Here is a 72089-nt window from a genome sequence, read left to right as displayed (position 1 = left end):
ACATATTAGGGAGGGGGAATTTGACATGCAAGTCCCCTTTTTCTTCCCCATGCACTAATAGGTCCTCATGCATTGACCTATCACATTTTAAAATTTTCTCATATAAGTCCTATTGACTAAATTCACATGCAATCGACTAAATCGAAGCTTGAAATTTTCACACATTCATGATTACATATTCTAGACAATAAACATCACATTCAAACCTTTCGGTGACTCGGTTTAGCGGTCCCGAAACCACTTCCCGACTAGGGTCAATTTTGGGCTGTCACAGTTGAGAAATGAGAATATACCACTTGTGAAGGTTTTGTGGCATAGACATGGGATCAAGGAAGCCACATGGGAACCTGAGGAGTCTTTGAGAGAGTAGTACCTGAATTTATTCGCCGGTAAGATTTTCGAGGACGAAAATCCCTAAAATGGGAGAAATGTAATAGCACGATTTAGGGCCTAGTCAAAACAATGGTCTTGGGACCAAAAATTTGAAATTGGGTAAATAATTTTTATTATTATGAGGTTATAGTATAATTACATTAGCGTGTGAAAAATTTGATGAGTAGATTTTAATGTTGTGGGCCCGATTGCGAAAAAGAACTAAATCGCATAAAAGGAAAAAGTTGCATCTTAGTACCCAAATGTGTCAAATAGCTAGAGAATTAAAAGTGGGGGTCTTTAAAGGGCAGTTAGACCCTATTATGATAGCTTGGTCGGCCATGGTAGAGAGAAATGTTGAAAAGTCAACATTAGGTATGTTGATGACATAATGTGTACTAAAATAATGCCTAAGCCTAGCTATCATCTTTTTCTTTCATTTTCTTTTCACTTCCATCGACTTTACCAGCACTGTAAGGGTTTTGAGCTTCAAAAAATATTTCAGCAACTCTAAGTTCTCACAAGTAAGTGATTTTCTTATCCTTTGTTGATGATTTTTGCATTTTTAGAACCCTTAAAACATGAGCTTTCAAAAGAGGGGACTATATTGCAAAATGGTGGAAAGTTTAGGGTTTTTCCATGAAAGCATTGCATTTAGAGTGTTTTCTAAAATTTTATGGAAGAATATAAGTCCTAGTTATGTTATAAACAACTTCTGTGAAGGAGTTTTCATGGAAAACACCTAAAGGGGCTTTTATGCATAAGTTGTAATATAGTTGATAAATATGTGAAATTGTGAGAATTTGAAGTTGCTATAAGAGTAAAAAGGGTTAGCCTAAGCTTGACATATGAAGAAATTCGATAAAAATCGATTTTTGAGCATAGGGGCAAAATGGTCATTTTGCCAAGGTCTAGGGGCAAAATGGTCATTTATAAAAGATGTGAATTTATGATTGCCTAATTGTAATTAGTGACTAAATGAGTGCATTTTGCTATTATAGATCAATATATACCGAATCCGAACCTAGACCGGAGGAAAGCCAAGCAAATTGACCAAACCGACTAGTCGAGCATATTTTACAAACCGAGGTAAGTTGTATGTAAATAATACAACTACATTGTTAATGCATGTATTTGAATTGTCAGCACATATATATACGAGAGCTCGTGTAAAACCATGTCTGGGACATGGCATCGGCCTCGATGATGATAGCCAGTGTAAGACCATGTCTGGGACATGGCATCAGCAACTTATCCTAGGTTTCAGGTTTATAGAATATCCGATAGTATTCCGAAAGGTTCAACTTTAAAAGTTACGAAAGTGAGTTAGTAAGGAAAGTATAATAATGTTGTGAGTGGTACAGGTACCTATTTGGTATGCATGCGTAATGAGCTCAAAATAGAAAATGTGACTTGAGTAGACGGAAATGAGTAAGTCAAGCTTATGTCTGTCTTAGTGCTATGAGTATGATGACTAGAGGTGAAATTGTTGTTGTATAATTATTTATATGCAACTTACTAAGCTTTTATGCTTACTCTCTCTTTCTTTTGATCTTCTTACAGTGCTGCCTAATTAGCTTAAGGATCACCAAAAGTCAGAGATATCAATCACACTATCAGCCGTAAAACTCGGTGTAGTTGGATTTATATTTTTTATTATGGCATGTATAGGGCTAGAACTTATTATTTTGTGTCTTTGAGAATTGGCCAAATGCGTTGGTCTAGAATAGATTTCACTCTTTACATTAAGCCTTGGATGAGAGCTTTCATTTTGAGTCTATAAAATATGCATCTTCATGGTTGAATGAATGTCTATTATCCATGTTTTGGTATTGGTTGGTATTTACATGAAAATAGGTACACTAGGGTGGCAATGAGGCTTGGTAGATAGCCTCATATGGTCCACACGGGTAGACACACGGGCTTGTGTCTAGGCCGTGTGTGACACACGGTCAGCCCCATGGGCGTGTGAGAAGGCCATGTGTCCCCTGCACCTAGAAATCTCAAATCAAAATGCATGGTAATTATCACACAGGTAGAGACACGGTCGTGTGTCTCAGCCATGTGAAGGGCACAGCCTTGTACACGGGCGTGTACCGTGGTCGTGTGATGCTGACGTCAGAAACAGAATACCCAGGTTTTTGCACATGGGCTACGCGACGGAAGTGTTGTGGCCGTGTGAAAGGACACGGGCAAAGGACACGGGCGTGCATCCAAGGCATGTGAAGTCTGCACTTGTTTATGAAATTATGGAAATTAAATTGGCCAGGTGCAGGACATGGGCGTGTGAAGCCTTGAAGTATGAAATTTTCTATGTTTTTCTTGAGCCCTCGGTTTGATCCCGAACCACCTCAATTGTATGTTTTAGGCCTCGTAAGCCCAAATAAGGGACAGATTGTATATGAAATGAAAAGTCTTAAATTGATCAAAATTTTATGGCCCGATTTCCTAAAATTGGTTGAGTTTAAGTTTGGTAGCACCTCAAACCCTATCCTGGAGTTGGATACGGGTGAGGGGTGTTACATAACATATGATAAGTCATTAAACATGAATAACCTCACGTGACATTGCCAATTTCATGAACATAGACATACTTTCATTTAACCTTTCCTTTTCATTCATTTTCATAGTTTTCATGCTATAAGTCATTTGAATAGTTACCGTTCCTTCCTTTTTCATGCCAGTTGAACCACTTAGATTTCATGCTATAACTCATATTTTACTCTATTCAAAGTTACCGCAGTATAAACAGAGGCGCGTATATGAATTTTGAGGTACCGAAGTACAACCAGGGGCACATATTTGCAATTCAGAGGTACTGAAGTACAATCAAGGGCATATAAGTGCAATTCAGGGGTACCGAAGTACAATTAAGGGCACGTATGTGCAATTCAGGGAATAATTAACTATAAGCATTTAATTACATAACTATAATGTAAAAATATACAAGTAGAAATTCATTTACATATTGAAATACGTATTAACTTACATTGACAACTACAGCGTAGAAATGATATCGAGCTAATCCGTGATTTTCGCATTTCCTCGATTCAAATCCGTTTGAGATTTACCTTTATCCAAATAAATAATTATATTCAATTAAGTATTTAAATCAATCTCAACATTCAATTCAATACATAATTCACATTTATGCATAATTATAGTTTTCCCTTAACATTTTAACTTTTCACAATTTAGTCCTTAAGCTCATAATTTAAAATCTAAGGATTTTAATCTTTATTTCATGTTAGCAAAATTTATTAGGGACCTATATCAACTCATACAAGCCACTATTTCATGAATTTAACTTAAACTTTTATTACTTTTACATATAAGCCCCTAAATGTCATTTTCATCAAAAAATCACTTTACAAAACTTGTTTATTTAACAACAAGGGCTCATAATCTATCATAAAACATCAAGAACCATGCAATAACATTCATGGAAAAACTCTAAATTCTTAACAGTTTTGCAAATTGATCCTCGGGCTAGCTAGATTAAGCCACAGAATCTCGAAAATATAAAAATCATTAAAAACGAAATTGAAATACATACCATGCAATTGAAATTCAACTTGGTCGAACCCTAGATCTCTTCCATGGAAATTTTCAATTGAAAACTCAATAAAGAAGATGATACCATCTTTTTTTTATTTTTGTTTTATGTTTAATTACCATTTTCCCATTTTGTCCTTTAAAAACATTAATAATTTCAATAAAACCAATAAATATCCACTATCAACTCAATTGGTCTATTTACCATACAAGTCCCTTAGATTAAAATTTCATAGCTATTTGACACCTTTAACTAATAGAACTCTATTTTTACACTTTTATGATTTAGTCCTTTTTACGTAATTAAGCATACAAACATCAAAATTTCATAACAAAATTTTAATAAAACCTTACTAACATCCCATAGACATTAAAATAATAAAATAATAATTTACTCATCAGATTTGTGGTCCTAAAACCACTATTTCGATTTCACTGAAAATGGGCTATTACACATTCTAAGTCTTTCGTGGGGTAAGTTCCCTTAAATAGGAAAGGTCTTCACAAACGTCCCCTATGTTTTTAGATATGCGAACACGGTTCGCAAGGTTTCTCCTATTTTTGCATAATAAAATTTATTAAAGGTTCATATGTTGTAGTTCGCCAATTATCGGGGTTTGTACTTTACACAGTTCGACAACCCTGGAACTTTGTAGCAAATTTGGCAAACTTTATATAAGTTAACTAGTTTCGATTGTTTGATGTTTTTTCTTATGGCGAACACTCTATGAAAAATTTAAAAACTTAGGCATGAACTTGTAAACTAAGAAAATAACTATCAAACTTAGACTATATTCATACACTTAAAGTTTAGGTGTGTGAATATTTAATTTTATCTATTTGCAAATAAAAACATAAAGAAAAACTAGGTCCTAGAACAATCGGTGAAATCAACACATAGAAATATATCTCCAAGCCCAAGAAGAATCCCACATTGCCATTAAGTCCAAAGTTTGCTGGCACTATCTTTCCAGTTTTATGCTTTGCCCGGATCACTCACCTCGCCTTTACACACTGTGCGATCTAACTATCTGTAGTGATTAGAAACGCGTGTGTGAGCTCTTGCGAACTTAGTGAATATATAGGAAAGAAAAACCACAGAGCATGCACAAAACATAAGTTAAACAAAAGTTTTAGCAAAGCTACTATTCTTTGAACAGGGTTTGCCATGTTCTTTTCAAAAACTGTAAAACATAATATTCCAAAAAACACAATCATATTCACATGTTCTTTTCTTTTGGATAAGCGAATATCCTTGTAACTCCTCACTTTAACTTAAAGAGCCTTAGGATGTCCAATAAGTGTAGCATAAAGCTAAGCACTCTCTAAACACACCATATCCCATTGAATGGAGCTTAGCTTGTAACACCCCAAAACCCAGCATATAAGTTTGATCGAATCTCGGAGGTTACATTGATCACTGAAGTGATCTAAGAACCATTTTACAAAATAAATTGTTAACTTCTCATTTATAACTCATTTAGCTAAATTCGAACTAAATCATTTAACTGTTTAGATTTCAAAACATAAAATTTAAGTTATGTCCGAAAACATTCGGGAACATCAATTTGTAGATTCTGAAATTCAGTCCAAAATAAAGTTTACAAAAACCCCAAAATAAACTTATACAGCAATTCTTAAAATTACTTGTAGTCCAGAATAGTTTGAAAAGAAAATAAAAGTTGAAACGAAACTTTTTATTTAACCAATTCGAAACTTATCCATCTAAGACCTCTAGAATGCCAAGTCTAGCTACAAAACATGAGAGTACCTAAAAAGGGGAAAACTAAGGGGTGATCTACGTGAGCTCAGTGTGAGCCTAAAACATAACAAACAAAGGTAAGTGGAGTGACACGACAAAAAACAGTTTCAAAAGCAAAAATTTCAGATAATAGTACATAGACAATGTACGAACTACTTATTTCCACAACCAGACTAATAGAAAAATGAAACATAAAGTTATTACCCAAACAGACCAGTATAGAAACACATTGAACTATATGCAGTTAATCTCGCAATCATACAGATAGACTTGACCGAAGGTGAAATGAATGTAATAACATAAAAACCCACCTCAACAATCCAAACACCACTTCGACCACCCTGCACACCACGTACGAGCTATACCAAGCCCATCCACCCTGCACACCACAAAGAACCTCGAAAGGCTCATCCACCCTACACACCACAATGTGAAACTAAGCCGCTTTGATAGCAATAGCAGCTGAGCTGCCATAAGTATATGTTGCGGTATCACCACTATTAAGTAATACATTTAAACTACTGGATTAGACTTCCTTCTCTTCACAACCAAAACCCAGATTTTCATGCTTATGCACAATGAACACAACTTACAAACAATCAAACAAAAACAGAGGTGCACATATTGAATCAGTCAGATTCAGAATCAGTTATGACAGTACTAAATTACTAGGTAACATCACCTAACACTTTAACAAATCATTAAATTAGTGTTATGCTTAAAAAGAATGCACAAGTCTGGGTCGAAAATAGAGTGCCAACTACTCTTACTAAGGCCTACTCGAGGGTCGGGACGCATAGAAACACGAGTCAAAATCTGACACAAAATGAAAATTTGCGAAACAAAGCCACAACAATTGACACTTCGATTGCTCAATTTCAAAAACATACAAATATGTTGAATTGAAGAGTTTCCAAACTCACACCTTAATCGCGATTCCCAGAACCAAGAACCATTCGATTTGCTCCACCGAACCATTCAGAAACCTCAGTTTAACAAACCAATTAATGAAAACTTCAATTTAATAACAAATAGAAAACGAAAGAGATTCTATCAACAAACCCCAAAAACAAAACCTAGCTTCTTCTCTTCTAATTAAACAAACACACGAGGACAAGACTCCTTTGACAGACGACAAGTAACTATAAAATGAAAGAAGTAAAGAATAAAAAAATTGAATATTTTCTTTCGGGGAAGAAAGAAAAAAATAGAAAGTCATAGAGAACAAGGTGCAAAAGAAGGGAAGAACATGCAGGGAAAATGGGAAAAAAAAAGTAAAATTGTTGGGTTTTGAAATAAAAATAAATTAAGAATTAAAAATTAAAATAAATATTTTCAAACTTAAAACAAATTTAAGATACAAAAATAATTTCACAAAACACACATGAGGATTCGAACCCAGAACCCAGAAGTAAACTAACACACATCCAACCACTGAACCATCAAGCTCATTCTAACATCAGAACGCAAAAAAAGACACAATTACTCAACCTATGCACTGACCCTAAACACATACCCCTAAACTTTTAACCCTGAATTTTAGGGTGTTACATAGCTCGACATTCCCTTATCTCTCCAAACCTATCCCAGGGCCTCTTGCCTAAAACACAAAACAGAAAAGTGAGTACTCATAATCTTATGGCATGCCATTATATACAATGGTTTTAGAAGATTTATAGCGTCAAAACATTTACTTTAAACATAGAGCTCATAGGTCATGAGGAGCTCACAAAACATTAGTCATAATTAATTCATAATATATAGCTCACATATCTTTGCTCATAAAAACACATATATAATCACAATCATAAAATAGGAATATAGAGAAACCTTACTCTTAGAAATTAGGATAAAACCCTAATCTCCTCATTAATACAATGGTTCGTACATACATGTGGAAATCCTTAAACACTCACTAATTTGCTAGAAACTTTTAAACAAGCTTCTCTTTTCTCTTGTCTTTGCTTGTAGATGGTTCTATTACGTTTTCAATTTCACAAACATATGCAAGTCACTAACAAACAAAGCACATTAAAACTCATATATAACCACAAGCGATCCTAGGTTCGCACATGCTAGTCTTTTAGAGAACCTAGTTTCCTTTGTTGCAAACCTTTCTTAATTATTTCTAAACGTCAACACAATAGAGAAACAAAGTCCTACCTTAAACCCTAAGATTTAAGTTTTGGGTTCTTGTTTTCGTGGAAACTTGTCAACAAGAGAGACAAGTAATCAATAAAGAATTTAAAGAGATTTTTTATCATTTAAAAGAATATGAAATTTCAATTAAAATAGCTTAATTTATAGGCACTAGGTATTTTGATGTTCTTAGGATGCCCTAGTCGTAGTAGAAGTAGGAAAGAGTTAAGTGCATGAATGGTATTGTAACACCACATACCCGTATCCTACACTGTGATAGAAATACGAGGCGTTACCTCACTTAAACTCGTACTTACAACCATTTTCGAGTCTCCAAGACTTGGACAAATTTAAAACTTTCTCAAACTTATCAACATATCCATAATATGGGCCTTCGAGGCCCTAAACACACATCGTAAAATCACTCGGAACCAACTCGAGTACTTTTTCCAACTATAGAAATATGTCACTTGACATAAGGGCACACGCCCGTGTGAAAGGGGCAGACGCCCGTGTGGCCAATTCAACATGGTCGTCTTGATGGCTCGTGTGGCTCAGACGGCCTAAGTAATATAGGGACATGCATGTGTCCTCCACTCGTGTGGAATTTATTTTAAATGCACACCTACAGAGGTTTTCACACGGCCTAGCACACGTCCGTGTGCCTAGCCCATGTCCTTCACACGGCCATGACACGCCCGTGTACTAGCCTATGTACAAAAACATAGACATTTTGTTTCTGATGTCAGCAACCCCAAAATGTCACACGGCCAAGGCACACGCCTGTGTGCTAGGTCGTGCCATTCACACAGCTGAGATACATGGCCGTGTCTCTATCCGTGCGTTTATTATCATGCATACTGACTTAAAATTTTTACGTGTAGGGGACAAACGGCCGGACCACACGCCCATGGGGTAGACCGTGTGTCACACACAGCCTAGACACACGCCCATGTGCCTACCCGTATGGACAGTATAAGGCTATTAACCAAGCCCCATTGCCACCCTTACATATGTAGTACTATCCAAATACCAACCAATATCAAAACAAGCATAATTCCTATAACCAAATCAGCCACAATAGACATTCATTCAACCATAATAATGCATCTTTTATAAATTCAAAATGAATGTTAGCCATCATTCAAGGCTTAATACAAGTTGAAGGGTTTCTAACCCAAGCCAATACATATGGCCAAACCTAAATGACACAAAATAATAAAAGGCTAAGTCCTATACATGCCATGTTCAAAAAAATAAATCCAACTATACCAAATGCTTCGGTTGATAGTGTGATCGATATCTCTGACTTCCAGTGATTTTTGAGCTAGTTAGACGGCATTGTAAGGAAATGAAAAAAGAAAGAAGTAAGCATAATAGCTTAGTAAGTTGCATATAACTAAGTATACAACAACAATTCATCAATAATCAACATGCTCATAACACCAAGGTAGGCATAAGCATAACTTACTCATTACCATCCATACAAGTCACATATTGTATATTGAGCTCATATCTCATACGTACCAATTAGGTACTTGTACCACTCACAACACAGTTATACTTTCGTGGTTAACTTAAGAACATAACTTTTATCGTTAAACCGTTTGAAATACTACCAGTTATTACATAAGCCTCAAGTATAGGGTAAGGTGTCGATGCTATGTCCTAGACATGGAATTACACTGGCTCATATCTCAAGTCGATGCCATGTCCCAGACATGGTTTACACTGACTATCATCTCGTAGCTGATGCATGTCCCAGACATGTCTTACACTGACTTACATCTTGAGGCCAATGCATGTCCCAGACATGTCTTACACTAGCCTTCGTTTCAATGCCGATGCCATGTCCCAGACATGGTCTTACATTAGCTCACACACGAATGACCCAAATGTCATGGCATGAATATCCGATTTACTTCCTAAGGTTCCACCGGAAATTCTACTATATCATTTGTCATTATACATTCTCAATTTCACAATCAAGCAATTTATGCTGCAATAATTCAAGCACATATAATTAACAATGTAGTTGTATTATTTACATACAACTTACCTCGGATTACAAAATGTGGCGACTAGCCGATTTAGTCGGTTTGCTTGGCTTTCTCTCGGTCTAGGTTCAGACTCGATATTTCTTGATCTATAATAAAAAAATGCACTTATTAATTCACTTTATCAACCTAAGCACTCAACAATTCGCAATTGGGCTAAATGACCATTTTGCCCTTAGACTTTTGCAAAATGACCATTTTACCCCTCAGCCCGAAAATCGATTTTTATCGAATTTATTTATTTCTCAAAACTATCTGGACCTCTTTGACTCTTATAGCAACTCTAAATTCCTGCTTTTTCACACATTTTTCATCTATTTTACAACTTATGCAAAATGGTCCCTTTAGGTGTTTTCATGCTAACACTTTTCACAAAAGTTGTTTATGTCACACCCAAGACTCATATTCTTCCATAAAATTTAAGAAAACACCGTAGATGCTCTCATGGAAAAACCCTATACTTTCAACCATTTTGCAAAATAGACCCCTCATTTGAAAGCTCATGCTTCAAGGTCTCAAAAGTACAAAAATCATCAATAAAGGACATGGAAATCACTTACTTGTGAGTGCTTCAAGTTGCTGAAAATTTTAAACTTTCAAACCCTCTTTAATGGCTGATTTTTTCGGTGGAGAAAGAAGATGAAAAAGGGATGATATCATCCTTCCTTTATTTATTTCTATTTTAGTAAAAAAATAAGCCACTTAACTCACCAAATTTGAAAATTTTGTCTCCTCTTTGACTCTATGGCCGGCTATGCTTTCTTTTAAGGGTCTAATTTCCTTTAAATCCCCCAATTTTGATTCTCTAATAAAATAACACCTTTAGCTATCAAATTAGGACTTTTGCACTTTATGCGATTTAGTCCCTTTTTGCAATTGGGCTCACAAACATCAAAATTAACTTACCAAATTTTTCGTACACTAATATAAACATGCAATGATTCCAAAATAATGATAAAATACTTTATTCAAATTCAGATTTGTGGTCCCGAGACCACTATTCCCACTAGCCCCCAAAATCAGGTTGTTACAGGTATTGTGAAGAGGAAAATAAGTTGACTTCCTAATTTTGGTATAATTCCCCTTTAGCTACTTCTATTTTTTACTTTCAACCCAAAACAGTGATCACAGCTCAGCAGGCACATTGGCGAACACCAACTCGCCAGGCATAAAGTTTTAGGCTTTACTTTGGGATGTTATATCTTATTTTTGGAAAAAAAAGTTAAAACTTTGATATTTTTTTTCTCAAATTTATTTTCTACTGCATTTTCCAAACCTGATTTTCCAAGAATGCCAATTATATTCGACTCTACTGAAACAATTAATAAGGTAACCAATTACTCAATTTATCATATAAGTCAATTCACATTTCATAATTTTCAATTAATCAATCCATTCATCAATTCATCATATAACATAACACATTTCAACCAATTCAATGTTAATTTCATACAACCGAGTTACACCATTTTCCATTCTTTTCAATTTAGTCCTCTCTACGATAATCAATCTCGAATATAGCATTTCAAAAATAAATTAATTAATTTCAACTTACGATGATATTATACCATACAAAGCATAGTAAATATGCAATAATTATGATGTTTCAAATTAATTACATAATATTAAATTCCATCTCAAATCTCAATTAATTACAAAGTCACACATATTTTACAATTTATTCAATTTAGTCCCTAAAATCTGGACTAGCATAACTTTCAATTTAAAACTCCAAATTAAAATTTGATTCTACTATTATTCATTTCGGACCTCATATTTTGTATTTCCACAATCAATTTTACATTTCATTCAGTTTCATTCCTAATGTGCAAAACTATCAATTAGGCTTTACAATTTAGTCATTTTTCACTTCTAAGCTTAAAATCTATCAATTTAACACCTAAAACTTCAAGAACTCAACAATGCAAACTTTCTAAAACGTTAACAGTTTTAAAAACTGGTACATGAGCTAGCTAAATCAAGCTCCCATGGCCTCAAATCTATCAAAATTAAAGGAAAATGGCTAGGGACTTACTTGAATTTAAGGATAAAAGCTTGAAACCCTTTAATAATGGTGTGGAGCTCCTTTTTCTTTCTCATGTTCAATTGAAGGTGGAATTCTCTTTCCATCCACCGAATTTGGTCTTTTGTTGTAGGATTTTTAGGTTAATTAAGTTAAGTAATCTTAGTTTAATTACACAAAGTTTATTTTAATCATGTTTATGACTATATAGCTTTACTGTCAACCAACTCATGATTATGCATAGACAAATTGTTATTTTTGGCCTTTGATTAATTGCAATTTAAGTCCCCAAGACATTTCCTAATTAAAAATCTATAGTGATTGGACTTTACAGTTTAGTCCTTGAGCCCTAATTAATCACAATTTTTACTAAATTGACTATCCAGAATTCAATTCATATAAATAATAACTCCGTAAATATTTTTTTTTAATATTAGAAAACTCAATTTATGAAAATAGGGTTCCGAAACTATATTTTTCGACACCAATGGAAACCAGGTCATTACAAGAGGTGCCACTAGAGTACTTGCTTGGTTTCTATGGAATATTTATTTTAGAAAAGCATTTATTTTTGGAGATATTAAAACTTAATCTTATTATTTATGAATGCTTGAAAACATATATGGATTTTTTTTAATCATAAAATAAGTATTTATGACTCTTTTGGATTAAAACAAGATTGTTCAGTTGAGCGAATCAAGGGCTTTCACTAGTGATAAAACTTTAGAGCATTTAATTAAAAACTTAGAAATCATATTCAAACATTTTTAAGGCTTTAAAATCAATTTAAAATCATGTAGAAATAATTTTTCGGTGGTAGAAGGTGATTAGGGTCACGTACGAGCATTAGGGAGTTCAAACAACCAAAAAGAGTGCAATGGCCTTGTACAAAGGGCTAGGTATTAGTACCAAAACCGTAGGTATCGATACATTGGCCATGTACTATAGCATTTTAGCTACTAACTTGTTCAGTGCAATACCTATGACTAGAGTATCAGACCTAGGAACCCTAAACTGAAAATTGAATCAAAATCACTCTAAAATCATGCCCCAACATTACCATATCATTTCAATATGAAAAAAAATTATAAAACAATTTTTAATCTCATTTGAAAAACAACCTTAAAGGATCATCAAGTGATGTGATGCTCTCTAGCTGTCATAGCGACTTTTCGGTAAGTCCATACCTACACGATTTAAATAACTAATGTGTGAGCTATATATCTTAGTAAATAATAAGGATAATAAGATAATAAAACTTATCCTAAATCTTAATTAACAATGAGCCCTTTAAATGAAACATCTTATTAAGTTTGTTTTAAGCTATGTTTGATTGTTTAACCGATTCATTCAAATTTACTAAGTTAAGGGCTCCACCTACAACTTAAGGGTTTATTAGCCAGTATAGTTATGAAATTCATATTCAAGTTTCTTATGGGATGTTCGTTTCATTTTAGAACTTAGTTAAAAATCCTTAAGTCTTTGACCAATGCCATTTTCATGTATTTCAAGGTTCCAGTTGTGGACAATTGTTCTATGTCTTTCTCCATTGTATTCTCAATTTCTTCCTTAATGACTTTCATAATCCAGTTCTCACCTTAATAACATTTTAGGCTTTTATTTAAACTATATTTATTAGGATATGTTATTATGTCATAGTCTTAATGGCTTATTTGTAGTAAGCTCTTTATAGTTGATATATCTTTTTAATACTTAGTAATTATTTTCATGGCCAAACTTATTAATCAAATTTTAACTCTTTATGCCCTCAGTAAGCTTAGAGACAAAGGTCAATACATGTGACTAATCAACTAACATACCATAGTAACAATAACATGTCATGTGGTTAGTGTTCTTATCATATTATGATCATTTCAATGTTTTAAACTTGTATAGACTCTTGTTAACATTAAGAAAAATTTTCCACTTTGACATTTTTTACCTTAGTGGCCTTACCCAATCTTTCCATAATAATTACACAATTCATTCATATGCATACATATCTTATTAAATTATAATTTCTTCCATGGAAACCTTGGTAACATTTTCACACAATTGGATACAAAGCCTCACATTTTGCCATAAAATTTCACACTAATATTAGCACAATTAAACACTTATTTATAACATCAATTTCATAATCGCTAACCCTCCTAACTTAAGAGAATGATGAGTATCCATGATACTTACTTTAATATATACTCTACATTGCTTAATCAAACTTCCATGATCTCCAATTCATCCTTGATCAAGCTTGGAACTTCATAAAACATTTGCTCATTTTCATAACATAAAAATACATTAAAAATTAATATAAATTCCTTTAAAGTTTTCTCTTAATATTTCTTAACAAATATCAAGCTAAAAGAGGTGTAGGAAGCCATTTTTTTATCTTATTCTAGCTTTCTCACTCTAGCTTCAAATTCTCTCTTTAACCTTCATAAACCTTAAGTTGAGAATGATGAGATTAATGGTAGAAATTAGTTGAGGAGATTGTTTGTTAAGAAATTTTAACAAAATTTGACAGTGAAAGGTAAAAATTTTGAAAGAAGGTGAAATAATAAGGAAATGGAGAGGAAAAACGGTAGCCATGGGGTCATATGGCTGGCTGGAGAAGAAGAAAAAAACAAGTGGCTAATGGTGTTCAACCCACTTTGAAAATATCCACAAATGGGATTAAAGCCCTAGCCCATTTTTTTGTTTAATTTTTTCAAATTCTGACCTATTCTAACGATCCAAAATAATTCCACATATTAAATATTAACTTTAAATTACTTTCATCATAAAAATCTCAAAAAAAAGTTAACCAAATTACCATTTTAGACCTATTTTTTCACATTTTTTTCAAATTTGATACTTAGGCCAATTTGAGTTCATAATTCATCATTAATCTTTATTATAATCCCATGCGTGATAAAACCTTATTATAAATCCAATGGGTTATAAAAATGGCACGTTGACACTTTCTCCCGCTAAAAATGAAAAAAAATACAATTTAATCTTTATATTATTCAATGTTTCAATATAGTCCCAAATGTGATTTTCATCACACCGAATCACATTTTAATCCATTTCATGCAAAATAATATATAATAATTAATATTTTCCATATTCGGATAATTTTGCACATTAGTACTCAGTACTTTTCAATGATGAAATGGTAGATTATAAGCAAGCCAACCATAAACAAAGCTTTAGCATGTCATCCACAAAAGCTTTAGCATGTCATCCACAAAACAAAACTATCGATACTTGTAGCTGATATATCACTGCTGGTTCAGCTGTCTTTGCTGTGCAAAATTGGGGTTATTTTGAAGAGCTGCCATATTAGATTGTAAATTCTGGGCAGTGCCCATATTACCGAATGCAGCTTGTGAACCATGCTGCTGCTGTGACTGCTGTTGCTGCTGCTGTGGCTGTGGCTGCATGGCCATAAGGCCTCCTGGATTGGATCCCATATTAAACACTGCATACAAAAAAGCCCGAAATGAAAAATTTTTAAGTCTGAACTCACATCAAACTCAAAGCTCTAAAGGCTATATAGTTGCATGCACAATGCGCTTTCAGTTTCTCCAAATTTTGGTTTTGTTGGGTTGAGGAAGAAATTGGAAGTCAAAAGAGGGAAGAAGCAACTGAGCACCACTAGATATAGAAATCAATACATGTATATGTATATGAATATGTATATGTATATGTATATGTATATGTATATGTATATGTATGTGCATGCATGAAAGAATGTCAAGACCATTATTCATACTTTGGTCACTTAAGATTTGGGATGCATGAGTCCGCTGAGGATTGCTACCAGGTAGTCCAAACTGCAGAAAGAATTGAACTGAATGAGTTAGGTTACACTTAAGAAGTTATGACAAAGGGAAAAAAAGAAAACTGAATGTAGTATATCAATATGGACAAGTATACAAATGCAGTAGATACAAACACCAATTAATATACAGCTTTAGGGACAATGGTTAATATGTGCTAAACAGCTGCCTGATTTGCAGCAAAATTGTGTGAACAAGAAGTGACAATTTCTAGCAGGATGAAAGGGAACAGAACTGAGAGCCAGGAAACAGAATTTGACAAACAGCGCTATCCTAATCCCGCATTTATGGCCACACCATGCTCCCCTAGACCACCTTGCTCTTGTTTTTATGCTTATTTAACTAACCTCTCTAGTTTCTTAGATAAGAATTAACAGATGCCTAGAGCCCAAGTGTTTAGAAAACCAGCCAAAAAGATAAAATTGGAAAACAGATATTACTTGCCGATCCTATACAAAGGAGAGGCAAAGACATCAAAGGCTTAGCTACCAGCTCTTTTTAGTCTCAATCTAGCTGAAACTCTATGACACAACTAGTATTGATTGAACAAATCTAAGGGTAAAACCAATGATTCAGTTCATCACAAGTGAAAAAGTTCAAAGGTTTTTAAATTTGAACAAGATATGCCTAGATAATTAAGGAAATAGTAACCATCCCTATGGACTTGTATAAATCTCTAAGACCAAGGAATCATGTTCCTGTAAGAATTTTAGAGAAGAAAATCACACAAACAAAAAATTGTATACATCACCCACTCACAACCACATGAAACTGAAATTTTACAAGCTTTTGATATTTACACAAAGTGAACCTTAGAAATAAAGACAGCTCCACGATTCATGAAGAACATGGAAGCTTAGAAAGTCTTTTTTTCTTTTTTAATGACATTTATTGTAGAAATCAGAGTATTTGATATTAAATAGAACATAAATTAGAGTTTTTATATACAACCTATGACACTACTTTAGGAAACTCTAAGTTAGGAAAGATACTAAATAGGAGATATGATCCCTTAAAATAAGGGATTTTAATAAAAAAAATATCTACAAAATATTCCTAAAATATTTACAGAATATTCCTACACTCCCCCTCAAGCTGGAGAATATACATTGTATAATCCCAGCTTGAATAGGAATTTATTGAACACAGGTTTTGGCAAAGCCTTGGTAAGAATGTCTGCAATCTGTCCTTCTGAAGGAATGTAAGAAAGAGTGGCTGTCTTTTTGTTGACTTGATCAGCAATAAAATGCCTATCAATTTCAACATGCTTTGTTCGGTCATGTTGAACTGGGTTCTTGGCAATTTGAATGGCAGATTGATTATCACACAAAACTTCAAAGTGATCCTCCTGATTTGTGCCAAGTTCTTTTAGTAATTTAAGTAGCCAAATTCCTTCGCATATCCCCAAAGCTAGTGCTCTAAATTCAGCTTCAGCACTACTTCTTGAAACAACAGATTGTTTCTTACTTCTCCAAGTTGTAAGGTTACCCCAAACAAAAGTGCAGTACCCACTAGTGGATCTTCTTTCAGTGAGATCTCCAGCCCAACTAGAGTCTGTAAAAATCTTAACAGTTCTGTCTTGTGTCTTCTTAAACATTAAGCCGTGTCCTGGAGTTTTCTTCAAGTACTTGAGAATTCTATTTGCTGCTGCCATATGCTCTTCAGTAGGATTAGTCATGTGTTGACTTATCACATTCACGGGAAAAGCTATATCTGGCCTTGTCAAGGATAAGTAGATTAGTTTCCCAACTAACCTTTGAAATTTCTCTCTGTCTACTAAGGACTCATCTTCTTTATTGAATCTCAAGTTTGCCTCCATTGGTGTATCAGCCGGCTTACAGCCAAGAAAACCAGTTTCTTTGAGTAAATCAAGTACATACTTTCTCTGGTTGATCACAAGTCCTTCTTTTGATCTTGCCACCTCCATTCCTAGGAAATACCTTAGCTTTCCCAAGTCCTTGGTTTCGAATTCCCTGTTTAACAACTTCTTCAAATTGCTAATCTCTTCCTTATCATCTCCAGTAAGAATGATGTCATCCACATACACAATTAAGATAGCTTTCTTATTTGTAGAAGTTACCTTGATGAAAAGCGTATGATCGGCAAGGGACTGCTTGTAGCCATTTTGAAGAAAGACTTTAGTGAACCTCTCGAACCAAGCTCTGGGTGATTGTTTTAACCCGTATAGAGACTTGTTGAGCTTGCAAACCTTGTTGCTACCTTCAATAGATTTTGAGCCAGGTGGCAATTGCATATAGACTTCTTCTTCAAGCTTGCCATTAAGAAATGCGTTTTTTACATCAAGTTGGTGTAATTTCCAATCGCAATTTACAGCCAAATTTAGGAGTACTCGAATAGTGTTAAGCTTTGCCACAGGTGCAAAAGTTTCTGTGAAGTCTATCCCATATGTTTGCGTGAAACCTCTGGCCACTAGTCTAGCTTTGTATCGTTGGATACTGCCATTGGAGTTATACTTTACAGCAAAGATCCATTTACAGCCGACAGCCTTTTTTCCTTGAGGAAGGTCTGTAATGGTCCAAGTAGCATTTTTCTCTAGTGCACAAATTTCCTCTTCAACAGCCCTTCTCCATTTTGGATCCTTTAGAGCTTCAGCTATGCTTGTGGGAACCTGTTCTTTATCCAAAGTTGCTGTAAATGCTTGAAAAGACGGCATCAATGAATTATAACCAGTAAATTTTTCAATAGGATGCTTGGTGCACTGTCTAACCCCTTTTCTAATAGCAATAGGAAAGTCATCTAGAGTAGTGAACTTATTGATTTCTTCTTCCATTTCGGCAGCTGGACCCAAATCCAATTCTCGGCAAGAATCAGATTGCAAAACAGTCTCAGGGATATGTCTTCTTTTTCTTGTATAAACACGAAGCTGTTTGGGTGATGGTGTTTTTTGAAGACTGTCAATTGGAGTAGGTGTATTTTCAGGAAGTGTTTAAAGTGGGTGTAGGTGAATTAGTCATCGGTACTACAGGAGAATCAATGGGAGCATTCACAGGTGACAGATCTGCAGGTAATGGCGAACAAGATGGCAATTCTGAAGGTTGAGAATGAAGATTAGAAGGAGATACCTGTTGTGGCTGAAAATCACTCCATGTTTCCCCCTGAATTTCAGCCTGAGTGAAATAGGAATCCTGCTCATAAAATGTTATATCCATAGTGGTGAAAAATCGTTTAGAAGGAGGATGATAGCATTTATAACCCTTCTTAAGTGAAGAATACCCAACCAATACACATTTTAAAGACTTAGGATCTAACTTGGACTTATTAGGAGCAATATTTTGGATAAAAACAGTGCAGCCAAAAATTTTAAGTGGCAGAATGGAGGAGATAGGCTTAAAATGAGGAAAGGGCTGCAAAAATATAGATTGAGGCGTTTGAAATTTTAAAACCTTACTAGGCATCCGGTTGATTAAATATGTGGCAATTAATAAGGCTTCCCCCCACAAATATTTAGGAACATTAGTGGTAAATAGAAGAGAACGAGTAACTTCAAGAAGGTGCCTATTTTTTCTTTCGGCAACGCCGTTTTGCTGTGGGGTTCCAACACAAGAACTAATCTGAACTATGCCATTTTCCTTAAAAAAAATCACCTAAAGACCTAGCAAAAAATTCACTGCCATTATCAGATTTAAAGAGCTGGATTTTAGACCCAAATTGAGTGAGAACCATGTTATAAAATTGCACAAAAACACTAGCAGTTTTAGATTTATCTTTCAGCAAATAAGTCCAAGTTATCCTACTGTGATCATCAATAAAAGTGATAAACCACTTACAATTATCAGCATTCTTCACCCGAGAAGAGCCCCAAATATCACTATGGATCAAAGAAAAAGGGTAAGAAGGCTTGTATGTAGAAGGAAAATAAGATGATTTAGTATGTTTGGCAAGAGAGCAAACTTTGCAAGAAAAAGAATTAGGCCTTTTATTAATGAATAGAGCAGGAAACAATTTTGCAAGGTATTGGAAACTAGGATGGCCTAAACGAAAGTGCCATAACATAACAGTATCAACTTTTCCTAAAGCGGTAAATGACTTGGAGATCTCGATTTTAGGAGAGGTAGGGAGGATGTAGAGACCATTATGCAAGCTGGCCTTACCAATCATCTTCTTCAAGTTCAGTGCCTGCAAAGTACAATCACGATCATTAAAAATTACAGAGCAGTGCAAGTCTGTGGACAATTTACTAACAGAGATGAGATTGCACGCCAGATTTGGTACAAAGAGAACATTTTTAAGTGCAATCTGTTCATTGAGAATAACAGTGCCATGTCCCTCTATTTTGCACAAGGTACCATCAGCCGTTTTGACAGCTTTACCAAAGGTATGGAAAAAATTGTGAAACAATGCCTTGTTACCAGTCATATGATCCGTAGCACCAGAATCGAGAATCCAATTAGGAGTCAACTGGGAGGAGAAAAATGCAGTAGAAGAAAGGTTACCTTCTGGATCTTTTATGACCAGATTACCTTCACAAGACCCTTGAAACTTTCCAAATAGTTTTTGAAGTTCAGCAATCTGTTCTTTAGTGAAACTAGTGACAGAGGTGACAACGACAAGGCTTGATTTATTATCTCGAGAGTGCTTGGACTTCCAGTCCTGAGGCTTACCATGAAGCTTCCAACACTTCTCCTTAGAGTGGCCGGGCTTTTTGCAATGATCACACCAAGGTCTCCCCCGTTTGGAAGAGGGAGATGATTGATGGGTCAGTAAGGCAGATCTTTCAGAAGTGGAATATGGTTCATCAGACAGCATCACACACCTTCGGCTTTCTTCCTTCTTGACCATAGAGAAAGCCTCTCGAAGGGAGGGAAGAGGAGAAATAGCCAGGACCCTGCCGCGAACCTCGTCCAGGTCCTTATTTAAGCCTTGGAGAAATTGAAAAAGTCTTCGTTGAGTAACAATTTGCTGATAAAGAGCAGCATCTCTTGGATCTACCCAATCATAATGTGCATACAAATCTAATTGTTGCCAAAGAGCAGTAAGGGTATTGTAGTAGAGAGTAACAGGCATGGTTCCTTGTTTAAGGGTGGCTGCTTGATCTTCAACATGATATAATTCAGCAATGTTATCCGTGCTAGAGTAGGTTTCGCGGACTGCACTCCAAATTTCAGCGGCTGTGGTGTAAAGAAGAAAGTTTTTGCTTATACTCGGGGTCATGGAATTAAGGAGCCAAGTCATAACCTGACCATTGTCACGCATCCACTTAGCAAAACCAGCATCAGTCACAGCAGGCTTCTTGATTTCACCAGTAACGTAGTCCAATCTTTCTCTGCCCAAGAGAAAAATCTTAACTGATTGGGACCATTCAAGAAAATTGTTGCCATTCAATCGATGGCAGGTGATATTCAGACCAGACGAATCTGATGGAGCATCGGAACCAGAAAAATTTTCTGGATTTGAAGTAATCTCCGAAGTAGGAGAAGGAGTTTCGGACATGGTCTAGGTTGAAAAAGAAATCGTAACCTAAGCTGATACCATGTAGAAATCAGAGTATTTGATATTAAATAGAACATAAATCAGAGTTTTTATATACAACCTATGACACTACTTTAGGAAACTCTAAGTTAGGAAAGATACTAAATAGGAGATATGATCCCTTAAAATAAGAGATTTTAATAAAAAAAATATCTACAAAATATTCCTAAAATATTTACAGAATATTCCTACATTTATAATACAGACAAGATAAATTAAACAATATGCATGATTTATATGAAGGGAAGTCTGACTAAGAAAAAGAAACTCAGCAACAGCATTAGCAACTAACCTGCATCCTTGGTAGTGGTGACTGAGATGACATAGTTGCGGACATGTTTGGAATCTAAATCAAAACATTTAAAATACAAATTTAAACCATGAAAGATATAACTTCAATATAAAGGAGGCAAATCAACATATGTGTAATAGAAACGCTTGTAATATATGGATGAGAACTGCTGAATTTGACATGCAAAGCTGTGAAACAGAAATTTCATCCATATTTCATAATCTGTAAGAAATGTTTCATTTCATCCTTCTGACCTAAATCTGTCATATGCACAACCATGTTACATTCTTACATCCTTTTTCAGTCAAAAACTAAAATCTTTATCAAATTTGACACATCGATACCATGTGTGTGTCCATGCGGATAAATCCACCAAAACAACGAATGATGCGCATTTCCTTATTGTATAATTGTATCTAATTTACCTTACTATAATAGCATATATTTTCCTATTTGATCACTTCTTCACCACATCATCTCAAAGCATTAAGTTGTACAAAGGAATATTATATCATGATATACTCCAGCATTAAGCTCTACAACAGGAAAATCAAAATAGCTGGTATCAAAATTTGAAAACCTTATGAAAACCAAATGAACATTAACCAACCAACCGTGCCACTCATTTCCTTACATCATCTTTTACCAATGAGCAAAAAAAAAAAATCCAAATAAAGGAAGCCCTTTTCTTTTGTCTGAGGCAAGTCATATTTGTTCCCTCCCTCATAACCAAGAGCCTATCTTGAATCAATACTGCAAAAGGCTTTTCCAATCCTAGAAACTATAAGTTCAATAACTATGGAGGAAGCACTCTCTTAAAGAACATCAATAATTCTAGGATGAATAAAAACATAATTAAATAGACAATTTAGTGTTAATAACTAAAAGCACCTATAATGAACAAACTAACAGAAAGTTATTTGAGTTTCTGCTTAAACTCCCTAATGTTAGAAGGTGGACACATGTCCTAAGTTGAGAAGCATGAGTAAAGGTACCATCAATCTGGTATATCTTTCATTAGAATACAAAAATCTAATTCAGTGAATCACCTTATCCAATGATAAGTTTTATTTTAAGGAGAAAAAAAAAACATCATAGATAATGTCTTGAAGGAACAAACGCAAGAACACAGATCATAAAACAGATTGAAGAGTTATATAGCTAACCATCTGAGTACTTGGTGTCCCCTGATCAGCATTGAACAATGCAGTATTTGCTGCACTGGAGAATTGGCCTAAATGACGACTCAACTGATTTCCTTGATTGAGTTGGCTTTGACCTATGCCATGCTGCACATGTCCTGGAGGAAGCTGCCTACCCTGAAATTGCTGATGGCCCAAGGGTTGAGAAAACTGCATCTGACCATGTTACTGGTGGAAAGAGATTTTGGTTTCAGTTAAACCAATAGTATGAAGAAAAGGTGTATTTTAGAAGGGTAAAACATGCCTCCTCAAGAATAAATTGTCCCAAGTTAGATCCAAAAGAAGGAAGAGATAAAACCACTCATTTGAAGGCTCACTTCACATACCTGCATCAACACACCACCACCCCAAGCAACTCCTACCCTCTCCGCTTCAAACAGGAAAAATAAATAGAAAAGGACTACAAGCCTAAAAAAAGTTCAATGGTTCCTATAAATTCAGTAAACAAAAGGAAGGAAAACTAGGATCTTCATATTTTGTTTCACAATAAAAACGTCACAGGTGCTTTTACTTCCATATATTTTGCTCAGCAGCTTTCATACGAAAGTATTCATCTTTCAAGTGTAGCTGATTCACAGAATACCTTCATAATAATTCACTATTGTAGTTATTTCAGGAGGCAGTTGCAAATCTTGTAAAATTTTCTCTGTGCAGTGGAAGTGATTAATAGCTAACAATCACTTAACATGTATCCATGTTTGAATGAGAACTGTAAAATATAACAAACATCCACACACTATCATTTTAACTTTGCAGTCTTTGCAAGAAGCACTTTTTAAAATTTTGTTCTCAGATCTGCTGTATAAAACTCAACCTGAAATCAAACCCCAAAACAGTCGTACTAAAACTTCTGGTTTTATTTTAAGCTACCCAAGTGCAGGCAAGCGGCTCCAAAGACTCACAGAACAAACCCATTTCCTGAACTCTAAATACTTAAATTTACTAGGTTATGGCAATAATGATATTCAAAAGCATAACTTAGACCCATAACTGGCATGCAGTTTTTCAGGCACTGACATATATGAAGCATGCATTTGTAATTCATAAGAAATTTCAGATAAAACAAGAAGTAAAGGAAAAGAAGTCATAAGAAAGTTACCGACTGAAACTTTTGCTGAGTCTGACCCTGCAGATCATGAAGCGGCAGCTGATTCTGTACCAAAGAAATGATTGCTCATAGTTATAATACAACTGAATGGCTGAGAAACATACGAAGCTATTCTATGATTCAACAAAACAAACATAAAAAACTTATTCAAATTTGCTTAGGAATCATAAGATTCAGCAAAATTAACTGTCCTTTACCTCATTATAGTTTTGAAAACCCTTCAATCCAGCCAAGAGTCATAGTTACTATGTAAAATCAAAGCATGCACTTACATGCATATGTACATATAGATGTCGATATGTCATGAGCTACTCTTATGGCCTCACAGAAACTTTAAAAGCACAAAAAATAAGCAAAATTTATACCTGTCCCAGTCCTTGCATCGTAGACTGCCTAAACTGTTGCTGAGCAAGGAGTTGCTGTTGATGCTGAGGCAATTGCATCATTTTTTGCCTTTGCTGCTGCTGCTGCTGCTGCTGGTGTTGTTGCTGCTGCTGCTGCTGCTGGTGTTGTTGCTGCTGCTGCAGTTGCTGCGTTTGTTGCTGAGGAGATGGTGTGTTCATCATAGTCGTTGCAGACCTTGGTGAGTTGGCATATGGGAGTGGAGAAGTTGTGGTGTTATCATAGGAGGTAGCACTACTAGCAGCAGAAGGAGATGCAGCCGATCTAGCAATAAGTTGTGCTCCAGTAGCCTGGCATAAGAAGACTAGAAGAGTAAAGCTGTTGCATATAAACTTTGATCTTCAGAAAATAAGACACATAACCAGAAATGATACAGAATGGTTTTCATAGGATCAGAATCAACTGATAAGTATAATCCAAATAAAATGACTAAAATAGAATGTGTCTCCCATGAATGACTTAAAAATGGAGAGGACGAAGAATTTATCAAGAACAGGATCCTGATCTGGCCTTTGCACTAGGCCAATGATCACAATATTGTGGCTATAATGGTTGAATTTTACTCATAATTACGTTATCCTACTCCTAGCACCATTTAAAGAGAATGATGAGAACATATGGAGGTCACAATCACTTAAGTAACAAAGAGTATATAGTGTGCTCTAATAGAGTCCAAAGTTGAGCTCATACAGACTATGATATGAATGTTGCTCTTTCAGAATCAGATATTCATTTAGATGAAAATAATGTGGAAATATGTATATATTTTAAATTTATTTAGGTAGATAAATCTTATTTAGCTAGATAAGTTTTATTAATATTCTACAAATATTTTATTTTATCTTTTAGTAGTTTATTAGAATAAAGGAACTATTTTCCCTAATGTTTTAGTAGTTTATTAAAATAAGGGAATTATTTTCCCAATTAGGATTAAGACTCTTTTCTCTATTTAAGTTCAGTTCTTTAGTTAATAATAAAATAATAGTTTTATTAAAAACTCTCTTGAAAACTTTCATGGCATCTAAGCTAGGTTAAATCTCTAGTAACATCATGGTTAAAATAGCCTTCACTGAAGATAAGAGATCCAACAATCAAACAGAGGAAGAAAGTTCTACCGTTGAAACAACTACCGAGAGTACAATGACTCAAGAGACAAAGGCGTCTCACATTTCTTTTCAGCTGACATCTCACAAGCTGAATGGCAAGAATTATCTGGAATGGTCGCAGTCCGTAAAATTAGCAATTGATGGGCGCGGAAAGCTAGGTCATTTAACCGGAGAAGTCAAGCAACCACAGGTGGGCGATCCAAAGATGAGCAAGTGGAGGTCAGAAAATTCTATAATAATTGCGTGGCTTATTAATTCCATGAAGTGAGATCTCGGATCTTAGGGAAAAAACCGCCTCCAAAACTTCGTGAGATTTTTTCTGAGGTTAGAAGAGAGAAGACAAGGAGAAAAGTAATGTGAAGGTCAGGGTTTGAAGCTAATGATAATAATTTTGCTCTTGTAACTGTCAAAAATAATAATAATAGTGAAAAAAGGAAAAAACTTTGGTGCGATCACTGTAAAAGATATTGGCACACTGGAGAAACGCATTGGAAACTACATAGGAAACCGACAAATGGAAGAAAAAAGAGTGGCAATTGTCGTGGTTCACAATCAAGGGATAGCAGAGCTTTCCAAACAACTAATGGAAATTATGAGGACCAAAGTTCTCTGGAAGGATCTCCATTCACTAAGAAACAATTAGAACATTTACACAAGTTTTTCAATCACCACAGTTTCGGATTAGTACTTCTATTCCTAACTTATCCAATAATCCTTCTTCCTCTTTTGCCCAATCAGGTACTAATTTTTTTTTTCAGTGTCAAGTCTTGTAAAACAAACACGTGGATCGTTGATTCTGGAGCTAGTGATCACATAACTAATAGTCATTTTCTTTTTTCAACTTACACCTTGCGCAGGAAACAAAAAGATCAAAGTAGCAGATGGGTCCTCGGCAATAGCTGGGAAAGGCACTGTTAAAATTCCGTCTTCCTTGGCTTTACATGATGTTTTTCATGTGCCAAATCTAGCTTGTAATCTCATATCGGTCAGTAAATTATCCCAGTCCTTAAATTGTCATGTTATATTTGACTCCTCTATTTGTAAATTTCGGGACATGGTCTCGGGGAGGAGGATTGGCAATGCTAAAGACTTTAGTGGAATTTACTTTCTTGAAGTCGACCATCTAAGTGAACCAACAACTAATTTATGTTTAAATTCTATTTCTGATAAGGTTATGATTTGGCATTATAGGCATGGACATCCTAATTTTTACTATTTAAGATGTTACCTAATCTATTTAAAAATAAAAATCCTTCATATCATTGTGAATTTTGTGAATTGGCTAAACATTATCGGTCATTCTTTCCACCTCAAAAATATAAAGCCTCCAAACCTTTTTTGTTAATTCATAGTGATGTTTGGGGACTTTCAAGAGTCTTGACATTTTTAGGAAAACGTTGGTTTGTCACATTCATTGATGATCATACTCGTATTTGTTGGTGTTTTTATTAAAAGATGAGTCTGAAGTTAAAAATGTGTTTCAGTCTCTTTATGCTATGGTGAAAACACAATTTGGTGTAAAAATAAAAGTATTTCGGAGTGACAATGGTGGGAAATTTTTAGTGACCAATTAGGTGTTTTCTTAACCAAAGATTGAATAGTCCACCAAAGTTCTTGTACAAATACACCACAACAAAATGGGATTGCAGAAAGGAAAAACCAACATCTTTTGGAAGTAACTAGAGCATTGATGTTCACTAGTCAGGTATCACGTTATCTTTGGGGCGAAGCCTTGTTAACAACTACATATCTTATTAATAGAATGCCCGGTAAAACTCTAAATTATAGAACTCCTTTTCGTCTCTTTAAAGATAACTTTCTTAACTCTAAATTGATCACAAATTTATCCTTCTGAGTTTTTGGGTGTAGTGTTTTTGTTCATCTTCACAACCAAGGTAAACTAGATCCTAGAGCAAAAAAAGGTATCTTTGTTGGCTATGCTTCTAATTAAAAAGGTTACAAATGTTATGATCCAATTGATAAAAAGATTATTGTTACCATGGATGTCACATTTGTTGAAACGCAATCTTATTTTGATTCTGATATTCAGGAAGGGAATTATAGTAAGGAAGATTCTATAATTGATTAAGAAAAGACTAAGAATATACAACATAGGGATTCCAATAATGGGGAAGGCGAATTTATGATTAACACAGAAATTAATGATGTTAATGTTAATGAAAAGGAGTATGAAGGTGTAGAGTCTGATCATGAGAATAAAAAACAAATAAATGAGTTAATTGTTTACTCAGGAAGAAATCGAAATCAAGAAAGTGGAATCCACCAGATTCAACATCAAGAATCCGACCTGCAAGATTCTATCAAAAGTCCAAGTAAAACTCATAATCCAGCCAATGAATTTTCTAATTTAGATATTCCAATTGCCAAAAGAAAAGGTGTTAGAAATATTGTCAAATATCCCATGTCTAACTTTGTATCCTATAAAGCTTTGTCTTCGACATTTTCAACCTTTGTTTTGTGTCTCGATATTGTAAAAATACCCAAAAAAGTGAAAGATACTTTACAAGTTCCTGAGTGAAAGGAGACTATTTTAGAGGAGATGCGCACTCTTGAAAAAACAAGTACATGGGAAACAATGGAATTACCCATAAGGAAAAAAAACAGTAGGCTGTAAATGGGTGTTTACAACCAAATTCAAACTAGATGGATCTTTAGATAGATACAAAGCCCGGTTGGTGGCTAAAAGGTACACTCAAATATACGGAATAGATTATCTTGAAACATTTGCTCCAGTAGCCAAATTAAATTCCGTTATTCTTTTATCAATTGTTGTTAATCTTGATTGGTCTTTACAGCAACTAGATGTGAAGAATGCTTTCCTAAATGGGAAACTTGAAGAAGAAGTTTATATGATCCTCCTCTAAGTTTTGAAGAAAAATTTGGAACTCGAGTATGTAGACTCAAGAAATCTTTGTTGGGCATGATTGATATATATGCACCAACTTGAGGGAGGGTGTTGAAATATGTACATATTTTAAATTTATTTAAGTAAATAAATCTTATTTAGGTAGATAAGTTTTATTAATATTCTAAAAATATTTTATTTTATCTTTTAGTAGTTTATTAGAATAAGGAAACTATTTTCCCAATTAGGATTATGACTCTTTTCTCTATTTAAGTTCAGTTCTTTAGTTAATAATAAAAGAACAGTTTTATTAAAAACTCTCTTGAAAACTTTCAAATAATCACAATGAGGAGCACAAATAGCCTTTCACCTTATTTGAAGAAAACATTCAGGTTTATTTGCATGTAGGTTTAGGAAAAGACTGATTAAGGGGAAGTCAATGACTAACCTGTAACAAAGACCCCTGACTGCCAATGTTGTTTGACATAAGAGGAGTATTCTTCATGTACATGCCTGTAAGCGAATTTGATGTATGCTACTAAACCGCACAAGAAACTTTCTAGTATTGAAATAGAATAAAAAACTATAATAGTTGTACGAAAATTACCAGATGGATCAGCAAAAGATTGCACTCCATCAGCTGCAGGCATAATGTCCACCAAATGAAGTGGAAGCGAAGGTGTAATCAGCTTCTGATCTGCAGGTAGACGCAGACCTGCATACAAAGACCAATCAATAATAGGATGATAAGCATGCTAAGTTCAAAGTACTAGGACTTTCTCTAGAACATAAATAGTCAAACCAAATCTTAGATGCTAATTCTAAAGAAATTCATCTACAGGTCCATTAAACTTCAATTAACCATAGAAATCAATACAGAGAACTTTCATCTACCATTCCATTAAAATTCAATTATTTCAACTACTGTATCAATTGACTAATGTAGATGATCTATGACCAAAAGGCATTCTTATAAAACAATACAAGGAAAACTATAATAGATTTTCTAAATTTAAACCTATTTTCAATGAGGGGAAAAAAATAAAACAACAACCATTGCATATGGCCCACCGAACTATCAGTTGAAAACTATTAGTAGCCTGCAGTTACAAAATCTAGAAAGATATCTCGTTACATCTCATGGTCTAAATATAGTTGCTACACTAACTGCTAAAGACTATCACCTTCGCCAAAATTAACAGCAGTACGGAGTAAGTTCTCTTGTTCTTGAATTTTAGCAGCCTGCCCCTTTTCTAGAGTAGGAAGAATGGCTGGCCCTTGACGAGAGCCAAAACAATCTGCTTTGCGGGTATCAGCTAATACTTTCTCAGCACTTCCACATGCAGCCGTAATCATATCAATTCTAGCCCCTAAAACAATAAAAATCACACACCTGAAAATAACCAGATTCGACCAGAAAAACAATGATTGTGTGACACTAGCTCACCTTTAGCTTATCAATTTGTGAAGGTATCGGCAGATTTTGCATTCCTAGAAGCAACTGCTCTCGCTTCAAATTATCCTCCACTTCCATCTCTGGCAGTAGCTTCGAGGATAACATAACCGGTAATACTACACAGCCAATGAACTGGATTTAATTACTCAGTAATTACAATGAATAAAGATAAGTATTATTGCCAATCCAAATTATCTCAATCATCATTTTAAGGGGAAATAAAACAGCTAATAAACTTGAAGCGTAAAGAGAAAAAAAATGCGTACTGGGAGCATTGTCAGCATTAACATTTTTGGGATGAACAACAAAAGCCTTTGAAACCTTTTTTATTTCATCCACAATGTTGAAAAGTTCGAGATTCACCATTGAGTATTGGCCCAAAATATCTTGCCTGTTTTACGAACAACCAAAAAGAAAAACCCTAAATATATAATATGAAAATCTGAAGATTCAAGGTTATAAAAGAAAGAAAGAGAAGAGAGAGGACCATTTGGGGGTAGTATTTGTGCGAGAATAGGCGTCGAACTCTTCAAAGATGCGAGTTATGGCCTTGAAAAGGGAAATGGCTCTGGCCTTTACAGATTCCAAATTGAGCTGTTGTTGAAGCGCCAGGTTCAGCCTCTCCGCCCCTACCACTGCCTGATTCTGCTGCGGTGGCTGCGACGGCGGTTGCGATGGGTCCTGAATCATTCCCTCCATTTTAGTTTTGCTAATCTTTCTGTCTTCTTCAAGATTACAAACAGTTGCAGACACTGTTCATCTTGTTTGGGGATGGTTAATAAATGGGAAATTTTTAGGATAAACTACCAAGTTAAGAAGGGTGAATTTGTTAATCGACTTCTACGAAATAGAATAGAAGTCCATGTCCAACATAATTTTTTTTTTCTTTTTTTTGTTTATGATCTCCTCATCCCACTAAGGCCTCGTTTTTCTCCCCGTTTGTAACACGAGCTTTTTACTCAAAAAAATAGTTTTTGCCTAAAAACATTACAGAACAAGCATAGTGAAAAAAAAAATTTAACTTTAAAAAAGTGTTTTTACATAGATGGAGAAGTAGAAAAATTTAGCTTTTCTCAGCCTGCTTCTTTGCCTTTACTCTTTACTCTTTCTTCTTTGTAACTTTACTCTTTCTTCTTTGCTTTGTTCCTATTCTCTACCGGTGGTGAGTTTTATTTTTTGCATCTCTTATTCTCTTTCATTTTTGAAATAATTATGAAATGATGTTCACATTTTTTCACTTTTTTTTTTCAACTAGGCATCATGTTTTTCTTCATATTCGAGCTTCTTAACATCTCTGCAACGGTTGTTTTGCTTCATATTCAAGGTTTTATCCTTTTCATCTTTGGTACTTTGGCAAGGATTATGCTTAAAAGAGAAACATTGTAACCTGCTGCTGTGTTTTTACTGCTCATAAAATAATCTGTGATGGTCTAATACTGGCTTGCATTTGTGTGGTAGATATCTATGTGATACTACAACAATGAATTCACTTTAATGAAAATTTTTAAAAGCTTATGTTCAGTAGCCAAAAACCAGATGGTGTTTGCTTTGTAGATGCCGCAGCTAAGAAACTATCTTTCTTTTAACATAGCCAATTGGGTTTTCAAATGTCTTACAATATATCTGTTCCGCCTGATACATTCACTGAGCACTTCCACTTTGATCTTCCTTTGGTTCCTCTCTACGATTCCTCATCCGATAACAATATTCAATCTTTGATGACCCAACAAAACCCAATTGACGAATCCTTACAGTTCCTTTGTATTAAGTTAAATAATAAAGTATACAAATTGAGTTTTCTGTCAAAAAAATGATCTAAACAAGAAATCAATTTTTGTGCTGATAGTATGTCATAAATGTGCAAGCAATCAAAGTATGTCATAAATGTGCAAGCAATCAATCACTGGATTTTGTAAGCATATGTGTAAAACTTCTTGTTTGGATTTTAACTCGATTACAAACCATTTCAAATAAAATATTTGATAAGTACCCACCTCACTTTTTGATGCATGTCGCTGGAGGTATCAAAACTTTGGTTTCTTTCTATCATTTATTTTACCGGATGTATTAGTATATTTCTTTGTCAAAGGAGTACTCATTGTGCCTCCATCAATCATGCCTGCAGGGTGCATTTTTTGTTTTTGCATTTGGCAATCTTTTGCTCTCAATTAAAAAATATAACTGATCCTTAGAATCTTTAGATGCTCATTGTAACACCCCGAAACCGTGGCCGTCACCGGGATCGAACACGAGGTGTAATCTGGCTTAATTCATCACTTATACAGCTCAAACAATTTATTTTAAAACTCCCAGACAAACTGTCAATCTGCATTATAGTCACTTAAAAATTCGTATCTTGAGTTCTGAAACTCGAAATTTAATTTTGCAAATTTTTCCTGAAACTAGACTCATATATCTATCTACTAAAATTTTTCCACAATTTTTGGTCCGTCCAATTAGTACAGTTTATTAGTTAAAGTCTCCCCTGTTTCAGGGTTCGACTACTCTGACCTTTGTGTATTACGAACCAGATATCTCTCTGTACAGAGATTCAATGATGATGCTGTTTGTCCCTAATAAAACTAGACTCAATAAGGAATCTTTACATATAAGGTATGACTTCTAATTATCTTTGTAGAAATTATGGTGAATTTCCAAATTCGGAATAGGGGATCTAGAAATCGTTCTGACCCTGTTTCACAGGATTTTAAATATCTCATACAATATAGCTCATATTCTTGTTTTACTTCTTCCATGTGAAAATAGACTCATCAAGCTTCGATTCCATAATTTATTCATTATTTAATTCCATTTCTACTATTTTTAGTGATTTTTCAATTTCACATCACTACTACTATCTGCATCTATTATTAGAGTAAAATTTTACCTATTAGAGTAATTTAACAAACATATCACCAAGTATGATCATGACTAGCCATACCAAAGGCTAATCATTACCAAGCATTTCCTTACTACTCAATAACCATATCATGAGTGTAACACCGGAAATGATTAGCCATGACAAACGGCATAATAATCAAATAGACTTTAACTATTGCTTATAACTAAGTATCATAAGACCAAATCCAACTTAACATTTATGCCATTTTCACATGGCTAAAAGTATACATACCAAAGTTCAAACAAAACATAATAGCCTATACATGCCGAAATGTTCTCTTAGACCAACTAAGAAGAAGATACCAAAAAGTTGCAAGCTGGTGTGATGACTTCGACGATGGTCCCGAGCACACAAAAATGGATCAAAGGAACCTAAATAAGTGACAAATAAACACACCGAATGAGTATATAACTCAGTAAGTCATAAGCATTACACTACTGTCCATTTATAAAATATCATAAAAGAAAACAAATAATGCAAGATTAGGTACTCCATCCATACCGACTATGCTATAATTTCACGCACATTTATCATTACATGCTCTCAACTAGCCAAGCCTCCATTGACATCTCGTATGATATTCGATATGATATTTGATGCATTTCCACACATCATTTTATTTTCGTTTAGATTATACTAATAATAGCATTTCATCTATTCCACAATAATCTTATGTTCCTAACTTCAAATATAATCACCACATAGGTTCAAGACTTACCAAGCTCAGTTCCAAATATAAACATAACGTCTATTCCTTATGAACTCAAAATATCTACTCATTCCGCTGTCCATGATTTACTCGATAAAGTCGCACACTTAGCGTTAATAATTATTCGAAAATATATAGTAAGCCCGCACACTTAGTGCTTAATAGTCAAACTCGCACACTTAGTGCTATACAATTAAACTCGCACACTTAGTGCCAATCTCATTATCGTAAATGTTTATACCCGCACACTTAGTGCCGAAATCAACAACTCAATACATCTCACTTCTTTTTACAATCGATAATTTTGTCACTACATGCATTTATATATCATCCCATTCGGCATAAGTACATAAGTATTATGATTATTTAAATCAATACAAAATATATGCTTAATAACTTACCTTGTGTTGGGTAAAACGGTTCCAACTCGGCTACTCGATGTTCTTTCCTTTGCCTTTGCTTGATTCTCCTTCTTTAACTTCTTGAGCTTAATCAACCCCTTTTGAGTTGGCCGAATGTCTAGAGCATTTCTTCTTTCCTTCTCCTAACTCACGGCAATTGCAAGAAAAGAAAGAAGATGAATACTCCCTCTTCCTTCCTTATTTTATTCATCTTTTCTTTTTAATTCCTTTCTTTAATTTATTTTAATTGCTAACTAATAAAAGAATTGCATTGAAATTCAACCTAGTGGATGGGCATCATGGCTTGGCCGGCCACTACTTGGGTTTTTGGGCAATTTGACATGCAAACCCAAGTTTCCTCACTTTGTTATTATTTGGTCCTTACATATCCCCCTATCATATTTTCTTAAGTTCTCAACTAAGTCAATCACATGAAATTCACATTCATAAGTCTAAATTAAAACATCAAATTTTCACACATGCACTAATACACATAGAGGATATGCAACCAAATTTTTAAATAAATTTTGGGACTCGGTCTTGTGGCCTCGAAACCAAATTCCGACTAGGGTCGAATTAGGACTGTCACACTCATCTAGTTGTCTAGTTGGAGATGTCTTTGCAATAATCTGACATCCTATGATAATCTGGTAGTTTGTGTAATTAGAAATTTGGTCTCACAAATTTGGCACAAAAAAAGTTCTAAAATTTCTTCCTTTAGTTTAATGTTATTTCTCCTTAGAATTGGCTCACCTTTCATTTTCCTTTAGTTGGGAGACAGTTGGATACCCTCTTGAGAAAAAAGTCATTTTTTCCTTTTTGTGCCGTGCTTGCTATTACCTGAAGGCTCAAAGATTTGATTGCAGCTTCCTTTAGCTTTTTTTGGCTTCTAGTTTTTACACTGCACGTTTAGTATTCTCACACAATGTCAACTATAGAAATGGTATGGATTTTCTAGGTCGGTTGATAAAATGATCTCTAATATTAGAATATTACCAATACCCTGTTTAGGCACTTTTTTCTTTAATCCATTTTGCTAAACTACTTGATATATATATATACATATATAAATGCCTAAATTGAAATGATGTTCTATTGTGTATGATTTTAGTCATGGAAGTTGTAGATTTTTACTTAATTGCATTTTGTTCTTCCATTATGATTTTATAAACCAAAGATTATCAGTTTTTTTATTTATTAAGGGGATTAAACTGTAAGGATCTTCACTTTTTAGCAATACCGACATATTCTACAATCCATAAACAACGTTATAGGCACGTTGGATCTTACCCCAAAATATAATTATTTTGAAAAACTATTATTTAAAAATAATTTGTCCCCCATAGATACGATGAATTATGGTAAAAAAATAGGTAAGGTTAGGGAGTTAATAAGTATAAAATATTTAAAAATAAATGTTAAAAAAAACATGTTTTGATAAAAAAAATGAAACATATATTAAAATTTTAAGGTATGAAAAAAGTATATTGTCAATATACTAAATATTCACCTATATGTGTTATATAAAACTTTTATTTATAAAAAATCAAATGAACATAAAATATTTAAACCCGAAAAGCTAGTAATCATAACATCCATGCTCATGAAAATTGGATTAATTTGAACTTTGCTAATGGTATATATATAAGTTAATGGTTTAAAATCTGTAAGACTGAAATCAAAAGCCCGAACTATTTTTGCTGTAGTCAATGAACCCAATATATATTTATATATTTATATATAACCATGAATCATTCTTGCAAGACAAACGATCCCTTTATCCTTTTCTCCATTGGTTTAGACTATAACCATATATATTTATATATTGACTGTAATATTTTTATACTATGACCATATATATTTATATATATTATCTTATGCGCGTGATTACCCTAGTATTAGCTTGTATATGTTTTAGCGTTAAACAACCTCTCTATGTTTTATTAGTATGCTTGTTTTGCCATTGAAGCTGCATGGTTTAATTGTGTTTGATGCTATTATTAGTTGTGTTCTCTTTCTTGATTATTATTCAGGTCTTGGAAATTTGATTTTGATTGAGAAAAAAAATCTTAGGATCCTATCTTGATTTTGATACACATATAAAAAAATATACTTTTGTGACATTTGATTTTCTTGATTGCTTTACTGGCTGAAACGAATCTATTCATATACACAATAGATAAGTATGTCGGCGATTGAAGTTAGTGGTGAAAAAGTGAAAGCAGTGTGGGATAAGAGATTGACAGAAACATTTTGTGATATTTGTATTAAAGAGATATTGAAAGGCAATAGGCCTAGTACTCATTTCACAAAAGATGGATGGTTGAAAATAATGATCAACTTTGAGAAAGAAACGGGCAAGGCTTTTTCACAAAGACAACTTAAAAATAGGTGGGATGCCCTAAAAAAAGAATGGAAAGCTTGGAAGAAACTTAAAGGCGAAGATACTGGTCTAGGGTGGAATCCTATTAAAAGAACCGTCGATGCATCGGATGATTGGTGGGAGAGTAGGCTAAAGGTACATTAATAATTCTGAATTTTTTTTTCTTACTTATGAGTTTATTGATAATTACTGTTATTAAACTATCATTTGATATGTAGGTTGTGCCTGAAGCTCAAAAATTTAGAACATCGGGCATTGATCCTGAATTCGAAGGGAAGTTGGACCAAATGTTTATGGGAATAGTTGCAACAGGTGATAAAGCATGGGCACCTTCTTCTGGTACACTCCGTACTGATTTTTTTGAAGATGTTAACAATGAAATACATGAAGAGGATGATGAAGAAAATGTGAGAAATGATGTTCACATTTCAAATGATGTTCACATTTCAAATGATGTTCAAATTGATGGAAACGTTCAAAAAAAAAACCCTAAGATATCAAGTTCACATTTTAAGACTGGAAGAAAGAAATCTTCAAAGCAAATTGGAGGGGCTACAAGATTGTCCAGTCAAATAGAAAAATTATGCAATGCAGCTGACAATATGAGTCAAGCCACATCTAGTTTGACTCCTGTTATGGATCCATATGGTATTCCACAAGCAGTCAAAGTGCTCGACAGCATGTCGGAAGAAGTTCCCGAAGCTAGTCCGCTATACTTTTTCGCACTTAGATTATTGCTCAATAAGGACAAGCGAATTATGTTTTTATCAATTAATCCCAAGATTAGCGCTTTGTGGCTTAAGACAGAAATGGAGGATAGTTGAAAATTTTCTGATCTTCTAGGGTTCGGAGATATCTATTATGTGGTAGACTAAAAATACTAAACTAGTTTTATCAATAGTTATTTATGTTTGGTTTTTGGATATTGAATTTATGTTCTACTTATTTATGTGTAATCTAGTTTTACCAATGGTTGTTTATGTTTGGTTTTGGATATTGAATTTATGTTCTACTTATTTATGTGTAATCTAGTTTTATTAATAGTTGTTTATGTTTGGTATTTGGATATTGATTTATGTTCTACTTATTTATACTAAATTAGTTTTATCAATAGTTGTTTATATATGATTTTAGATGTTCAAATTTTTTCACAGGTGATGAGTATATTTGAGAATTACAGCGGTGATGAAAGTGATGATGAAAGGGAAAAGAAAGAGATTTTACAACGCATGGAATGTTTTAACCAATTATTTGTTGTTGCATCTTCTTCCGTGAAATTATATTACGAGAAGTATATATTAAAGCAACCATGCATGAATTCAAAACAGTCAGGTGAGACATGGATTCGAGAGATCCTTGACGGTCACGAATCACGTTGTATGATTAATTTTAGGATGTCTAAAATGGTATTCACAAGTTTGTTGAGAGTTTTGGAGACAAGATACAACTTGCAAACTTCAAGAAACATATCTTCTAGTGAAATGTTGGGAATTTTTTATACATCTTGGGCACCGGTGCAAAAATTTCCCAATGTCGAGAAAGATTTCAAAGGTCTGGATTAACAATAAGTCGATACTTTGCAATTGTGCTTGAGAAAGTTTCAAGGATGGCCACTGATCTAATTGCACCCGAAGATCCTTTCTTTAGCTCAATACCAGAACAAATACGTAATGATTCTAGATATATGCCACATTTTAAGGTTAAAATTTAATTTTATCTTATTATATTTTTAATATTTTTGGTCAACTAAAAATATGCACAAGACTAATATGATTATTTGTTCAGGATTGCATAGGTGCAATTGATGGTACTCATATTGCCGCTATTCTTCCACCAAATTAACAAATTCCCTATATTGGAAGAAAAGGTATCCCAACTCTAAATGTTATGGCAGTATGTGATTTTAATATGTGTTTCACCTTTGTTATGGCTGGATGGGAAGGATCGGCACATGACACTAGAATATTTCTTGATGCAATTCGAGATCCAAAATACAAATTTCCGCACCCACCAAATGGTTAGATATTTTATTTATATGTTATTTTTTTTTTAAAATAAAGTATAAGTTCTTTAATTGATAATTTTTATAAAAAAAATTCTTGAATTAATTGTTTGTTATGTTATGACATGTAGGAAAATATTATCTTGTTGATTCTGGATATCCTCAAATGAAAGGTTATCTTGGACCATATAGAGGTCAGCGATATCATTTACCTAACTTTCGTAGAGGTAGACCGGTGTCTGGTAAATAAGAGATATTCAATCATTCACATTCATCATTACGTAGTGTGATTGAACGAACTTTTGGTGTTTTGAAAAAAAAGGGCCATTTTAAGGGATATGCCAAGTTATAGTTTTGAAAAGCAAACGATGATCGTTGTTGCTACAATGACGATACACAATTTTATCCGAAAACATGTCGATCGAAATGATGCAGATTTTATGGAATACGAAGATATTAACTGGGCATATGAGAATACTATTGATTCAGAAAATACGCATGGTCGAGAAAGATGATGATGACGACGACGATGATGATGGTGAAGATGACGGTGAATCAAACAATTCAAGTGGTTTTGAAATGGAATTAACAAGAGATGTTATAGCTTCTAGTTTAATGAATTCACTTTAAATTATAAATGCTATTATAAAATTTTTAGTATTTATATTTGTAGATAAATATTATCCCTTTTTGAAACTTTAATCCAAATATATGTAATATTTTAATTTGTTAGGTTTATGTTTTCTATGTTATGTTAATATCTAATATGAGTTTTACAAATATGTTAAAAGCATTAATTAAAAATATAAAATAATTTTTAAAATAATACAATTGTGTCAATATCTAATTGCAAATATTTAATTATCATATTTAAATATTTAAATATAGTTTATATATTCTAATTAAATTTAATAATTAATTAATATTAATTACTTAGAAATATTTAAAATTAATATTATATATTAAAATATTAATAATATATTAAAATATTAATAAAAAGTTATAATAAATTATTTTTTATATTTTTGCTAAAATATCATAATATTAACTAATTTAAACATTATTTAAATACTTATTTATTACTTTATAATATCATGTCTAAAATAGACATTTTACTTCATAAAAGCACTTTTTGACAGCAATACCAAACACTTAAATTTTTCAAAAGCATTTCTCAAAAGCACTTTTTCACAGCGCTTTTCAAAAGTACTTTTCAAAAGCATTGCCAAATTGGCCCTAAATATACTTCAATTGAAATTGTCCGCAAAAAAAGGTTGGAATGCAATTAACTCTTCTTAAAATCTCGTTAACTATATATATATATAATTTTACAATTTAAGCTCTCAACATTATATAGTTTAGTCATTTTAGCCACTTCTATTAAAATCACAAATACTAAATTGAGCTTATAGTTAAAAAATAGATATAATAATAAATTTAGTTCTTAAATTTTATATATTATATTAATTTAGTTATAATTTTAAAAAATTAATCCTTAAAATTTACAAATAAAACTTTAGTCGACTTGAAACTCTCTCTTAGGCCTCCTCTTATCTGTCATTTGCTTCATTCTCTCCTGAGCTCTCTTTAAATGAAACTTTAACGTACTCCTAGTTGCCTCTTTCTGTTGCAAGCCTCGATTTACACTAACAACTTAAGAAGATCCAGCTAAGTAAGGTAGATGGTGTGGAGGTTCTTGGCCATACAATGCCTCATATGGAATGGTTTGTATGGTGGAATGGTAAGTGGTGTTATACCATTGCTTAGCTAAGGGCAACCACAAGATCCGGTTAGAAGGCCTCTTCCTAGACATGCACCTTAAGTACCATTCTAAGCACTTATTTAAGACTTCGGTTTGGCCATTAGTTTGGGGGTGATAAGCAGTGGACAAATGAAGCTTAACCCCTAATTATTTAAACAAGGCTTGCCAAAATGAGCTGATGAACACCTTATCCCAATCAAATATGATGCATTCTGAAACTCCAAGTATCTTGTAGATGTGGTCTAAGTACTCTTGAGCCACAATAAGTGCAATAAAGGGATAAGACAAGGCTAAAAAATGACCATATTTATTGAGTCTATCAACTAGAATAAGGATGGTGTCCTTCGCTTTAGACATTGGAAGTCCTTCCACCAAATCTAAGCTAACAGCTACCTATGCATAATCAGGGACTTGAAGGGGTTGTAACAAGCCTGAATATGTTGAATTATCATACTTGCACCATTGGCAAACAGTACATTCCTTCACCCACTTTTTCACATTTTTTGTGATACCTTTCCAATTTAGAAGACCTGAAAGTCTATGCCTTGTGGCATGTACCTTTGAATGCCCCCCAACAGCTTCACCATGGAATAAGTTAAAAAACATCTTCCTCATCTTGATATCTTGGCCAACTACTACCTTCTATTTTCTTCTCAAAATTCTGCCATACCATGAATATTTTAGTGAAGTTGAGGCTTTTACTAAAGGTTAAAGCAAATCTATTGCAATCCAAGACCATTGAAACAAGAATCAAGGATTTGTCCCCATATCTCAGACCAAGAAATGCTCCTAACATATTGGAACAATCGCCCCTCGTATGAATGGTCCCTTCTAGATAGTCCATCAACTTTGTATTTTGGCCCTTTTTTTTCTGTAGGTGATAGTCTAGTCATACCCAAGCATCTTTACTATCCGTTTTTGTTGATAGGGTGTGATGGCTTGTCTGTTAGAAAGAAACCGTAGACTTTGGCGGTCAGTTTTTATGTGGAAATGTCTGCCAACCAAGTAAGGGTGTAACAACTCTAGCCTGTATCCATCACTGAATTAGGGTTACGGAGCATTACCGAACAAACAGAATATTAAACATACATTTCACACATCATTGAAATCATATTAAAATAAATACATTCATATACGTATCGTCCTTTAATCATGTAACACCCCATACCCGTATCCTACATCGTGATGGAAATACGAGGCGTTACCTCACTTAAACTCGTGCTTACAACCATTTCCAATCTCCAAGACTTGGACTAATTTAAAACTCTCTCAAACTTATCAACATATCCATAATATGGGCCTTCGAGGCCCTAAACACACATAGTAAAATCACTCAGAACCAACTCGGGTACTTTTGTCAACTATAGAAATATGTCACTTGACATAGGGGTATACGGCCGTGTGAAAGGGGCACACGCCCGTGTGAAAGAGCCACACGCCCGTGTGGCCAATTCAACATGGTCGTGGTGATGGCCCGTGTGGTTCACACGGCCTAAGTAATATAGGGACATGCCCGTGTTGTAACACCCCTTACCCGTATCCAACGTCGGAACAAGGTTCGAGGCATTACCGGACTTACATCAAAACATTCATACAAAACCAGGCAATAAAATTTCATCCAAATTAAAACTTTTCATACACATGCATAACATCCCTTATACGGGCCTACGAGGCCCAAAACATACATCGGGGGTGGTTCGGGACTAAACTGAGAACTTTAGAAACTTTTGGAAAACCTAGAAAATTTCATCATGAAACAGGGTCACACGCTTGTGTGGCTTAGGACACGCCCGTGTCCTCAACCCATGTAACTCTCTGTTTATGACGTCATCACAAAAATAAGGTCATACGGCTAAGGCACACGCCCGTGCCTCCAGGCCGTGTCCCTTACATAGCTGAGACATATGGCTGTGTCACAACCTGTGTGACCAATTCGAAACTAAAGTACATGATGCAGGGGACACACGGCTCGTGTGGAAAATTTTTAGGCTATTTTCCAAGCCAATTGCCACCCTTAATAACAAACTCACATGCTTACTTTTATTGACCATTAACATGGCATATTTGAACATTCAATCATCCACAAACAATACAAGATCATGGTAACCTCATATCATATTTTACAGACTTAAAACATCATGCTTAGTCAAGCTTAAATTTACTAATTCTCATGCATCAAAGTTTATAAGATTACTCCCATATCACACATTTAAGCCTTAGTTATCAACACATCATCTCATCTCAATTAAACCATCAAGCATTCACCATCAACAATATAACTCATTACATACACACAATCACAAGCCTCATCTCCATGACATAGGCACATGCATAATCATATAATCAACATAAGCCACCATTCATGGCTATACACAAATTGAACTATAACCATTATAGGCCAACACATTTGGCCACATTATTAATGACATAATTACAAAAGATAAAGCCCCTATACATGCCATAGACTTAAGTATTTGAATACTTATACCCAAAATGGTAACTTGATAGTCTGATTGAATCTCCGGCGATCTCCAACCCGAGATAGCTAAATAAACCTATAAGAGATTAAAAGGAAGGGGAGTAAGCTATAAAGCTTAGTAAGTTCATATGAAAATAATAAGCAATTTATTAACTTGCTTCTCAAGGTAATACAACCATATTTGTATTTTTACTTATGTTCAGGTCAAGTTGTTTTCTCGAGTCATAGTCACTAATTTATTTATATCTAGAGCTACAGAACTCCAAATTAAGTTTTGATAATTTTCCTTGAAACTAGACTCATATATATTCTTACCATAAAATTTTCAGAATTTTTGGTTTAGCCAATAAATACAGTTTATTCTTTAAAATCACCCCTGTTTCACTACCCAATAGCCTCAACCTTTCTTCACTAAAAATTAATTATCTCATAATACAAGACTCAAATGATGTTCCCATATATTTTTATTGAAAATATACTCATTAAGAATTATAGGCATATAAATTATAACCCATAACTATTTTTGTACAATTTTTAATGATTTTCTCAAATAAGAGCAGGAGATTTCGAAATTGTTCTAACTCTATCTCACACAACTTCAAATATAACATAATATGAAATTCTTTTGCTTACACTGTTTCTTTTATAATAAACTAGACTCAATAAGCTTTAATTCCATATTTTATTCAATCTATAACTCACTTTCTACTATTTTTGGTGTATTTTCAAAGTCGGACTACTGCTGCTGTCCAAAATTGTTTTCGTAAGAAAATAATAATAACTAAATTTACCATACCTTTCTTTCAATTGGAAATCCATACATTTATAAACATATATCATTATTCACCAAATTAACACAACATCATTTCACAATGCTCATGGACTTACCATTCATGGATTTCATATTAAGTTGAGTTTCTGTACATACCTGTACCGATCCTTACCATTTCATACGTATACATAATGCCGTTGCATCTTCGATGTCTCGCACACTATGTACCATACTCGATACCTCGTACACTAAGTGCTATTCTGGATGTTTCACACACTAAGTGCCATTCTCGATACTTTGCACACTAAGTGCCATTTATATATATAGCTGAGGCTATCTCAAATTGCACACCAAGTGCCACTTTTAGCCGAAGCTATTTCGAACCGCACACTAAGTGTCATTTTAGCTGATAAGTCGTTAATCATAACAATAATCATGTATAGACAATTTATACAATATCAAGCATTAAAAGCATAAATTTAACAATGCTTAATACATACGAACTTACCTCCATTGTCAAAACGCTGAAATGGATCGACTAGTTCGAAACTTTGTTTTTCCCTCGATATAGACTCGTACGAGGCTTAACTTGATATGCATGAAAAACCATGACCGAACCTTCAAAGCTTTGAGAACATTATTTTCTTTCTCACATTCGGCTATTGATGAAGATGATAGCATGTAATTTGGCTTTTGTTTTATTTTATTTTATTATAATTACCAAATACCATATTTAACCTTAATATACATTAATAATTTCCATTATACCAAGCCATGGAATTCCACTATCAACAATTATGGAATAATTACCACTTAAGGAATCCCACTATTTAATTCCATAGCCATTTAATATCTTTAACTTATAGAACACAACTTTTACGCTTTGCACGATTTAGTCCTTTTTGCTTAATTAACTATCAAAACGATAAAATTTTTCAACGAAACTTTAATACCATCTTATTTCCACTATGTAAATATTTATAAAAATATTTACGACTTGGTATAGAAACGAGGTCTCGATACCTCATTTTTTAAACCCACTTGACCTTAGGGTCATACCACTTGAACTTAATAAATCGTTTATAAAATAAAAATCACAATATCAAAAACCTTTTTTAAACTCACAATTAACTCGTAAATATTAAATATAATATTTACAAACCTACTCGTCAGATTTGGTGGCCCCGAAACCACTGTTCCGATTAACCCTAAAATGGGTTGTTACACGTGTCCTCTACTCGTATGGAATTTATTTTAAATGTACACCTACAGATGTTTTCACACGGCCTGACACACGCCCGTGTGCCTAGCTCATGTCCTTCACACGGGCATGACACGCCCGTGTACTAGCCCGCGTACAAAAACATGGGCATTCTGTTTTTGACGTTAGCAACTCCAAAATGTCACATGGCCAAGGCACACACCCGTGTGCTAGGCCGTGCCCTTCACAAGGCTGAGACACATGGTTGTGTCTCTGTCCGTGTGTTTATTATCGTGCATACTAACTTAAAATTTTTACGTACAGGGGACACACGGTCGGACCACACGCCCATGGGGTAGACCATGTGTCATACACGGCCTAGACACATGCCCGTGTACCTACCCGTATGGACAATATAAGGCTATTTACCCAGCCCCATTGCCACCCTTACATATGTAGTACTATCCAAATACCAACCAATACCAAAACAAGCATAATTCCTATAACCAAATCAGCCACAATAGACATTCATTCAACTATAATAATGCATCTTTTATAAATTCAAAATGAATGTTAGCCATCATTCAAGGCTTAATACAAATTGAAGGGTTTCCAACCCAAGCCAATACATATGGCCAAACCTCAATGACACAAAATAATAAAGGCTAAGTCCTATACATGCCATATTCAAAAATATAAATCCAACTACACCAAATGCTTCGGTTGATAGTGTGATCGATATCTCTGACTTCCGGTGATCCTTGAGCTAGTTAGGAGGCACTGTATGGAAATGAAAAGGGAAGGAAGTAAGCATAACAACTTAGTAAGTTGCATATAAGTAAGTATACAACAACAATTTATCAATAATCAACACGCTCATAACACTAAGGTAGGCATAAGCATAACTTACTCATTACCATCCATACAAGTCACATATTACATATTGAGGTCATATCTCGTACGTACCAATTAGGTACAGGTACCACTCACAACACAGTTATACTTTCGTTGTTAGCTTAAGAACATAACTTTTACCGTTGAACCTTTTGGAATACTACGGATATTACATAAGCCTCAAGTATAGGGTAAGGCACCGATGCCATGTCCTAGACACGATCTTACATTGGCTCATATCTCAAGTCGATGCCATGTCCCAGACATGGTCTTACACTGACTATCATCTCGTAGCCGATACATGTCCCAGACATGTCTTACACTGGCTTACGTCTCGAGGCCAATGCATGTCCCAGACATGTCTTACACTAGCCCTCGTTTCAATGTCGATGTCATGTCCCAGACATGGTCTTACACTGGCTCACACACGAATGACGCAAATGTTATGGTATGAATATCCAATTTACTTTCTAAGGTTCCAACGGAAATTCTACTATATCATTTATCATTATAGATTCTCAATTTCACGATCAAGAAATTTATGTTGTAATAATTCAAGCACATATAATTAACAATGTAGTTGTATTATTTACATACAACTTACCTCGGATTACAAAATGCGGCGACTAGCCAATTTAGTCGGTTTGCTTGGCTTTCCCCCGGTCTAGGTTCGGACTCGATATTTCTTGATCTATAATAACAAAATGCACTTATTAAGTCACTTTATCAACCTAAGCACTCAACAATTCGCAATTGGACTAAATGACCATTTTCCCCCTAGACTTTTGCAAAATAACCATTTTACCCCTTGGGCCGAAAATCTATTTTTATCGAATTTATTTATTTCTCAAGACTAGGCGAACCTATTTGACTCTTATAGAAACTCCAAATTCCCGCTATTTCACACATTGTTTTATCTATTTTACAACTTATGCAAAATGGTCCCTTTAGGTGTTTTCATGCTAACACCTTTCACAAAAGTTGTTTATGTCACACCCAAGACTCAAATTCTTCCATAAAATTTCAGAAAACACCCTAAATGCTCTCATGGAAAAACCCTATACTTTCAAGCATTTTTCAAAATAGACCCCTCATTTGAAAGCTCATGCTTCAAGGGTATCAAAAGTACAAAAATCATCAACAAAGGACATGGAAATCACTTACTTGTGAGTGCTTCAAGTTGCTGAAAATTTTAAGCTTTCAAACCCACCTTAATGGATGATTATTTTGGTAGAGAAAGAAGATGGAAAAGAGATGATATCATCCTTCCTTTATTCATTTCTATTTTAGTAAAAAATAAGCCATCTAACTCACCAAATTTGAAAAAATTTTCTTCTCTTTGACTCTATGGCTGGCTATGCTTTCTTTTAAGGGTCTAATTGCCCTTTAAATCCCCCAATTTTGATTCTCTAATAAAATAACACCTTTAGCTATCAAATTAGGACTTTTGTATTTTATGCAATTTAGTCTCTTTTTGCAATTGGGCTCACAAACATCAAAATTAACTTACCAAATTTTTCGTACACTAATATAAACATGCAATGATTCCAAAATAATGATAAAATATTTTAGTTGCATCCAGATTTGTGGTCCTGAGACCACTATTCCGACTAGCCCCCAAAATTAGGCTGTTATAAATCGAGCCCTCGAGGCCCTAAAAATACCTTAGAAACAATTTAGGACCAAATTGTAAACATTTGGAAAGTTGAAGGAAAAGTTAGAAAAGTTTGACTACAAGGGTACACGCCCGTGTAGCCAAGTTGTGTGCCTCACACAGTTGAAACACACGCTCGTGTCTCAAGCCTTGTAACCTTCGAAATAGGGATACATGGCTGTGTCCCAGCCCGTTTCCTCACCCCAGTAACTCTTTAGTAGGGTCACACGACCGTGTCACACACACTTATGTCAATGTAACACCCCTAACCCGAATCCGTCGCCTAAATAGGGTTGCAGAGCGTTACCAGAATTTTTAGAACATTTACAGATAATCATGTCAATTATTGTTCATTTTTCGAGATTATTCATAATGTCCCTTAAATGGAACCTCGAGGCCCTATATGAGCTTTAGAATCGAATCAGGACTTAATTGTGAACTCTAAAAATTTTTCGTGAAATTTCAAAAAATTTTCCAAGTTACAGGGTTCACATGCCCGTTTGGTCCAAGGGACACGCCCGTGTGACCCTAGGAAACGACTGTGCTGCAGGCTGTGTTCAAAACTAGGTAGCTCTCTAACTTGTACCATGCAGCCAGCCACACGCCCGTGTGCTAGGCAGTGTGGTTAATTAAATTTTTTGAAATTAGGTGCAGGTTTCATACGGTAAAGACACACACCCGTGTTCCAGGTCGTGTAGCACACAGGCTGAGACACATGCCCGTGTCTCTGCCTGTGTGCTCAATTCTAGCATTCTGTTTCTCGAATTTAAGATGCAGGGAACACATAGCCTAACTACATGCTCATGTACCAAGTCGTGTGTCACACACGGTTTAGACACACGACCATGTCTCTGCCCGTGTGGACAAAATAAAACCATTTCTAGCTTCATTTCTCACCCAAAATTTTACCATTTTCCTGCACCAAAACTTACATCCAAATACCAACCAATCCAAGCATTGATTTTAAACAAATTTTAACATCTAATATGATACAACATAGCATCCATACATGTTTAAATTCTTACCTTTGTTTAACCTAAACATTGAACATCATTTGGTCATTTATACTTAACACATAAGTGTTTATCATGACATTATGCTTTATAAGTACCAAAACATACCATTACTAGCCATTCCAATGGCTAGATTACAAATAACATATTTAAGTCATCTATGGCCAAATTAACCTATACATGCCGTTATACCAAAATAAGTGTACTATTTGTACCAAAATAAATTTATAGATAGTGTGATAATGCTCCAATTGATCTCCAACCTTTGCGAGCTTCCGAGCATTATAAAATAGGGAAAATAAAACTAGATAAGCATTACATGCTTAGTAAGTTCATATAACAGGAATTAAAACTTACCAATTTACATTTATTAACATTAAGCATTCAATAACATGTTTTTTCATCAATTTCATCAAACAAGTTAGTTACATAAATGTTTACATATGCATCAAGTAAGCATAGATGAGCTCATCATACTATATTCTTCCAAGACATCATTCATTTCGTCTCATAATTCTCATATCATGTCAAGTAATTTATCCGTTGAATAGTTGAAATTCCGATGTATATTCAAATAGTACGCTCAAGGTGTACAATTTAATAACCTGCCAATTTATATTTAGGAGTACCCATTAGGGCACTTAATCAGAAAGCACATTCTCGAGCCTCATAACATACAACAGGATTACCAGTCTAGGCTAAATCCCGTCAGCAACAATGCAGGACCTCATTCTGTAAGGAATTTTTTTTATGCATCGAAATCTAATACTCAAATGGAATTTAATCCTTTTCAAACAATCTCAAGCATGTAATCATTTCTTATGTTATAACATTCAAATTAACTCACATAAATACAAAACACATTCCATGTAACACCCCGAACCCGAGACCGACACCGGAGTCGGACACGAGATGTTAACAAACTTTGAAAAATTTTTCCAGACACTGCCCGGTCTGAGTACTAGTCGCTTCAAAAATCATATCTTGAGTTTCACAACTCAAAAATCAGTTTTGTGATTTTTCCCTGAAACTAGACTCATGTCCCCACCTATGTATTTTTTTCTAGAATTTTTGGTCGGGCCAATTAGTACAGTTTATTAGTCAAAGTCTCCCATGTTACAGGGGTCGACTACACTGACCTTTTCCCATTACGACTTGGATATCTCTCTGCACAGAGCTTCAATACTGATGCTGTTTGTTTCTATGGAAACTAGACTCAGAGAGGAATCCATACATATATGGTATGACCCCTAATTATCTCTGGTCAATTTATAGTGAATTTCCAAAGTCGGAACAGGGAATCCAGAAACTGTTCTGGCCCTGTTCCACAAGAACCCGAATATCTCTTACTGTACTGTTCATATGATTGTTTCGTTACTTTCATATGAAAGTAGATTCATCAAGGTTCGATTACATAATTTATTCACTATTTAATTCCACTCCTACGAATTCTTGTGATTTTTCCAATCCACACCACTGCTGCTGTCAGCCTCCGTTTTCAAAGTAAACCTTACCTATTTTCGGGGTTTCATGGACCAACTAGGGCCTTGTCATACATATGCCCACATATGATCATACTTAGCCATTCCAATGGCTGATCATTTGCTCAACACTTCCATTCCAACTATAGTTACATCATGAAACCATCTATACATTCATAAATACGAATGGTCTAATGCCATACTCCACTTCTACAAGCCATTTTCGCATGGCTGTACACTTATACATTTCATAAAGTACTCGAAAACAACAATAGGTAGTCCTATACATGCCATATCAAAATTCAACCAAAATAGTACCCAAAAGAGCCTTTGATAGTGTGGGCGACTTCGACTTCAAGATCCCGAGTCCGATAGCTGGAGAACCAAAATCTATAAAACAGAGGAGCAGTGTAACGAGTAAGCAATTTATGCTTAGTAAGTTTTGAGCAAGGAATTCCAGCATAAACAAAGAATAACACACATTTAGCTAAACGGAATATTTCATAATACGCAATTTACCGATATCAAACTTGCTTCACAACATTAACAACCCTTATGTACATACACAATAGACTAACTTAGCCGAAGGCCGGTAGCTCGTTTATCAACTGAGCGAACATTTATTTGTAAGGGCTCGATTAAATTCAACACATACGTAACATATCCCCATATTGGGATGTTTTTCGAGTATTCGCTGGAATTTTACAGCAAGCTCATTCATTACCAAATCACGTACCTTCGGGATTTAACCGGATATAGCTCCTCGTTCAAATGCCTTCGGGACATAGCCCGGTTTTAGTAACTCACACAATGCCTTCGGGACATAACCCGGATTTAATAACTCGCACGAATGCCTTCGGGACTTAATCTCGCACAAATGCCTTCGGATCTTAGTCCGGATATATTCACTTAGCACAAAGCCTTCGGGACTTAGCCCGAACAGCATTCAATTAATCATGCACATCTAACAATAATTCATGGCACATTCATATTTCATTTTCATTTGCGAAACTCAAACACAAGGCACATATCGTCCTTGCACATTCGGCTCAATAGCCACACATAGAGCATGATTTAATCACATCGTAATTTAAGCTCTCTTACTCAAGAACTTACCTCGGGTGTTGTCGAACGATTCCGCTAGCTATTCAACCACTTTTTCCTTCCCTTTATCGGATTTATTTCCCCTTTGCTCTTGAGCTTAATTAAACAAATAAATTGATTTCATCATTTAGGCATCAAAAAGATGAACACAAGGCACTTAGCCCATATTTATACATTAGACATTAAAGTCTCATACATGCAAAAATCATGCATCAACACAACATATTAGCTAATTTCTTTCCCCTTGGCCGAATATGCATGTCTATTTTTGGGGTCGATTTCAACACTTAATACACACATATACACACTAGTAAAGCATCCTCCCCCTTTTCATCAATTTAACACATGCATTGCTCATTAACATGCAAAGTTACATTCGGCCTTAGCACACATCTTGCTAGCCGATTCTTCTCCATTTAGCAACCAATGCACATATGTGCTCACACAAAAATGCTAAAAAGGAGGTTCAAGAATCATCAAGCCATCATCACATGCATCATTAACAAGCTTCATATTTTGCATGCAATGGCATTAACACAACCTCCACCTAGGCCGAATCTTAACTCATCCTCATGCCTCATCACCACAACATCAAACACCAACCAAGAATGATGCATCCATGGTCAAGTGCCAATTCCATCACATAGCAAGATTTAGACCATGGGCTAGGTAGAACTCAAGCTAACAACTAAAACATGCATGCATCTCATGGAACATCATCAAACATACCTTAGCCTAGCTACATGCATGGCCGAATCTCTTCACCTTTCTTCTTCTTTCCTCCTTAAAATTTTTGGCCAAGGATGAACCAAAGGATGAGAAAATTTTTTCTTTGTTTTTCTTTCTAATTTAGGCTAAATGAAGGTGAGAAAAGGATGAACAAAGATCTTCTCCTCTCTTTTCTTTAGCTCACGGCAATTGGGGGGGGGAAAGAATCAACTACACACTTTTTTTTTTGTGTATTCATCATACTCCTTTTCATTATTTAATTTCCATGCCTATTATTTTATTTTTTTTTTCCACCCATGATGCACCAACAAAACATGTCTATGACATGTCTTGGCCATCAAACTTGGTCTACCATGCTTGTCATGGCCGGCCACTACTAGTAGGGGGAATTTGACATGCAAGTCCCCCCTTTGTCCACATGCACTAATAGGTCCTCACACATTGACCTATCACATTTTAGAATTTTCTCACATAAGTCCTATTGACTAAATTCACATGAAATCAACCAAATTGAAGCTTGAAATTTTCACACATTCATAATTACATATTCTAGACAATAAGTATCACATTCAAACATTTCGGTGACTCGGTTTAGCGGTCCCGAAACCACTTCCCGACTAGGGTCAACTTTGGGCTGTCACATTCCATACACCACAACATTCAATTTATCATATTTACAAGCTCAATTAAGTTACACGAACTTCCCTCGACACTTGTTCGCGTATATAAATCTTCTAATTCGAAACTTTCTCTTTTCCTCGATCTAGCTTCGAATTTGTGTTATCCAGATCTATATAAATGAATTTATTCATAAATTTATCACATTGCATATTCAAGTGGACTCAATTTACATCCTAGGCAAAATTACCATTTTGCCTCCAACTTTTCCATAAATTCCAATTTTGTCCCTGGGCTCAGAAAATGAAATTTATGCAATTTACTCCCTATTGCAAGTCTAACCAAAATTTTACTATAAAGTTTAGAGCACATACATTCTATAAAATTCAGAATTTTTCTTCAATTTTCACAACTTTACATTTTAGTCCCTAAATCATGTTTTCATCAAAAATCACTTTGTAAAAGTTGTTTATCTATCAACAACCTTTCATTTTCTACCGTAAATTTCAAATTTTCAGCATATTCATCCATGACATAATTTCCATACTTCGATAACTTTTCAAATTGATCCCTCAAATAGATAGATTAAGTTATCCCTATTTCAAAAATATCAAAATTACTAAAAACAGGACAATAAAACTTACCCAATTAAGCCAAGAAAGTTTCTTCTCTCTCCCCTAGGGTTTCCATGTATTTTGGGGATGAAGATGAGATAAAATAAGATGATATTTCTTTTATCATGAAGATGAGATAAAATAAGATGATATTTCTTTTATCATACTTTAATTAATTAATTTAGTTTAATTTCCAATTTAGTCCTTACCCTTTTCCTAAATTTTCATGGATGAGTCACCAAAAAATATCTACATACTTTTCTTTAATGGTCTAATTACCCTATAAGGACCTCAAGTTTTGAATTCCATAACTATTTAATCCTTTTAGCTACTAGAATTTAACTTTTTCATTTTATGCGATTTGGTCCTTCCCGTAATTAAACACATAATCGGTAAAATTTTCTTATCAGGATTTTCACATGACATTTCTAACATAATACAGACCATGTAATAAAATTAAAATAAATTTTATTTTTTGCTCGGATTTGTGGTCCTGAAACCACTATTCTGTTTTCACTGAAATTGGGCTATTATAGTCAGGCCGTGTAACTCTCGTAATAGCCCCACACGCCTGTGTGCTAGGCCGTGTAACTCTCGAAATAGCTTCACACGCCTATGTGCTAGGCCATATACTACCTGACTTGCATGCAATGAAACTTACAGGGGACAGACGACTGTGTGTCACATGCCCATGTCTCAGGCCGTGTGGACCCAAAATGAACCTTAAACAATAAGTTTACCATTCCAAGCTTACTTGGGTTCTAAGCAAACCATTGAACAACCAAAAGACCTATTCAAAGAAACATTAAAAAAGTCAACAACATGCCAAATCAACATCCTAAGTGCCTAACCGATGTATCCTCATTGATACTATAAGTATATACATTTATGCATCAAAAATAAAACATCAAACACAACATATCAATTCATCCAGTCTAATACCTAACCAATGTACCTATCATAGGTACCTTTGTAATACCCTAACCTGTATCCGTCGTCGAAATGGATTACGAGGTATTACTAGAAGAGACATAGCTTTTAGGCAATCACAAACATACTCAAAGCTTTTAGGCAATCACAAACATACTCAAACATGTAATTCAAATTCAAATCAGTTATAAACTTAAATAATCAATTTAACATTTTTACGAAACAATTTATAACATAGTAATCAACTTGTATCTAATATTAAATCATAAACAAATAATGTTAGCTATATCATTTTGACACAAATCATATGCGCATATCAAAGTCTTTATAAAATAATTTAAATCAATTATTATAAGCATGAAATATCAAGGAGCACAAAAACCAAATTTGCATGCAAACCATTAAAACCTTATAATACTAAAATCACTATTCATTTGGTTACTTTTATAAGCATTAGTCGATTACCATATGCTTTCCTATACAAGGCATTTCATTATTAAACCAAAAACAGATACAATGCAATTTATTCAATCAAGGATTTCATACATGAAAATTATAAAGCATACATATTCGAGATACATACCATGTTTACCCTACTTCATTCGACATGTAAATTTTAATTACAAGAAATTTCAATTTTTTTTTCATTTCAAACATAAATAATCTACTATTCATATGATCATTTTATAAGGCTTTAGCCAAATATGATCATGCCTAATACATGTGTTTCATTCAATGGCCATTTATTTACTAAACCAATTTCTATTATTCAATTTGCATGAAAACTTTTCAAAGAATCACATTTTCATGATTATTCAATTAGCAAATATCACATGACAAATAATAATCAAATTTCCATACTAATTGTCGAATACCGATATTCATGACTTCAAAAGGTCGAAATTTAATTACCAACCATTTTGCATTGAATCGAAAGACTTATATAAAACTAACATAATGATCATACATTCGATTATATACTTATGATCACAAGTCAAAACAAACATATCAAATGCCCATATAAAAAAAATAATTGCCGAATAAAAAAGTCACTCAGATATATACTTATAACATTGCACATAACTTGACCAAATCAATTTTTAAATGTATAAATCATTGACACAAGTTAACCAAATATTTTTCAAAATCTATACCATTTCAATAAGCAAACTGAATCATCAATCTATATGCAAGTGTTAACCACAATAAGTGATACACCTTTCCAAACATATCAAATCATGTATATTTATAAGTCCAATTCACATCTCAAATATCAAATATATATATATATATAAACATCACTCAAGACAAACAATATTTATACCACATCTCATGATCAAATTCACAAGCCATTCACCTTTCACCAACCACTACAAGCAATAATCACATCTAACTATACACACACATATATATATCATAATCGAATATGCCAAACACATCTAAAATTTCAACCACATCATTTAATCAAACCATAAACCCATATTTAGCAAATGAACAAGCCATTTTTGCATGGCTTTTAAATATATACATATCCCAAAATCAATTATTTCAAAATATAACCCAGCCTATACATGCCATAGTTCCAAAAATTTAGTTTATAAAATACTGAAGTTATTCGATAGAGTGATAGACTTTGACGATGATCCCCGAGCTCGTAACTTGACTCTAAAATCTATAAAAAAAAGGAAAACATATACACACAATAAGCTATCATAGATTAGTAAGTTATAAGCAAGTAAACAGCTCAATGATAAGATTAACTCATTTTAACTAGACCAAATTATAATATCATTATTACATTATCTTGAACTTACCATTTTATAAATAATATATATACTTTCATGCATAAATGTTACCTTGGCCGAATGTTCATATAATTATATTCACATATTCAAAAATTAAGTTATTACAAAAATATTCATATTATTTGTTCTAAAGGCCGAATACACTTTCCATGTACATATACATTTTTCATTTACCTCATACGTAATTTGCAACAAATATCAAGTAACTTACTTACCTTATTTCAAGTAGGTAATAAGCTAACTCATACCTGGTCATCTTAGCTCGTTTTGCACATTCAATCACAACTTATCGTTGCCCGATGAAACATTCAGAATTGGATAGGACACTCAGATAATCACACATATCGTACAATGCCAACGTCCCAGACGTGGTCTTACATGTAATCACATATCGATGCCATGGTCTTACTCGCACACATAAATCGGAATCCTATGTCATGACATATGTATCCTAACTATTCCTAAGGTTCATACGGAGCTTTCGAACGTCATATCTCGGTCGAAATGAATTCGAAAATGCAGTAATCAAGCCTTTTCATATTTGGCCATAATAAATATAAATCCATACATTTCATAACAACATATATATCTAGTAATTAATTACAATTAAACACGTCTATTTGCTTATAAACTTACCTCGGACGATGAAAAATCGCTTCGGATCGACTAGGCGACAACTTTAGTTTTCCCCCGATCCAAATCTGATTTTCTCTTTTCTTGATCTAAATTAATATAAAATAAACTTATTAAATCAAATATTCAATAAAATTCATCCAAAAACACACAAATGAACAAATTACACTTTTACCCCTGATATTTCATATTTTTCACAATTTAGCCCCTATTGCACAAAACACAAAATATGCAAAATCTCACAACAACATAGGTAGGCCGAATCTTCCTTATATTCGTACTAGTCCATATATGTCATTTATTCCACATTTTAGTCCCTCAATTTATTATTTTAGCAATTTAGTCCTAATTTCTCAAAATCATCAAAAATTCCAATACAAAACAGTTAATCTAAAATATATCTTTCATATTTCATCATCAAACAACAAAAATCACAAGCTCTCATCAATGACATAACTCAAAATATTCATCAAAATAAAAAATTCAAGCATGGGTCGGATAATATTTGAAGTAACGATCTCAAAAACGTAAAAATTATCAAAAACCGAAGTAAATACATACCTTGATTTAGCTTGAGAAGTAGCCAAATGCCTAACTCTTTCTTTTCTTTTTATTTTTGGTATTTTCGGTTCTTAAAGATGAATACTAATATGGTTTCTTTATTATATGTTTTATAATATATTAACTAAACAATTACTTTACTGATTTGACCTTACAAGTAAAATATACAACCATTATCATGCATGGTTATAACCGTCCACCCTTATTTCATTTGGCTAAATTGCAACATAAAACCTCTACATTAAAAAGACATAGCAATTAGGCATTTTACAAAGTAGCATGCTTAATTTTCATTTGATGCAATTAAATCCTTTTTAATAATAGAGCACTCAAATATCAAAATTAAAACACGAAAATTCTACGGATATCAATTCACACATAATAAACACAGAAAATAATGTTAAAATATTTTTCTGACTTGGATTCATGGTCCCGAAACCACCGTTCCGATTAGGGTCTAAATCGGTCTGTTACAATCTGAATCACAACATATCATTAACAAATATCATTCATTTTATTTTTGCATTAGAACCACACCTCATTCACATATATAATATAAGTTGACAACTTACACATAATATCATACTTAACATTTTACTTATCCCGAATCCAAAAAAAAAAAACATTTTACTTATCCCAAAACATTAGTAATAACAACACAAACATGCCATATAATCCGAAATGAACACTCCAAAAACTACCGAATTATGCTGGATAGTGTGACTTGAGTGCCGATCCCATCGTCCAACCTTCCAAGTATCTACAAGAACATTAAATAACATAAGTAAGCTCAATAAAGCTTAGTAGGTTCGACGTATTAAAATAATAAATCTTACCAAAGTAAGTACAACAATTCAAACAATAACAATTCAACCGTGAAAGTTCCCTGTCATTTACAATCTCAACCGATAAATCACAAATGTTCAATTCAATAATCAAATATATATATCAAATCTATCAAAATCATTAAACAAATTACCTTATCGAGATTTTCAATTTGAAGAACGACTTATGGATAAGAGTACATTGACAATCCCACCAAAACACACCAGATGCTCATAAGAGCTAGTCCATCTAAAACACACCAAATGGTCATAAGAGCTAATCCATTCGGAACACACCAATGGCTCCGAAGAGCTAATCCAACCGATATACACCAAAATAGAGAGTATAACACGAGTTTTCGCAACAAATGTGACAGCCCTAAATTGACCCTAGTCGGGAAGTGGTTTCGGGACCGCTAAGCCGAGTCACCGAAGTATTTGGATGTGATAATTATTGTCTAGAATATGTGAATATGAATGTGTGAAAGTTTTAAACTTCGATTTAGTCGATTGCATGTGAACCTAGTTAATAGGACTTATGTGTGACACTTTTGAAATGCGATAGGTTAAGTTATAAGGACCTATTTAAGCATGTAGTGAAAATATTGGCTTTGCATGTCAAATACTCCTTTTGTATGCATAGTGGCCGGCCATGATGGAGCATATATTAGACTATGTGGTAAATTTCCATGAAGTGGTCATTATTTTAAGTAAAAGAAAAGAAATAATAAAAGAAATACTAAGGATACTAAAAGAAAAAAAAAGAAAGAGGGAGGTTATCACCTTGTTCTTCTTGGCCGATTGTAGAGAGGAAGATAGGAGGGTAGCATTCGGTCACTTGAAGCTTGAGAAGGTTAGTAAAATTTTGTTAGTTTTGAAATTTTAAGCTTAGTTTAAGTCATTTAGCTAGCTCCATATTAGCCCATTTGAAAACTTGGAATTTTTGATGGATGGATGGAGCATTCGGCTATGGTTATTAAAGAAGGAATTTGATTATTTCCTTTAAGTTTTGATGAAGAATGTGTTGAGTAAATTAGGGGTTTGAACACTTAAGATTCGGCATTGTTCATGATTTTTTTTTAGAAGGTGAGTTTGAATGATATGAGTAATGTCATGTATGGGTTTCGGCTTTGATAAGTAAAAATATAAGGGTAATTGAAATGAATAATTGGAGGCTTAATCATCAAGAGGTTCGGCTATGGACTATAAGTGTTAGCTAATTCGACACAAGAGTATAAATGTTAATTACTTTATAATTGAAGCCTTGAAGAATAGGTTGTGGATCATTAAAGTGTTGAAGGTTAAATCTTTAAGCTTGGTTAATTTGGACATTCGGCTATTCTCATGACACTAGATACAAGGGTATGAAAGGTTATCTATATATATAAGTTTAATTTATTCATGGTAACTTGGCATGTGGATTGGATATATGTTAGTTAATACATGCATTTGGAGGTGATGTGTTAAATAATTAGGTATACGGTTTGGTTTCATTATTGAGTATAAGGGCTAAGTGTTTTAAATTGCCTTTGATGTATACATGTTTATATTGAAATATTAAGGCTATGTTAGCCAATTGAGGGTTTCGGCCAAGATATTCAAATAGATTGGTGTGAATGTTTGAGTGATGAATTTGACTCTTGTGTCGAGTTGGGATGATATGTGTATTTATATAAAACTAAGTGCTGCTAAATAAATTCGATTATGCATGGTATTGAGCTAGTATCATGTTCGTTGGTACATGAGTAGAGCATATGTTTGATGTTTAATATCTAGTTAATAACATCTTTTGTACTTAGTTGTATGGTATACATGTATTAAATCGAATCGCTAAATTGATAAGTTATTTAATAAAATCTACTTGTTGAATCAAGCTCAAGAGCCAAGAGGGTCAAAATCTGATAAAGGAAAGGAAAAGGTGATCGAGTAGTCTATCCACAACTATTCAAAGTATCCGAGGTAAGTCTTCGAGTAATGACCCTACTTGAATTATATTGAAATGATTAGTCATACTATGACGGATAGTCGAATGTGCATAGAGACTAAGTTATAAAGCCAATCGAAATCATGCTCTTTGTGAGTGGCTATTGAGCCGAAATTTGAAAGGTTTAATAAATGATTTGTGTTTGAGCCTTAGTAACGAAAATAAGATATGGATGTGTTAAGATTATAGATATATGTGTGCATGAGCATTTGATATATCCGGGCTAAGACCCGAAGGCATTTGTGCGAGTTGATATATCCGGGCTAAGACCCGAAGGCATTTGTGCGAGTTGATATATCCGGGCTAAGACCCGAAGGCATTTGTGCGAGTTGATATATCCGGGCTAAGACCCGAAGGCATTCGTGCGAGTTGCTATACCCGGGTTAAGACCCGAAGGCAATTGTGCTTGCGGTTATATCCGGCTAAATTTCGAAGAGACTTGGGTTTGAATGTGAGCGTTTTGTGCTGTAACTAATTCAATTAATACGCTCGACTAACCCGAACGATAAGGTATGTTTGCATGTGCTTCGGAAAAGTCGATTCGTTTTAAATAGTATTCGTGCAATCGGCTAACGAACTTTCGGCTTTTAGATAGGTTGATACCTTGTGTGTATATATGTTGATGAAGTGTGAAGTAAGTATGATTATGAGAATGTGTATCAATAAAGTGATTCAGTTAGCTATGTGAATGTAATACTTTAGTCAAAGCCGATTTCATTACTTGAAACTTACTAAGCTTAAATTGCTTACCCGGTTGCTTTGGCTCTCTGTTTTATAGATTTTGTTCGTTAGCTATCGGATTCGGGATCAACGAAGTCGAAGTCATCCACACTATCAAAGCTCTTTTGGTACTCTTTTTGTTGAACTCTGGATATGGCATGTATAGGACTACCCCTTGTTGTTTTAAGTACTTTTTGTGATGTATGTGTGTACAGCCATGCGAAAATGGCTTGTAGAAGTGGAGTATGGCATTAGACCATTTGTGTTTATGTATGTATATATGGTTTCATGATGTGACTATGGTTTGGAATGGAAGTGTTGGGCAAATGATCAGCCATTGGAATGGCTAAATATGATCATATGTGGACCTATGTATGACAAAACCCCAGTTGGTCCATGGTAACCACGAAATAGGTAAAGTTTACCTTGAAAACAGATGCTGACAGCAGCAGTGGTGTGGATTTGAAAAATCACAAAAATTTGTAGGAATGGAATTAAATAGTGAATAAATTATGTAATCGAACCTTGATGAATCTATTTTCATATGAAAGTAACGAAACAATCATATGAACAGTATATTAAGAGATATTAAAGTTCTCGTGAAACAGGGCCAGAACGGTTTCTGGATCTCCTGTTTCGACTTTGAAAATTTACCATAAATTAACCAGAGATAATTCGGAGTCATACCATATATGTGTAGATTCCTCTCTGAGTCTAGTTTCTATAGAAACAAACGGCATCAGTATTGAAGCCCTGTACAAGGAGATATCCAAGTCGTAATGCGCAAAGATCAGGGTAGTCGATCCCTGTAACATGGGAGACTTTGACTAATAAACTGTACTAATTGGCCCGACCAAAAATTCTAGAAAAAAATATGTAGATGGGCATGTGAGTCTAGTTTCAGGGAAAAATCACGAAACTGATTTTCGAGTTGTGAAACTCAAGATATGATTTTTTTAAAGCGACTATTACGCAGATTGGCAGTGTCTGGAAAATTTTTAAAAGTCTGTTAACACCTCGTGTTCGACTCCGGTGACGGTCTCGGGTTCGGGGTGTTACAACAAATGTTGAGCCTTGGTTTACTCGAGAAACATATATATATCACTCCACAATCGTATCCACTCCAATCACCCATAACACACCATATATCGACCGTACTTTATCTCGCATTTAATCCGATCCAAGCATAAAATTTCAACAATTTTTATCAAATAAAATAGAACATTTATAATTAAATATAATTATCACATTACATATTATCATCAAACATTCCATAAAGATGTTAAGTTATGAACTGTACGAACTTACCTGGACTAAATTGTAGTAGTTGTAGAAGTTCAAGGACTATTCCATAATTTTTCCTTTTTCATGAGTATCAACTGGGTCTTAATCTAAAATGTAAAATTCTTTAATTATTAGCTGACATATCACCTTCCAATTCACTTTACATTTTATATCCTTTTATTTTTAAAATTTACACAATTACCCTAAACTTTTATAATTTTTACAATTTAGTACCTTAACAAAAAAATCATCAAATTAATCTTTTTCTCAAGTCAATATTCCATAACTAGGCCCTTAAACAGTCCCCAATGAACATTAAATTCACTATCAAGCATTAAAATTTTGAAAATTTCACAATTTAATCCTAAAGTCAAAATCTAACAAAAATCACTTTACAAAATCATCAAACAACACAATCAAAGCTCCAAATACATGGTAATCATAAAAAACATTCAAGATTCATAAATAGAAACTTCTAAAATTTTTAACAGAATAAAAAAAAAAGGTACGAGCTAGCTGGACCTAGTTGCAACGATCTCAAAAACATAAAAATTACAAGAAATGGGCAAGAATTTCACTTACATGCAAGTCTTCTATGCTTAGCCGATTCTCGAAGATACTTTCTATGGTGTTTCGGTAATAGATAAAGAAGAAATGAAGAAGAAAAGCTTATTTCTTCTAATTTGTTTTATTTTAAAATTCCATTTATTTACAATTATGCCATTATCATGAAATTTTCTATCAGTTTTTATTCTAATTGTCGTCCCGCACATTAATTATGGTTTAATTATTACTTAAGTCCCCCCTCAATTATTAAGTTATTAATTTGATTACTAATTGTAATAATTACTAACTTTTGTACCTTTTACAAATTTGTCCTTTTTTCTTAATTAACTATCTAAATATTAAAATTTCTTAACCAAATTTTAATACGACCCTAATGGCTTTATAAATATTCTAAAAATAATATTTATGAGTCGATGCGATGGAAGTTTGTGGTCCCGAACCATTGTTCCATCACCATTAAAAATTAGGCTATTACAAAGGGTGCCATTTTTTTAATAACTAGCAACAGTACTAGTATTTCCTTATCATAAATGGACAAGGCTTGGTGCCTGACCCCTAGCCTTTTACTAAAATAAGTAACAGGCCTTCCCTTCTATTGCAAAACTATTCCCAAACCTTGACCACAAAAATTAATTCGCATGCAAAATTATTCTTTGAAGTCTAGAAAAAGTAATACTAGTGCTTGAGTCACTGTTGCTTTGAGTTGATCAAAGGCTTCCTGTCCACTGTAAGACCAACTCTAAGGTACCTCCTTCTTAAGCAGGGCTGTTAAGGGCTTGGCTAAGACCCGATACTATCGTATAAACCTTCTATAGTAACCTGAGAGCCCTAAGAATCCCCTCAACTCATTGACTGAAGTAGGTCTAGGCCAATTAAGAACCCTTTCCACCTTTGATGGATACACAGAAACAAACCCTCTAGATATTATGTGCCCTAAATACTTCACATGATTAGCACCAAAACTACATTTCCCCTTATTAGCATATAGTTGATGGTGCTTAAGAATGGTCAAAACCTCCCTCAAATGCCTCAAATGTTATGACCAATTAGCATGTACACTAAGATATCATAAAAAAAGTAACACTAATTTCTTCAACAAGTGTTTGAATGTGCCATTCATTAAGGATTGGAGGCTAGTAGGTGCATTAGTTAGACCAAAGGGTATGACTAGGAACTCATAGTGGCCGTCATAAGTCCTAAATGTTGTCTTATGAATGTCACCTTCCCACATCATCATCTACTGGAATCCAGACCTTAGATCTAGCTTTGAAAAATAAAGAGCTTGCCCAACTAATCAAGAAGTTCCTCAATCACAGGGATAGGAAATTTGTCTTTGATAGCTAACTGGTTAAGCTACCTATAGTCCACACATAATCTCCAACTGCCATATTTCTTTTTCACCATGATAATTGGTGATATAAAGGGGCTGTTATTGTCCATCACAATTCCAACATCAAGCATTTCTCTAATAAGTTTTTCTATTTCATTCTTCTAAACAATAGGATACTAATAGGGCCTAACTTTGACCACCTAGCCTTCAAGTTGAAGGGGCATTCTGTGATCCTGTAGTTTGACAAGAGGGAGCCTTGTAGAAAGTTGGAACACCTCTTCAAACTCGCTCAATATCCTTATGTAATGGCTAAGTGGGCAATGCCAATGTAGTTTGACTGGTGGTGGTGGTAAGTAACATAGGATTAGGACTTTACCCTAACACACTAAAACATTTAGAGAACTATTCACTAGTTAAAACACGTAAACCACTAGGAAGGAGACCTTGGAGAATACAAGACGTCCCCAAATACTCAAATTGAATGTTCAGCCAAAAGAAATTCCAAACAATTGATCCCAGTGATGTATGCATGATAAGTTTTATATTTATGATTGATCGTATTTGAAAACTAACTATTATCATGATGAAGGCAAGCGCACCTATCGAGCAATAGTATAGTTTACAGCAAGACCGGAATGTCGAACCCACAGGAACTAAAAGTACTAGTATTAACTTTCTTTTTATTATCTAGCCTAAAAATAAGGGGATTTACTTTATCTAAACTAATTAACTAAACTAAGAATGCACAGGAAGAAAATTGGGGAAATACTTTTAGGAAAACTGATTGATTTGGACAATACCTAAGGAAAAATCCACCTATACTTCACTTGTTACTTGACTCTGAACCAGACGATTTATTCACTTGACTCGATCCGTAAAAATCCCTAACTTATATTATTATCTCTCTTGAGACTAACAATGACTAACCCTAGGTTGATTAATTGAAATCTCTTTCTAATTAAAACCCCTAGTGTTGCATTAACTCGATCTATGGATTCCCTTATTAGGTTTGACCCTAATCCGGCAGATTTATGTTGCCCTATGTCTAAGGGTGCAATCAACTCCGCTTAGTTATGCTAGATCTACTCTTAGACAGGGACTTTTTCTTCTTTGAATAAGCACATCAAAACTTGAATCAATATCTTGGAATATTAAAACAAGAATTAAGAACACATAATTAAGAACAAATCAAGTATTTATCATATAATTCAGAAAATAATAACAAGATCCATCTTAGGTTTCATTCCCCTTAGGTATTTAGGGGACTTAGTTCATAAGTGTAAAAGGAAACATCTCATAAGAATAATAATAACAAAACATAAAGAAAACCCAAAAACCCCTGAAGGAAATTGAAGGGAGATCTTCAGTCTTGAAGGAGAATCTGACTTCTGAGATGGATCAATCTACTTTCTTCGAGTAATTCCTTGCCTCCTACTCCGTGTGTCATTTTTAGGTACCTCTTGGGGTGTTTATATAGGCTTTAGAATGCTTCAAAACCCTCAAGAGTGGCTTTTTCCGAATAGGACTAGTTTTGGCTCGACAGGGACATACCTGTGTGAGGTGGCTTAGGCCATGTTTAGAGTCTGCTAAATAGACACGACCATATGGTGTGGCTTAGGCCGTGTTACAATCTGTTAAATAGACATAGGCGTGTGGTCTACCCGTATGAGGAAGTCCATGCTGTGTTGATTTCCCACGTTAACCCATTTTCTCCGTTTTTGGCCCGTTTCTAGCTCTTTTTACTCTCCTATGCTCACCTAAGTATAAAACATGAAATTAAAGGATTAGGAGCATCAAATTCCACAAATCTAATGATAATTCATCCAAAAATATGCTAAGCATGGGATAAAAATATGTATAAATTACGACTTATGAAATACCCCCACACTTAAGCGTTTGCTTGTCCTCAAGTAAAATTCTCAACTCACAATCAAAATAAATTCTTCTCAACTTATAATTCTCATCAATAGTGTCTCAAAATAGTACATAAGTAATCATACATTGAAAATTCAACTTGACGAACATCAAAGTTTCAAATATTCAAAGCTGAGCATTTTATCACGAAAACATAGGTGTCTCCCCTCATCTAAGTAATCACCTTTGATTCAAAATATCAAAGAGTTTCACATCCTCACTAAAGACTCACTCAAATCACTCGAGGTGTTTAAGGACAAGAAATTTAGCGCTCAACAGTCAATATGAAAAGTTATTACCATAGGCTTGCGTGAAAATCAAATCTCCACCACCATATATTGAGATGATACATCAATCAAAAGGTCTTTAGAGGGTTGTAACGTAGCTTTGGTTAGGGGGTGTGGTCAAAAGCTGAAAGAAAAGGTTAGAATCAAGATTGAATTGAAAAATTACCTAACTAGAAAAATACTAAAACTGACAAATTACATTCTTAATTAGAAGATCCTAGAATTGAGCTTTTCTTTACAGAATATAGAATTAAATACTTAAGCTCAAAAATAAAAAATTACTACTAATATGTATGTATGTATTTTTTTTAAGAACAAATCAAAATAACATAGAACTTTGCTAACTATGAAAAATAAAACATAGCTAAGCAATTTATTCAAATCAAATCTCGACAAAAATAGGGATCAAATGAGGGGATTTCAACAATAATGGGTTATGGATTAATATTGAGGGTAAATCAATGAATGGCTTGTTAGGCTCAAGGGGGTTCAATAATGGTTAATTATGAGGGTAGACTTTTATGGAGTAAGTGTGTGACAGCCCAAAATTGACCCTAGTCGGGAAGTGGTTTCGGGACCACTAAACCGAGTCATAAAAATAATTAACCGTCATAATTGATGCTCATTATATGTACATGTGCATGTGTGAAAATTTCGTGTTTGAATTTTGTTAATTGTAAGTGAATTTTATCAAATAGGACTTATGTGAGAAAATTTTGAAATGTGCTAGGCAAATGCAAAGTGGCCTATTAATGCATATTGTGAAAATGATGGGTTTGCATGTCAATTTACCCAAATTAAGGCATAGTGGCCGGCCATGCTATGAGTGGAAACATGTCACAAACATGTTATGTTAGTGAGGTATGTTAGGAAAAATAAAATAAGGAGTATGGGTAATAAAGAAATGGAAACAAAAAAAAAAGTGTGGTTGTTTCCCCCCCATTGCCGTGAGTTAAAGAAAAGAAAAGAAAAAATTTTGTTCATCCTTTTTCATCTTTTTTTGGCCGAAAATTCTAAGGAAGGAGGAAGGAGTTCTTGCTTCATGTTTGGTTTGGAAGAGGATTAGGAGGAGGTTTGGCCATACTTGTATCTAGATCAAGGTATGTTTGAGGTTGTGCCATGAGATTCATGCATGTTTTTAGTTGCTAGCTTGAGTTCTAATTAGCCCATGGTTCAAATCTTTGCTATGTCATGGGGATGATATTCGGCCTAGGTGGATTTTGTGTTAATGCCATTGCATGCTAAATATGAAGCTTGTTAATGATGCATGTGATGGTGGATTGATGATTCTTGAATCTTCTTTTTAGCATTTTTGGGTGAGCACATATGTGCATTGGTTGCTAGATGGAGAAGAATCGGCTAGCAAGTTGTGTGCTAAGGCCGAATATAATTTTTGTATATTAATGAGTAATGCATGTGTTAAATTGATGGAAAGGGAGAGGATGCTTTACTAGTGTATATATGTGTGTATTAGCCAAGTTTTGAACTTGAAACAAAATGGTGTTTAGTCAATACAAGTAACCATACTTGTAGAATGTATTAAGTGTTGCAATCGGCCCCAACATAGACATGTATGTTCGGCCACATGAATAAGTACATAAGCTATGTGTATGTTCGGCCATAGGTAGCCTATTGATGGCTTTAGCTTGACTTAGAAAATTCGGCTAAGGGGAAATATTAGCTAGTATGTTGAATTCGATTCGTGATTTCGTACACATGTGACTCTAATGTCTAATGTATATATGGGCTAAGTACCTTGAGCTTCTCTTTTGATGTTCGAATGAATTGTATTAAATTGCTTGATGTGATTAAAAATGCGTATGACCATTGTGTATTTGAGCTAAAAGGGTGGCCATATGACCTATCAAACTCCTTGTCATATTCGGCCATAAGCTAGCAAAATGAGACTTTAATGAGTTAAATTTGTTTGAATTAGCTCAAGAGCTTAGAGGACCCCAGTTGGATAAGGGAAAGGAAAAAGTGGTAGAGTAGCCATCGGAATCGTTCGACAACATCCGAGGTAAGTTCTTGAGTAAAAGAGCTTAAATTATGATTTGATTAGATCATGTTTTAAGCAAATCAAAATCATGCTCCTTGTGTGTGGCTATTGAGCCGAAATTGCAAGAATGATAAGTGTCTTGTGTTTGAGTTTTGCTAACGAAAACGAAATACGAATGTGCCATGATTTATTGTTAAATGTGCATGGTTATTTGAATGATGTCCGGGCTAAGTCCCGAAGGCTTTGTGCTAAGTGACCATATCCGGACTAAGATCCGAAGGCATTTGTGCGAGTTACTAAATTCGGGTTAAGTCCCGAAGGCATTTGTGCGAGTTACTAAATCCGGGTTAAGTCCCGAAGGCATTTGTGCGAGTTACTAGAACTGGGCTATGTCCCGAAGGCATTTGAATGAGTAGCTATATCCGGTTAAATTCCGAAGGTACGTGATTTGGGAATGAATGATCTTGCTGTAAAAATTTCAGTTAATACGCTTGAAACATCCCAACATTGAGGTATGTTTCGTATGTGCTTTGAATTAGTTGAGCCCTTACAAATAAGTATTCGCTCAGTTGATAAATGAGCTATCGGCCTTTGGCTAAGTTGATCTTTGTGTATGAATAAAAGGGTTGGTAATGTGAAGTAAGTATGATATTGAAAAATTGTGCATATGAAATTATCCGTTTAGCTACATGAATGCTATACTTTTGTTATGCTGGAATCCCTTGCTCAAAACTTACTAAGCATAAATTGCTTACTCCGTCTCCTTGATTCTCTTTTTTATAGATTTTGGTTCTCCAGCTATCGGACTCGGGATTTTGAAGTCGAAGTCGCCCACACTATCAAAGCCCCCCCCCTTTTTGGTACAATTTTGGTTGAACTTCGAAATGGCATGTATAGGACTACCCTTTTTGTTGGGGGTCATGGACCCTTTGGACTTGTATAATTTTGGATAGCCATGCGAAAATGGCTTATATATGTTTGAGTATAATGTTATAATCATTTGGTATGGATATGGTTATTGAGAGGTGTGGATATGCTTAACAAGGATTGGCCATGGGAATGGTTAATCACTATCATAATTTGTGCTATTTATGCTAAAAGGGTTAGTTGAATCATGGAAACTATGAAATAGGTAAAGTCTACCTTAAAGGCAGATGCTGACAGCATCAGTGATGTAGATTTGGAAAATCACTAAAAATAGTAGGAAGGGAATTAAATAGTGAATAAATTATGTAAACGAACCTTGATGAATCTATTTTCATAGGAAAGTAACGAAATGATCATATGGACAGTATGTTAAGAGATATTCAGGTTCTCGTAAGACAGGGCCAGAACGGTTTCTGGATTCCCTGTTTCGACTTTGGAAATTCATTATAAATTAACCAGAGATAGTCAGAAGTCATGCCATATATGTATAGATTCCTCTTTGAGTCTAGTTTCGATAGAAACAAACGACATCAGTATTGAAGCCCTGTACAGGGAGATATCCAAGTCGTAATGTGCAAAGGTCAGTGTAGTCGATCCCTGTAACATGGGATACTTTGACTAATAAACTGTACTAATTGGCCCAACAAAAAATTCTAGAAAAACATATGTAGATGGGAATATGAGTCTAGTTTCAGGGAAAATTTACGGAACTGGATTCCGAGTTTCTGAACTCAAGATATGATTTTTAAAGTGACTAGTACGCAGATTGGCAGTGTCTGGGAAATTTGTTTATAAGTGGTTAAAGTCTGTTAACACCTCGTGTTCGACTCCGGTGATAGTCTCGGGTTCGGGGTGTTACAAAGTGGGTTAAACCTAAGTGCCTTTATCATCTCGACATAGCAAATCAAATTGTGTGGTCCTGACATGCATACTCAAAGCAAGTTCTAGAATAACAAATCAATATTGATGCAATCATAGCAACAATAAAAGTGAGCATGAAAGAAATAATATATGCTCTAAAGGCTCAAGATCTCACAAAAATTATGGCTTTTTGATGTTAAACCTGTGAATTTCAACTCAAGATAATACCTAAACTTGGGGAAACAACCTAAAAATTTTTAATTTTCAAAAATCAACTTATCATGCTTGATTCTTTAATTCCTTAAAGTTTAAACAATCAATGCATAAATGCCTATGTTTTAATTCAAGACATATCAATAAAAATCATAAATTAATCAAAATTCATTCTAATAGTGATATGAGTGAGTCACGTGAGAATAAGACAAAATTCAGAGATTTTTCTGATAATGATATGAATAACCCCCTACACTTAAGATATACATTGTCCTCAATGTACAAAGATAGACTTACTAAAAAATATAGATATAAGATCATATGATAGGGAAAGAAGTGAAACTTCCTGAATGTTAGATGAAATCCTTGAATTGGAGTTATGGAAAGTAATTGACTAAGGCAAGGGTGAGATTGGAGGAGGATACTCTAGTGGTGGTAGAGGTTGGGTCTCACAACCATAGTGTCCAACGAAGAGGTTATCGTGGTGGTCGAGCAAGACATGGTAGTCGTAGAGGCCTTTTCCCATGGGTTGCAAATTCCTAAGTAATAGTAAGCTTTGGAGCTCTTTATAACTGCGATAGAATCAATAACTCTTTAGGAAATATAAAATAGCATGATTACTAGTAAAGAAATGGCCTAAACATAAATTGCTTAATATAAATTTTAAAACCTAAGGATGAAGTAAAAATAAAATTAAAGAGAAATAAAATAAAATGTAGTTTTAAAAAGATAAAAGTAAAAACATAAAGATAATAAATAAAAATCTTCAAAAATCTTCATCGCCAGATGGTTCGCGAGGTGGGGGTGGCGATGAGATGTGAATGTGTTGACAAATCTGATGTAAGGTTGCATCAATGTGATCAAAACGCTGAAAACATTACTGCTCGAATCGAGCGAGATGCTCAGAGATGTAAGAGAGTAAAGCAGCCGAATGAACTAGGCGATGAATAGGTGGAGGCTAAGAGGGTGGATCCTCGTGAGGTGGTGGGACATCATCAGTAATGTCCTCTAGGTTCTCCTGTACGGATGACTGGACGAGGCACTATTGGGGAAGATCAAATCCATGTCATCGCTCAATCATCCTCATATAGAGCATACTCGAGATGCCCTGTGGGGACATCTGACCGATGAGGGTGAGGGAGGATGTTTGTGTCGCCATGTTGAAGAGACTGAAGTATCGCGCCAGACGAGTCACATAAGGGCCGATGGAAATGACTCCCTTCCTATGCCGCTCTGTCTGATGTCGAATGGCAAGGGCGATGAAATAAGTAAGGTTGAATACGTGCCCATGTGCCATGCTCCATAAAAAATAGGTGTCGTTAGTGTTGACGACGCCGGTGCTCTCTCACCGTCCTGTTAAGGTGTGGGGCTAGGAGGGTGTGTAGGTATTTCAGGGATCGGGCGAGAGCTAATGCCTTGGAGTAGCTAGGGTCATAAGTGGCTGAAGCAGGGACTAGGGCCTTCCAGTAATTTGAAGGCGAATAGTGGATGTGGCGATAGAGGTTGTCGAAGTCGTCGTCGTCCGTTAACTCATCTGTATACAGTCCTAATGCGACACTGAACTCAAGCATGCTCAACTGGCGAACTAAATCACCGAGACGGAACTGGACCGTTTCGGGACTATCGAACTCTGTTATAACGAATTATAGGTAGAAGGTTGAACAGAGTTCTAACGTGAGCTCGAGATATGTTGGCTCGACGATCTCGAAGAAGAGCCCCCATGGGTCAGTAGTCAGGAGCTTGGACTGCGTCAGCGAGTTGGATCTGCTCTAAGGCAGTCCAATCAATGCAACGGCCCACACCTAGGGGTTGGGCCCGTAGTATCTGGAATAGTTTCTCCTGTGTTCCCGGTGGAAACTGTAGGAATGGGTGCTGAATTTCAGTGGTAGGACTCGAGGATGATAATGCTCCTTTTAGCTTCTTCAAGGCGGGGACGGTGGTTTTCTTCCCAGGTGGATTTGACATGGTATCTGTAATGAAAAGACGAGTTATTAAAAATAATCCCCAATAATAGGATGGAAAAGTATGCAAGCATGTTAAAACTAAATAGAAATACTTCATAGGGGTTACGGACCAAATCCTAATGGACAGATATATCAAATCATTATTAGCAATATTAATACGAGAATAGTACTAAACGAAATACCTAGTGAATGAATGCATATGGGAATGATAAAATGGAATATGGTGTGGTTAGGCATGAAATCCATGGAAACACAATAATGAATGAATGTATCCTAATACATCGACTAAAATGAAACATTTCTATATAAGAAAAAAGAGCATAAGCATGAATATTATTAGAAATGTCAAGATTAATCAAAAACAGCTAAATAAAACAAGAAATAACATGAAATTAGTAAAAGAAATGAAGATAATAGAGAGAAAAGAATGAACAAATGCTATAGTGCTTGGTAGAGGGAGGAGGTTGGTCGTCCGATGAGTGGGTGATGTGGGTCGGCCACGAGCGTGGGTAAGGAAGATTGCGGCGGCTAGGGTTAGGGTTTTTTTGGGAAATGGGATGATGAATAATGGGAGTTTATGTAACACCCCGAACCCGGGACCGTCGCCGGAGTCGAACACGAGGTGTTAACAGACTTCAAACCACTTATTTGACATTTCCCAGACAAGCTGCCAATCTGCGTACTAGTCGGTTTAAAAATCATATCTTGAGTTCTGAAACTCGAAATCCAGTTCCGTAAATTTTCCCTGAAACTAGACTCATATACCTATTGGTAGAATTTTTGTAGAATTTTTGGTCGGGCCAATTAGTACAGTTTATTAGTTAAATTCTCCCCTATTACAGGGTGCGACTACACTGACCTTCATGCATTACGATTTGGATAACTCCCTGCACAGAGCTTCAATACCAATG

The 72089-nt window shown here is 34.5% G+C and overlaps 2 protein-coding genes and 1 long non-coding RNA gene across 3 annotated transcripts; 2 read left to right on the top strand and 1 right to left on the bottom strand.

Moving 5' to 3' along the window:
- Positions 1-25177: 25177 nt before the first annotated feature.
- LOC107961773 (mediator of RNA polymerase II transcription subunit 8) lies at positions 25178-30604 on the bottom strand. Its single transcript, XM_041115851.1, has 7 exons — positions 30145-30604; positions 29924-30048; positions 29649-29773; positions 29386-29571; positions 28809-28916; positions 28650-28714; positions 25178-25654 (listed from the first exon to the last, which is right to left on the bottom strand). The coding sequence occupies exons 4-7, from the start codon at positions 29555-29557 to the stop codon at positions 25556-25558; spliced, it is 444 nt and encodes a 147-aa protein (XP_040971785.1). The 5' UTR covers positions 29558-29571; positions 29649-29773; positions 29924-30048; positions 30145-30604; the 3' UTR covers positions 25178-25555.
- Positions 30605-30618: 14 nt separating this feature from the next.
- Positions 30619-31170, top strand: LOC121230675 (uncharacterized). Its single transcript, XR_005928744.1, has 2 exons — positions 30619-30819; positions 30913-31170. It is a non-coding gene; the product is annotated as an uncharacterized lncRNA (long non-coding RNA).
- Positions 31171-35212: 4042 nt separating this feature from the next.
- On the top strand, positions 35213-37067 carry LOC121230674 (L10-interacting MYB domain-containing protein-like). Its single transcript, XM_041115850.1, has 2 exons — positions 35213-36187; positions 36271-37067. The coding sequence occupies exons 1-2, from the start codon at positions 35855-35857 to the stop codon at positions 36874-36876; spliced, it is 939 nt and encodes a 312-aa protein (XP_040971784.1). The 5' UTR covers positions 35213-35854; the 3' UTR covers positions 36877-37067.
- Positions 37068-72089: the final 35022 nt, after the last annotated feature.

Source organism: Gossypium hirsutum, chromosome A06 (assembly GCF_007990345.1).
Source record: "Gossypium hirsutum isolate 1008001.06 chromosome A06, Gossypium_hirsutum_v2.1, whole genome shotgun sequence".
In the NCBI taxonomy this organism is placed as follows: domain Eukaryota; kingdom Viridiplantae; phylum Streptophyta; class Magnoliopsida; order Malvales; family Malvaceae; genus Gossypium; species Gossypium hirsutum.
This window is presented reverse-complemented; position numbering and strand designations above follow the sequence as displayed.

What these genes read in the sequence shown, in the direction of transcription:
- LOC121230674 (XM_041115850.1), top strand. Translation starts at nt 35,855, where the DNA reads ATGTCGGCGATTGAAGTTAGTGGTGAAAAAGTGAAAGCAGTGTGGGAT. An exon ending in GGTGGGAGAGTAGGCTAAAG is followed by an intron (nt 36,188 to 36,270) that starts GTACATTAATAA and finishes TTTGATATGTAG; the next exon opens with GTTGTGCCTGAAGCTCAAAA.
- LOC107961773 (XM_041115851.1), bottom strand. Translation starts at nt 29,557, where the DNA reads ATGATTACGGCTGCATGTGGAAGTGCTGAGAAAGTATTAGCTGATACC. An exon ending in ATCTTTTGCTGATCCATCTG is followed by an intron (nt 28,715 to 28,808) that starts GTAATTTTCGTA and finishes ATTCGCTTACAG; the next exon opens with GCATGTACATGAAGAATACT. An exon ending in GTCAGGGGTCTTTGTTACAG is followed by an intron (nt 25,655 to 28,649) that starts GTTAGTCATTGA and finishes TTCTAACCTCAG; the next exon opens with AAAAAATCTCACGAAGTTTT.